Here is a 58517-nt window from a genome sequence, read left to right as displayed (position 1 = left end):
CTCATCATCAGCTAATTGTAGATTACTGTATTTAACGTGAAATTCTTATCTATATTATCTTATAATAACTATAAATTGTCTCATCTTTTTTTATTTTTTCAAAACACTCTCACATAAATATTGAGAGATTTTTTTTTTTTTTATTAGTAAAAAAGAGGTCTGTGGTGTCATCACAGCCCCTGCGGGCCCTGACTCCGTGGTAGCCAGTTGCCAGCCAAGAATTAACTCTCACCAAGTGAGGGACCCACCACTGAGGCACCAGCGGAGCTCGTCAACCGTCCCAGTCACAGACAAATTTCGACCGGAGTACAGCGCCCCCAGCCACGAACAAGTTTCGACCGGAATATAACGCGAGGTCTCAAAGAAACCCCTAACAAAATTAGGATTTTTTGCGCCCCTAAACGCCGAACTTGACTCGAACTGGTGGAGGCAAATGCATTCTCCACAGGGCCACCAGCCCCGTGGTTATTGAGAGAGTCTTGTGTCAAGTAGTACACTCATCAGCAGCTATGCACACTTGAAGGGAGAGCAAATTTATTTGCCTTAGATAAGTATTACACGTTTTTTTATTAGTTGATGAGAAAAGTGATTTTATATTATAATGGACCAACCAGAAAAAAGTGTCATGTTCACACATGACAAAAGTTTGTGAATGCACTTCTAGGTATTAAAAAGCAGAAAGGTAAGATTCTTGCTAGGAGCATGTGAAAAGTGCAACCTGTCATTTCATCATACAACAATGATTCATTCCCCTTTTCCTCCCACCCCCTTTGACCCCTTCTCTCTCTCATTGGCTACCTTTTCTTTTTCTTTTTCTTTTTTTTCCTGCTCCTCCAATCACCCCCCGCCACGTGGCAAAGGGGGTGAGGGGGTGACCCCCAAAAGGGGGTCCCAAGCATTATTCTTCATCATATGACACGCTGTTAGGTTCTTTAATAATTGAAAAATTCTCCAGTGTAACGTACATTGTGTATAATCAAGAGTGAGCATTATTTAAATTAATTGAATTTAGGGTTGGTTTGACATTATTAAAAAAATTTAAAAAATTATTAACAAAATAAAAAAAATTCACACTATTTATCTTTTTTTTTGGCAAGAAATCTATCAATTGAAAAAAAAAAACAAAAAACAACAAAAAGTAAAACAGTACTACACAAAATTGTGTTTTGTGCAACGACACATCAAAGTCAATTGAAAACATAGCAAACTTGTAGCCACACATTCCCATAAAAAAAAATTTTAAAAAAAATTTAAAAAGAGATAGAAAGTGTGCAGCGTAGTATTGCTGCTTGTGTCAGCGAAGGTAATTTCGTAATTTTATATAATATTTTAATACACATTCTTTTCGTAAAAAGTCAAAAAATTATCCCAAACCATCATCTTTTTTTCCTTTACTTTTTAGTCTAAAAAATCAAAAAGTGTACTTATTTAAAACATCTCAAACAACCCATTAATCGTAAATCAAGATCAATCTGTGACTCTCAAATCTCGAACCAAATCAATCGATGAAAATCTTTTACATATTGGGGATTAAATTAATACAATTTAAACAATTGAGAATCAAATTGAAATATTTTTTACACATCAGAAATCAAATTGACATAATTTGAGTATTAAGTACCAAAATAACACAAAACTAATATTTTGAAAATCAAAATGTAAAACTTTATAAAAAATAAGAAATTGTAGATTAATACAGTTAAAGTGACATTCTTATATATTATCATATAATAACTAAGTTATGAGGTGTCTGGGGAATGATTATTTTAATTAATTTTTTAATTTTTTTATCGGAAGACGTATGAAAAAGTAAAGATAGAAATGTGATTGGATATTTGACTTTTTAATTATTTTAAACAAAAAAAATAACACCCTAAACGGGCTGTTGTGAAAGTTGTCCCATCTTTTTTTTATTTTCTCAAAATATTGTCACATAAGTATTGGGAGATTCTTCAAATTTAAATAAAATTGATTCACTTTGCTGGATTCTTCTTTTTCAAAAATATTTTTCAAAAAATTCTATTTTTTTGTTTTTTATATTTTTTTGTTTTTACTGAATTTTTTTAATATTTTAAGTAATTTTTTTTTACTTTTTGGACATACCTAACATAAATATATCCAAAAAGTAAAAAAAATGTTGTGAAAAAAACCTTTTAAAAATTTACTAAATACCAAAAATACAAAAAAAAGAGAGAATTCAGTACATTTTTTATATATTTATGTATTTATTAATTTTTTTAAAATATTTTTTCACAAATTTTTTACTTTTTAGATACATGTAAGTAAGGTACATCTAAAAAAGTAAAAAAAATATTTAAAATTTTAAAAATATTTATTAAAAACAAAAAAACACGAAAATTAAAAAATTTAATTTTCAAAAAACTTAATCTAAAAAATTCAAACCAAATACACTGATATTTTTTTTTCAATTTTAAAACAGTACACTCATCACTTGAAGGGGGAGCAAATTTGTTTACCTTAGATAAGTAATAAGGGCTGTGATGTAGTTAGTGCGGGAGGTTTTTCCGAAGGCTATTTGACAATTTTAATGTGAAATTAAAATAGAGTTTAATTGTCAGTTGAGGTAGCTCTAAGTAGTTTTATTTTAAGTATGAAGATTACAATATAAAATTAATAAGTCAAAATTATTGAGTTGTGAATGAGAAATTGTCTTATAAAATAGGCATCAATAGAAGTTGGGCTTGAACATAGGCTTGAACTTGAACTTGCTTGGACTTGGACTTAGTCTTAATCTTGTTCTGAACTGGCCTAGGCTTGTGTATGTGCATGTGTTGGACTTAGTCTTGGACATAGACTACGTTGTGCTATTCTGGGCTGGGCTTATCTTGTGCATATGTTTTAGACTGGGTTTGGATCGGGTTCTGACCCAACACCCGTATCCGTTTTGCGACTCATCTAGTTGAATTATTCAAATAGCATTATATATATTTATTTTTATATATAATGCAAGGGAGGTTTTCAACCTTTATAACTCTAACCCTAACGGCTAGAGTTAATGACATTAATTAATGGCTTTTGATGGCACTCATGATGATAGCCTTCATGGTCAGGAACTTCCCTACTTATATAAATAGAATCATTTTCTCTCCAACTTAATAGGATAATTTTAGAGAGATTTTTGAGGTGGAAAATGGACATATTATTTTGAGATAATAAAGTTAGAGATGGTTTTTACACCAAAGAGATTTTTTTCTATCTTCTTTTTGTTAATCCCTTCTTTAGTTCTTGTTAGAGAGAGTGTTGTCATTATCAAGTTCATCGAAACTATTCGGAAGGTACTTCTGCTCTAGCTTGTTTCGACTATCGTATCTTGGGAGACAAATGCCAACATACCTCCAGTACCCATCGGGGAGGCAGCAAATCTGTTTTAAGGAAACTGTAATTACACAGGCTTCGGTTTGCATCTCTTATTTTATTTAAGTTTATCATTTTATTCCAGCATGTGTTTGTTTTATATTTCTGTTCATCAAATTATAACATATGAGTTTCAATCATTCTTGTATTTTTAGTTTTGTATTTCATTTTTTAATATAAAAAAATTATTTTATCATTTCTATTTAATTTAATTTTATATATTTTTCTAGTATTATTATGAAAAAGTACCAATAGTTAGAACTAAAATGGTTGTTAAATTTAGCACCATAAGAGTTAGTTAGAGTTAGTTGGTGTAGACACTCCATTTTTTTACGGCCCTTACGACTTGGATGTCATCGCTTACACACTCAATGATGAGTGTATATGCTTGTCAAGTGCTAAAAGCCCTGAGCGGAATGCTACAGTTTTGAGCTTTTCAAACCCTACACCCCTATTGCCTTGTTTTTTGACCAAAACCTTGGATTTTCAAGCCTACAACCTCTAGTGGCCTGTCGGCCATTGCTATGGGCTGCCGGCCATTGCTCCTGGTTGCCGGCCACCAATGTATTTTGCAAATATTTTGTGATAGCTGTGCCAGCTGTTTGCACAGATGCTTGCATCTGCTCCCACGTGTATAGCTGGATGTTTTTAAGGAGGTTCATGTTTCTCTATATATAGAGGATCTCCCCTCTTGCTTTGGGATTCGAAAAATTTTAGAGCAAAATTTTTCCTCTCTCTCTACAATTCTCTCTCTCTCTCTCTTTCTCTCTCTCTTACAAATTTCTTAATATTTGCCTATACAATCTTCACCTTTGCCTATACACTCTTAATCAAACCTCTCCATCTTTAAGTTGAGGTATCTTTGAGCCTTGTTAGAGCTCTTGAGAGTGTGTTTACCTTGATTTATTGCTCGGAATTGATTCTTTTCTTCAAGAGATATAAAGCTTTGCCTCTTTACTTGTTGTATTCACTCTTTTTTCTTGCTATTTTCCAACTATTTTTGGGTTATAAAAACTCTGTATTTTTGGGCTAAAACTTGGGTTTTAAGTCCAATAAAGGTTGAGGGGGTAGTTTACCTTTCTTTACACCTTGCTCTCAAGGCCTTTACCCTTGTGTTTCCTACCTTTACATTATCTTTTTTTGAGCTTTTAAATATTGATTTTCAGAGTTATTTCAGTGGCTAAAATCATGGTTTGAAGTCTAAAATTGGAGGGGTTAGCCTCCCCTCCTTGTGTTTTGCTTACTAGCCTAACATGATCCATGTTTTAGTTTATTGTCCTAGCTATTTTTGTCTTAATTTCAGCATGTTTTAAGACTTATTTAGCATTGTTTTAGGACAGTTTTTAAGTGTTCATTGCATTTGAGCTTTGTTTTGCATGCCTGTAGTGTAATTGTCCTCATGAGTTTGGTATTTTAGGCCTTAGATACCATCTTATTTGAGTTGATAATGTTTATTTATGACTTTTCATATTTGTGATCACTTTTAATCACCTTTACAACCTCCCTCTGTTCTTGGCTTTTGTTTTGCTTTGAAAGTGGTTTTCAAACCACTTGTTTATTTAAGTATGAGATTAAGATATCATGCTTAATGGTTTAATCCCTTTGGGAGTTCATTACCAACAGTATGATATCTTTTTCATACCTAAAGCAACTCTTGGTTTGAGCCCTCTTTCCATTAGAGGACTTAAATTTACCTTTGGACTTAATTGATTAAAGAATAGATGGTAATCTAAAATGAAGTAATAAAATTGAGGCTAAAAAAGGTGCAAGATAATAATTTGTCTTGGGTTCAATCGGACGTTAATTGAACCCTTGAGTCTTGAGTCGTTTTATACTCATTAGTAATGAAAACAGCTCAAGATTCATTGTCAACTACTTCCCTTGATCTTTCATGATAGGGATGTGGTTTTGAGAGTCTTGTTTTGTTACATTTATTGAACTTGCACACTTTGGTTCATAGGCCATCATGCAATGAAATTGCATAGATTGATGGTTTGTGAATCAAGTTTTACTACTCCTTTGAGCTGTTCAAATGATAAGGAGGGGTAAATTGTGCAAAAAAATCCTTGAGAATACATTATCCCTGCTCTGTTTGCTCTCTGTTGTAGCAAAGAAGTTCAGCCATCAGTGGCCGGCAGCCACTATTGGTGGCCAGCAAGCCCTCTGCCGGCCACCAATGCAAAATCCAGTAGTGTACTCCCCCAGCAGAACAGAGTTGGTCTGGAAGTGGAAATCAGTGTAAATGTTCTACAGTGTAACAGAGGCATTCGGCAGTAGAAACAGTGGCTTTTTCGGATGGAAACCACATTCATGCATGAACCCTTCATCGATCCTTGGGATCCGTGTTTGTGTTATGCTTAAAATAGTGGCTTTGTAATTAATTAATTAGAATAGCTAATTCGCATCATGTTATAATTATTTTAATTAGTTAGATTAGTTAATTAATTAGTTCATTCGGTTTGTAATAATTAGTTAAGTAGGTTAGCTAAATTATTCATTTGTTGTTGTAATGGCTAGGTAATTTGTTTAACTAATTAGTTAGTTTATTCAGACCCTCTTGTGTGAGGGCACAATGTTGTAATAATGTGTATGTCTTCCAACCCCATGTCTTTCTCCATTTTATTTACTAGCTTATGATGGTTAGATTAGGGCATCATGTTTTATTTAGCATTTCCATGTTTGCATCCACTTGTATTGCATACACCGAGGCTCGGTTCATCATTCTAACTTGGATTGTTAGTATTAAATACTTCTTTGAAATATGTGCTTAGATCTCATGCTATCAAGTTGATTCATATGCCATATTAGTAGTCGAGCTTATGAAATTGCATACTGCATGTATCACAGTAGTCATATCGCATAGTTAGGAATCATGTATTTTTCTAACTCATTTCTCTTTTCTGGCTTGGAGTACTAGGTGAGCCTTTACTCGTTTTAGCATATCGCATGTTGATGTTACTATGTCTTGCATGCTTGCCATGAGGCTAAATGCTCAATTGATAAACTGTTTAAATGAAATGGATGAGGCTAGTTGCTTGAATTAGAATAATTTGAGTAAATGTTCATATGCGATCACTTTTTCAAGTGGTACATATTCGAAACAATTTTCAAAACAAGCATGAATCAAGTGTTCCAATTCTTGCAATTTCTATACTTGTGTGTGAGTGCATCACATAGTAATGTTAGCCTAATAAATCGAAACAAGAGCATATAATACAGATAAGAATCATATCATGATTAGTAGAGGCTGATCTTTGATCGGGCGAGCAGGGGTGCTCAATTCAAGACCTTTCCCTCTCGTACCCAAGTTCCTGAGCTGAGACAATCTTGGTGATGACGGACACGTGGCCTTTGGCACGAGTCATGGGTTTCTTAAATTTCTCAAAAAATATTTAGGTGGCGACTCTATATCTGACAAAGCAGTCCATTTTTGGCAATTTGATTCAAAATCTATTTTCCAAAAGATTTGCCGGATTAGGACTCTTTGGTGTTTATCTATTTCATATTGTACTTATGGAATCAGATTCAAAGCCACGGGAGTCCGATATTGTAGGGCTTATTCGTCTTCTGAAGGGGGCGCGAAAAAGTTGAGCTATAGTTTCTGGCAACTCTACTGAAGATTTAGAAAACTTGACTTGAAATTCATGATGTGAAATTTTACCTACACTTATATGTTTCTTTGCATTGCATTTGCATTGGTGTGCTTAAGTCACTATGTTTGCCATCTGCTATTCTTGGATGGTTTGCCGGAGGCTTGCCTGAAAAGCTTGCCAAAAGGCTGACCGATCACGGGCTTTGCCATGATGGGAACACAACCCTTGGATTTAGACTACCGATGTACCGCTTGATCCTTCTTTCACTTCTCGATGTTAAGTGTGAGAGGTATATTAGGTAGTCTTGCTGAAGTACCCTTTTTGACCATTCGGCCTAGTTGCATATCGAAAAGCCTTAGTGACTGTTCCAAACTAGGACACGATACTTACCCGAAATACAGGATTGCGTGAAACCGCTTTGTTTGAATAGTGAACCCTAGTTCTTGACGAAACTAGGACAAGGTAACCCTACCCCCTCATAGGGGTATTTTGGCTCTCTTTAACTAGTATGTACTTTACAGTGAAACTGCATAGGAATTTGCACATTAGTTGTAAAGTTGGTATCTATTTTTGGGCAGAATGTAGCGGGGAATACATGCATTCAGCTGTGATCATGTCTATTCTAGTGAAATTGGGCTGAGGTGCTGTCTGTTTTCTTTTTTGCTAGGTAATTCTGGAACCATAGCTTCAAAAGGCTCCAATATCCCCGGGTACTCTAGACTCGTATCAATAGACTTTGTCAGGCCAGAAATTTAGTTCAGAGGTAGCCAGTGTTTGCTTCACTTTCGCCGGTGGCAAGACGAATGAGGGCCATACTAGGTTCACCAGTTCCACTGTTCTGACATTCACCAGTTAGATTACCTTTGTTCAGCTTATCCCGGGCATCTACCCCTATCATGGCTCTGCCTCTGACAAATATGGAGGGATTATTACTCCATCTGCTGCAAACAATTGACTCCCTTGTCACGACCCAAACCCGGCCCTATGGGTTTAGCACCGTAACCGGCCAGTAATCCGAGATTAACGAAGGCCTGCTGAACAGTAATACAGTGAAACAGAGTACAGGGCCTGGCGGAAGCCAATACAGTAAATAAATAGTGTCCATTGAGCTGTGACAGTCTGTATGCAAAAAGGCTTTTCATACATTATACAAAAACAGTACAGAACAGTATACACAATATTCACATCCATTTAACTAGGGACTCAACCCCACATAACAGTACAGAAAACATTCCGTCTGTACAACACAGTATACAAAATTAACAGTCACACAGTACAGGGACCTAATCCCTGTATAACAGTACAGTAAACAGTCAGTCTATACAAAACAGTGAAACAGTACAAAAAAGGGGGAAATTCTAAAACACCCCTAAGCCTTAACAGTAGGCTCGGAACCTCGCAGTGAGGCACAAAGGCTGGCTTGACAAAACTGGAGTAACCCTGACGCCTCTAGCTGCGGTCTGGTGCCTGTACACCTACATATATATATGAGCAGTGAGCTAAAGCCCAGTGAATAACATAAAGCGTAAAGGGGTTTAGAATGAATGTCCTTACAGTAATGAAAACAGTTCATTTCAATCAGTAATTCAGTTGCTCAGTACAGTAAACAGTCATATGTGGTACATCCATTAGCATAACAGTAACAGTAGGTCTTAAAAGACCGAACAGTAATGATGGCCATCAGTCAGTAAACAGTAGTGGTTCCACAAGGAAACCGACAGAGATCTCTGTAACAGTAACAGTAACAGTAAACCGTAGGTACTAAGGATGCCACAGTACAGTTCAGAAATAAAGGACATACATTCATTCAGTAAATAATACCAGTTCAGTAAACAGTTCAGTTCAGTATTCAAAAGATAATCAGTTGAACATATCTTTACACAATTGTTACTCACAGAGTTCTGGGCTACAGTATGCTAGAGCGTGACTCCCTAGTCGCCAACCCTACACAGTTAACAGATTGAACACACACTAAGCTACACAGTTGGGAAATCTCATAACTTAATCCCTAATTTGCCTTGGTGTGTTCTACAATGATATCCTCATCAAGATGCCTTAAACTAGGCCTAAGAATGCCTAGGATGGGATGAGGATGCAAAAATACACTTAGAAAACATTTCGTAAAGTTTGCTGAAAATAGGAGCCTCGCTCGAGCGAGACTTTCTACGCTCGAGCGTAAGTCCAAAATCAAAGGCTTCGCTCGAGCGAGTAATCCTTCGCTCGAGCGGTCTGCAAAACAGTAAAAGTACTGGATGCTGAAATTTTACGCGCGATGGTCGCTCGATGGTCGCTCGAGCGGAGCCCTGGACAAAGGTGCTCGCTCGAGCGGGGAATCCTTCGCTCGAGCGAGGAAGCCAAATCTGGAATTTCCAGATCTGCCTCCCAAGCTCAAACCAAGCATTCAACCACTCCAAACTCGACCTCTTGGGCCCAAATTCTGGAAAACATCATTAAATTCAATGTATAACAAGTTTCAAAGCTCAATTTATGAATTCAAGCCCCAAAGGTGAGTCAATTAGAACCATATTCAAACCCATTTTCAAGAATATGAAGAACATGCAAACATGCAAGGATTTAAACCAAATCAAAGCTTCAAAGCTTGTTCAAATGAGCTCATTCTTTTCAAAACAAGATGAAAACATGGTCTACTCTTACAACATGGACATGCATGTAACCCTTTACCATGAATTCAACTCAAAACTCATTAATTCAACCATGCATGCAAGAAATGAGCTTCAATTCACCATTAATGACCCAAATCATGACTTAGTTCTACAATGAAGCATGAACCATGCAAGAACTAGTTCAATGGCATCAATAAGAAGATAAGATCCTTACCTAGAGCTTGAATTAGAAGACTAGGAGCTCAAATATGCAATCTATACTTCAATTCCTTCAATTCTCCAAGCAAAACCCAAGGTAGAATTCAATTCCTCTCACTCTCTCTCCTCTCTTCCCTCTTGGTCGGCAATGAGAAGGAAAATGGCTGAGGAAATGTTGTTCTTGGCTCAAGTATGTGTGTGAGATAGTGGCCCACTCAATGGCAAAACGGTAATTAAGTCCAACTCTTTAATTAGCTTAATTTAATCTAATTTAATCATACCTAATCAGTTTTCAGATAAATATACCATAAAATCGCATTAATTATGAGGGTCACGGAACATCAATCGGTTTCTAATTCGGCCGCCGATAAGGCCTTCAATTAGCAGTTTAAACATATAAACATGAACAGATAATCAGACAATCAAACAGATAGAATGCAATTAAGTAACATATACTCAGTTAATTCAGATTCCAATTTCAATCAGTCAGTTCAGTACTTTACTTAGTTCAATTATCAGTCAGTTATCAGTTCCGTTTAGCAGTGATCGGTGATTATCGGTAATCAATCAGTCCCTAGTCAGTAAACAGTATGAGGGTTGTTACAGTCTCCCCTCCTTATAAAGAGTTTAGTCCTCTAAACTCGAGTTACCTTCATTCTGGAAGAAAACAGGATTCAGTGGAAACAGTTCAGGATATCTTTTAGCCATGTCCTCTTCCCTTTCCCACGTGGCATACATGCCACCGTGGTTCTGCCAGTCAACTTTCACTAGTGGGATCTCTTTGTTCCTCAGTTTCTTGATTCGTCTGTTTACAATCTGTATAGGCCGTTCCTCGTAAGTGTAGTCATCACTCAACACCACGTGGGTAGGCTCTATTACATGGAAGGGATCCCGGAGATAGTCTCTTAACATAGAAATGTGGAAAACATTATGCATGCGTTCCATTTCAGGAGGGAGCGCAACTTGATACGCCACCGGATTAATTTTCTCAATAATCTCATAAGGTCCGACGTATCTCGGTGCTAACTTGCCTTTGACTCCAAAACGAGTCTGGCCTTTCATTGGTGTCACTTTCACAAAAACGTGATCACCCACTTCATACTCTCTGTCCCGTCTTCTGACATCTGCATAACTTTTCTGTCTACTCTGTGCAGTTTTCAATCTTTGCTGTATCAGTTTCACTTTTTCAGTTGTTTCATATACAATCTCGGGCCCAAGCAAAGGCCCATCTCCAACTTCTGCCCAGCAAATTGGAGATCTACATTTTCTGCCATACAATGCCTCAAAAGGCGCCATACCAATACTCGAATGGTAGCTGTTGTTGTAGGCGAATTCAGCTAAGGGCAAATGGCTTTCCCAGTCTCCCTGAAAATCAAGGACACACATTCTCAGTAAATCCTCCAGAGTTTGGATGGTCCTTTCAGATTGGCCATCTGTCTGAGGATGATAGGCACTACTCAGCCTCAATTCAGTACCCAATGCAGTCTGTAGGCTTTGCCAAAACCTCGATGTAAACTTCGAATCCCTGTCAGAAACAATAGACACAGGCACTCCATGCAGTCTAACAATTTCATCAATATAGATAACAGCCAATTTGTCCGCATTATAAATCGTCTTGACAGGTAAGAAGTGAGCAGATTTGGTTAGTCTATCAACAATAACCCAAATTGAATCCATACCTTTTCTGGAGCGAGGTAATCCCACGATAAAATCCATGGTGATATGCTCCCATTTCCACTCTGGTATGGGTAGGGGTTGCAATAGTCCGGCAGGTCGTTGATGTTCAGCTTTGACCTGTTGGCAATGAAGACATTTGGATACAAAATCAGCAATTCCTTTCTTCATTCCCGGCCACCAGAAATTCTGTTTCAGATCTTGGTACATTTTTATATTCCCCGGATGGATAGACAATTTCGAATTGTGGCCTTCTTGCAGAACTCTTCTTTTCAGTTCAGTATCATTCGGTACACACAGTCTTTCTTGAAATTTCAGTACATTATTCTCAAATTTGAATCCCGGTCTCGGTTTAGATTCTCTTCCCTCGATGATCTTCTTCAAGAAATCATCCAGTTGCTGTTTCTCTTTAATTTCCTCAATCAGTGCCGGTTGAGCAGAAATAGCAGCTAAGGTTCCACCTTGTTCCCGTAAAACAATTTCAATTTCAGATTTTTCAAGGTCACAAAGCAACTCTTTCTGTCCTGTAAGCAAACATGCTAAGTTTCCAATCGATTTCCGGCTCAATGCATCGGCAACGGTATTGGCTTTTCCTGGGTGGTACAAGATCTGTAGGTCATAATCCTTTATCAGTTCTAGCCATCTCCGCTGTCTCATATTCAGTTCTTTCTGTGTGAAGAAATACTTTAAACTCTTGTGGTCGGTGTATACTTCACATGTCACCCCGTACAGATAGTGACGCCAAATTTTCAGTGCAAATACTACTGCAGCAAGTTCCAGATCATGGGTCGGGTAATTCTTTTCATGTGGTCTCAGTTGTCGGGAAGCATAAGCTATAACCTTCCCATTCTGCATTAAAACACATCCCAAACCCTTATGAGAAGCATCACTAAATACAGTATAACCATCCGTACCTGAGGGTAAAGTCAAAACTGGTGCAGTCACAAGTCGAGTTTTCAACTCCTGGAAAGCAGATTCTCTTTGGTCAGTCCAGTCAAATGATGTCCCCTTCTGAGTTAACTGAGTCAATGGTAGAGCAATTTTGGAGAAATCTTTGACAAATCTTCTGTAATATCCAGCCAATCCCAAAAAGCTTCGGACTTCAGTCACATTTGTTGGTCTAGGCCAGTTCACTACAGCTTCAATTTTCTGCGGATCAACAGAAATTCCATTTTTGCTAACAACATGCCCCAGAAACATAACATGGTCAAGCCAAAATTCACATTTAGACAGTTTAGCATACAGTTTCTGTTCTCTTAAGGTTTGTAGGGCAAGTCTCAGATGATGTTCATGCTGTTCTATACTTTTGGAGTAAATCAATATGTCATCGATAAATACAACAATAAAGTCATCAAGGTATGGTTTAAAAATTCTGTTCATGAGGTCCATAAAAGCAGCTGGTGCATTCGTGACTCCAAAAGGCATAACCAAAAATTCATAATGTCCATACCTCGTTCTAAAAGCAGTTTTATCGATGTCTTCCGGTTTAACCTTCAGTTGATGATACCCCGATCTGAGATCAATCTTAGAAAACACTTGTGCACCCTGTAACTGATCAAATAAATCATCAATGCGTGGCAATGGGTATTTGTTCTTTACAGTTACCTTATTCAGTTCACGGTAGTCGATGCACAGTCTCAGTGAGCCATCTTTCTTCTTGACGAACAAAACAGGAACACCCCATGGCGAAGTGCTAGGTCTGATAAACTTTTTGCCTAACAGTTCTTGCAGTTGCACTTTCAGCTCTTTCAGTTCAGTTGGAGCCATTCGGTAGGGAGCTTTAGAAACTGGTTGTGTTCCGGGAATCACATCAACGGTAAATTCAATCTCCCTGTCAGTCAAATCTCCTGGAAGATTATCTGGAAATACATCTGGGAATTCTCTGACTATGGGAATACAATTCACATCAGTTTTAACACTATCATCAGTAGACACAGTCAGTACAGAACACAGATATCCTTTACACCCCTTTCTAATTAATTTAACAGCTTTTACTGACGAAATCAAATACGGAGGAGGTACTACTCCACTCCCATTAAACACAAATTCAGGTAGACCAGGTGGACGAAAAACAACTTGCTTGGTCACACAGTCAATAGTGGCATGATATTTTTGTAACCAATCCATCCCCAATATTACGTCAAAATGATCAATGTTCAATGGCAGTAAATCAATAAACAGATGCATATCCCCAACAATAATTTCACATGCGGGGTACATATAAGCACATGTCATGGATCCCCCTACGGGTGATGATACGGCCAGCAGATAGTTCATAGGTTCTAAGGGTCTATTCAATTTCCGTGAGAAAGCATGCGATACATAAGAATGCGTAGACCCCGAATCAATTAATACATATGCATTTTGTGCACAAATAGAGAGAATACCTGACACAACGGTCTCGGTATTCTGCACATCTCCCGGTACTAGTGCGAACACTCGGCCTTGCCTCACAGGCTCTTTCCCCGTAACTCTGGGGTTAGGCTTTGGTGGAGCATTTGATGCTGCTGCGCTTGGTGCAGCTTTACCACTGGCTTGTGGAGCAGAGGGGCAGTCTTTAACCATGTGGCCCACCTTGCCACACCTGTAACAGGCTCCAGATATTCTGTAGCAGACTCCCTTGTGCTTCTTGCCACACTCAGGACAGGGTGGTATGAATCCACTCCCTTGACTGAGGCTAGTTGTTGTCCCCGTATTCTGTTTCTTGTTGGCTGGGTTGTGCTTGCCTTTCTTGAATTTGAAACCCTGCCTTTTTCCATGCCATTCAGTTATTGGTGTTTCAGATTGTTTCACTGCTGCAATGTTCGACTCGGCCATCAATGCCCGGTCGAGAACACCCACAAAAGTCGGTAATTTCAAAACATTTATCCGGTCAAGTATTGCCACATTAAGGCCACCTTCAAATTTCCTGGCCTTCTTATATTCAGTATCCACCATATGCGGTGCATATCTAGCAAGCTCAGTAAACTTCGTCTCGTATTCTGCAACGGACATTGTGCCCTGCTTCAGTTGTTCAAACTCAGTTACTTTCCTATCCCTGACACACTGAGGGAAGTACTTTTCAAAGAAGGACTCCTTGAACTGAGCCCAAGTCATAACAATGTTTGTTTCACGGATTAACATCCACCACCTTCTAGCCTCTTCTTGTAGGGTGAAGGTAGCTAACAGTACTTTGTTCGCTTCTGAGCACGGAAACACTTCAAATAATTTCTCTGTTTCCAGAACCCAAGCTTCAGCTTTTAGCGGTTCAAGGCCTCCCTGAAAGGATGGCGGTTTCATTTTGCTGAACTTCTGGGTAAGAGCAATTATATCCCCATCATTCACATTCACATTAGGTTCCGGCTGAACCGGAGGAGGAGGAGGTGGTTGGTTCTGTTGTTCAAGTCTAGCAGTTATCAGTTCTATCATTCTTTCCATTCTTTCCATTCTTGCCTCGGTAGACGAGGATTCAGGTTCATTTGCATTGTCCATTTCACTATAAGCAGTTATAACAGTTTTATACATAAGCAGTCATTTGTTTAACAGTTTAACACATTAGCAGATATTCAGTCATAACGTAATCACACACTTAACATGCTCATGAGATGCCCTAATCACTTTCTAGGACACCCTATAGCTCATTTGGACACGTGTGTGCGGTATAACTCGTGGTAAGTATCGCTCTGATACCACTCTGTCACGACCCAAACCCGGCCCTATGGGTTTAGCACCGTAACCGGCCAGTAATCCGAGATTACTGAAGGCCTGCTGAACAGTAATACAGTGAAACAGAGTACAGGGCCTGGCGGAAGCCAATACAGTAAATAAATAGTGTCCATTGAGCTGTGACAGTCTGTATGCAAAAAGGCTTTTCATACATTATACAAAAACAGTACAGAACAGTATACACAATATTCACATCCATTTAACTAGGGACTCAACCCCACATAACAGTACAGAAAACATTCCGTCTGTACAACACAGTATACAAAATTAACAGTCACACAGTACAGGGACCTAATCCCTGTATAACAGTACAGTAAACAGTCAGTCTATACAAAACAGTGAAACAGTACAAAAAAGGGGGAAATTCTAAAACACCCCTAAGCCTTAACAGTAGGCTCGGAACCTCGCAGTGAGGCACAAAGGCTGGCTTGACAAAACTGGAGTAACCCTGACGCCTCTAGCTGCGGTCTGGTGCCTGTACACCTACATATATATATGAGCAGTGAGCTAAAGCCCAGTGAATAACATAAAGCGTAAAGGGGTTTAGAATGAATGTCCTTACAGTAATGAAAACAGTTCATTTCAATCAGTAATTCAGTTGCTCAGTACAGTAAACAGTCATATGTGGTACATCCATTAGCATAACAGTAACAGTAGGTCTTAAAAGACCGAACAGTAATGATGGCCATCAGTCAGTAAACAGTAGTGGTTCCACAAGGAAACCGACAGAGATCTCTGTAACAGTAACAGTAACAGTAAACCGTAGGTACTAAGGATGCCACAGTACAGTTCAGAAATAAAGGACATACATTCATTCAGTAAATAATACCAGTTCAGTAAACAGTTCAGTTCAGTATTCAAAAGATAATCAGTTGAACATATCTTTACACAATTGTTACTCACAGAGTTCTGGGCTACAGTATGCTAGAGCGTGACTCCCTAGTCGCCAACCCTACACAGTTAACAGATTGAACACACACTAAGCTACACAGTTGGGAAATCTCATAACTTAATCCCTAATTTGCCTTGGTGTGTTCTACAATGATATCCTCATCAAGATGCCTTAAACTAGGCCTAAGAATGCCTAGGATGGGATGAGGATGCAAAAATACACTTAGAAAACATTTCGTAAAGTTTGCTGAAAATAGGAGCCTCGCTCGAGCGAGACTTTCTACGCTCGAGCGTAAGTCCAAAATCAAAGGCTTCGCTCGAGCGAGTAATCCTTCGCTCGAGCGGTCTGCAAAACAGTAAAAGTACTGGATGCTGAAATTTTACGCGCGATGGTCGCTCGATGGTCGCTCGAGCGGAGCCCTGGACAAAGGTGCTCGCTCGAGCGGGGAATCCTTCGCTCGAGCGAGGAAGCCAAATCTGGAATTTCCAGATCTGCCTCCCAAGCTCAAACCAAGCATTCAACCACTCCAAACTCGACCTCTTGGGCCCAAATTCTGGAAAACATCATTAAATTCAATGTATAACAAGTTTCAAAGCTCAATTTATGAATTCAAGCCCCAAAGGTGAGTCAATTAGAACCATATTCAAACCCATTTTCAAGAATATGAAGAACATGCAAACATGCAAGGATTTAAACCAAATCAAAGCTTCAAAGCTTGTTCAAATGAGCTCATTCTTTTCAAAACAAGATGAAAACATGGTCTACTCTTACAACATGGACATGCATGTAACCCTTTACCATGAATTCAACTCAAAACTCATTAATTCAACCATGCATACAAGAAATGAGCTTCAATTCACCATTAATGACCCAAATCATGACTTAGTTCTACAATGAAGCATGAACCATGCAAGAACTAGTTCAATGGCATCAATAAGAAGATAAGATCCTTACCTAGAGCTTGAATTAGAAGACTAGGAGCTCAAATATGCAATCTATACTTCAATTCCTTCAATTCTCCAAGCAAAACCCAAGGTAGAATTCAATTCCTCTCACTCTCTCTCCTCTCTTCCCTCTTGGTCGGCAATGAGAAGGAAAATGGCTGAGGAAATGTTGTTCTTGGCTCAAGTATGTGTGTGAGATAGTGGCCCACTCAATGGCAAAACGGTAATTAAGTCCAACTCTTTAATTAGCTTAATTTAATCTAATTTAATCATACCTAATCAGTTTTTAGATAAATATACCATAAAATCGCATTAATTATGAGGGTCACGGAACATCAATCGGTTTCTAATTCGGCCGCCGATAAGGCCTTCAATTAGCAGTTTAAACATATAAACATGAACAGATAATCAGACAATCAAACAGATAGAATGCAATTAAGTAACATATACTCAGTTAATTCAGATTCCAATTTCAATCAGTCAGTTCAGTACTTTACTTAGTTCAATTATCAGTCAGTTATCAGTTCCGTTTAGCAGTGATCGGTGATTATCGGTAATCAATCAGTCCCTAGTCAGTAAACAGTATGAGGGTTGTTACATCCCTCCAGCATGACATGACCCGTCAGGCCAAGGTTACGACTTGTCAGGCCGAGGTTATAACTAGCCTATAGCAACAGCAACCACAGCTAGCAACGGTCTCTTCATCACATATACCCACCGCGGCTATCCTTGTGCCCGGTACCACAACTAACGCTGCCACTACTCAAGATCCACAAATCAAGGGTGTTCCGATTTTCCCAATCCAAGCAGAACCCATCCCAGCACAAACTTCTAGAGCCTCGGTGTATCAAACTGAGGCACCATTCGAATTCGAGGTTGATCCAACCGCACTCAAAGTCAACAAGCTAGAAAAACTGTTCAAAAAGGCATAGGGGGTCAACTCTATTCCTGACATAGAGGATGGACACACTGAATCAGCAGTTACCTTACAGGAGCGGTTCAAGATGTCGCATATTGACCGCTTCGATGGCTCTAGAGATCCAATGGTGCATTTGCGTCTGTTTTCTGATATCCTACAACCAATGGGTCTGACTCGAGTACAGAAGTTGTCATTATTTAGCCAAACCATGTCTGGAATAGCTGCCATCTGGTATGCTAAATTGGAGGACTTTGTGAAACAGAGCTGGCAGGAGTTGGCCGAATCCTTCGTTGCCCAATATTCCTTTAATACGCAGATCGAGGTCACAACTCATGATCTTAAGGCAACGCATTAGGAACTGAAGAAGGGTTTTTCAGAGTTTTTGATAGAGGGCAAAGGCGGCTATGATGGCAAGCAGGCCTTTAGGGAAAGAGCAAGTTCGTATAATTGTTAGAAATCTGCATGAAAGGTTATTGTAAAAATGATAGTCCTCTCATTATTCAACTTTAAGGACCTCTATGAAATTGGGGTTCAAATCGAGGATGCCATCAGGCAAGGGATCATTGTGGAGGGTAATGAACCTATGAGGAGGAATGTTGTTCGCAGCTCCAATGGTAGCACAGTTGTGAAATGCTCAGAAGTAAACACAGTCACTACTCCTATCAATAGCCAAAACCCAACCACTTTAACTCAACCCTAAGCCCTAAATTTCCATCCTCTTTACATGAGTCTCTTTCAGGCCTTGAAAATGCTGCAAGAAAAAGGTACCTAGAGCTCTTAGAACCCCGACCCCACACAAATCCTCTTCCACCAAGATATGACCCCGCTAAATACTGTGTATATTATCAGCAGCACGGTCATGATACTAATCGTTGCATCCGCCTTTGTCATAAGATTCAGGATCTTATTGACGAAGAGATCATAGCTCCACCAAAAAGGACCTTAGGCCACTACTAACCCATCACCTCCATACCTCAACCTAATCCATACACTACTATCCACCTACAACCCCAGCATATACATCACCTCAATCCATTTACCTAAGCCTGAGGTGTTCATTCCAGATAGCACGGACTTGTGTATGATGGATACACTTGAACCCCAATCATATCAAACCCATGAACCTACTACTTCTGAGCTAATGAGCATGATCGAAGATCTTCAGAGAATTGTGGCAGATTTAGCCTTTGGGATTTTGGCTCCATCATCGACTACATCACATGCCAGAAATTTCACGCCAAAAAATCTTGGGGCAAGCTGCAATTGAAAATGGCCAACCAGAAGCTATCTCAAGTCTAGGTGATGACATGTTGACAACAACTAGGCTTTGCTCCGATATAGCGAGCCAATTCCTTGGCAAAGTGGAGGCAAGGGGCAAGAACAAGGTTGGGGCAAGTATTGATCCTTATGAATAGCTTCAGTGAGCTATTAAGGCATTGAAGGTCAAAGGGCTGAACAAATAGCAAGTGCTTGCAGTTGTTGCAAAGACTGTGGATGACACTTTTGTCGCTCAAGTTGGGAGTATTTTGAATCCAAGAATAAACCATGAAAAGGGCTGCTATACCAAAAACACCCCTTTCGGCTCCAATCCTACACCCATAAGAGATCATCAACACCTATCAACCCCTCTGTCAACCCTAGCAGGACTGGAAACCGCACCTTCGATCCCCTTTACATGACCTGTAAAAATTGATGTATATTATTGATTGATGAATTGATTTATTCTGTCTATTACAAATGGTTCCTTATATAGAAGTAGGTGTAGGTGTAGTGGGTTAGGTTTAGTGGAGTAGGTGAGGTGGTAGTGGTGTAGTGGGTTAGGTTTAGTGGAGTAGGTGAGGTGGTAGTGGTGGTAGGTTTATTGATAAATTTTAACAGCCCCCCGCAAACTCAAGGAGGATAGAAACTAACCAACTTGAGTTTGGAGAGAGGAACAAAACAAGAAAATACATAAAAATAAAAGAGGATAGGAGACACTGTATGGTCGTGTCAGACCGTTGGTGAAGACACTGTATGGTGGTGTCATAACGTTGTAGAGGACACTGTATGGGGGTGTCATAACGGTGTAGAGGACCCTGGATGGCGGTGTCAGACCGATGTAGAAGACAGTTTATGGGGTCATGTCGGACCGTTGTAGAAGACAGTTTATGGGGTCATGTCGGACCGTTGTAGAAGACAGTTTATGGGGTCATGTCGGACCGTTGTAGAAGACAGTTTATGGGGTCATGTCGGACCGTTGTAGAAGACAATGTTGTGACAGTTTACGGAGTCTTGCTGGACCCTTGTAGAAACTAACCGGAATCAATGTCGGGACAGTTTACAGAGTCTTGTCGGACCCTTGTAGAAACTAACCGGAATCTATGTCGGGACAGTTTACAGAGTCTTGTCGGACCCATAAAGGAGCTAACCGGAATCAATATCGGGACAGTTTACAGAGTCTTGTCGGACCCATAAAGGAGCTAACCGGAATCAATGTCGGGACAGTTTACAGAGTCTTGTCGGACCCTTGTAGAAACTAACCGGAATCAATGTCGGGACAGTTTACAGAGTCTTGTCGGACCCCTAAAAAGTCACACCCTCAAAAGGCGTGCCCAATCCATAAAAAGGCGTGCCATCAAAAGGCGTGCCCAATCCATAAAAAGGCGTGCCATCAAAAGTTGCGCCCTCAAAAGGCGCGCCCACTTCATCAAAAGTCGTGCCCGACAGAAAGCGTCGAGCCATCAAAAGGTGAGCCGGAGACGCGGCGAGGCACGTGAGCGACAGAGCGGCGTGTCGGCCGCGTCGTCAGTGTCAATATAAACCAATGCGAAGTCTGAGGCTTGGAAGCATAACAAACCAGTTGAAACCTCTTCGTTCTCTGTAACATTCTGTAACCAATCCTTCTCTGAAACACTCAGCAACATGGCCTCTTCTTCCCGTCCAGCTACCCAAAACATGGCCTCCTCGTCCCGTGGTCTGCTCACGCTCTTTCCAGAACTGAACGAGCCCACAAGAGAAGTAACTGGTGCGGTGGCCAGTGAACCTCAACCAAACACCTCTGTGTTTGCTCCGTTGAACTTTCCGATGCGGTCGGTGGAGCAAAAAATGGCAGTGCAAACGGACATTGAAGCCAATCAGTATACTTTGAAGTCCTGTGTGGAGACGATGACGGCAGTCACAAACTTGTCGCACCGGCTGCAGAGCAGGACAAATGAGGTGCAACAGTTAAACTCCCAGCTGGCTCTGCTCCAACGCATGTATAAGGATGCGCGAGCAGAGATAAGTGTGCTGAAAGCAGAAAATAAGGAGCTGAAGCGGAAGGCCACCGTGATGTTCCGATTTGGAGGGCTTCCATATGCTGCAGTGGAGGAGCAGGGAGTAGTGATAGTGCCCAGTGGAGTGGGAAACACGGAGGCAACACCGTCAAGGGTCGCCCAGGACGGAGGCAAGAAGAAGAGACCGGCGGAATAGGCGAAGGAGTGAGGTCGGTTGGTGGCCGGCTGCAGAAAAGAAAACAAAGTTGTTGTTGTTGTTTTTTTTTTTTTTTTTTTTTTTTTTTTTTTTTTGTAAAATTGTGATCGGGGTTGATCCCTGAGATGAATAAAATATGATTTGGTGTGCAAAGCTATATGGTATGAATGGAATTGAAAAAAGATTAAAAATAATGTGAAAGAAAAAAGAAAGTAAAAATAATAAAAATATATTTGAAATCAAAAATGAAAGATGGGAGAAATAAGGAAAGTGATTTGGAGAAAAGAAATAAAAATAACGGAGTTTGAAATCAAACGGAGGAGGGATGATGATTTTTGTTTTTTTTTTTTTTTAATATAATAAAAAGATATATATATATATATATATATATATAATAAAGAAAGTGTGAGATAATGATGTTGTCCCTGCAGTGGGCTCTATGGGTATTCAACTCCCACGTGACCAAAGAAAAAACACAGCTGTAAGCAACACTAAAAGACATTGGGTATAGAGAAAGATGTTTTCTCTTTTGTCTGTTTCTGTCCCCACCATCATCATAAAAGAAACAGAGAGTAGAGTGCCATAGCACTTCAACAGATGAATGAATCATTTTAACGTGTTCTGTGAACTTCAATGGAGAACAGTGAGCTCAGTTTGATGGACCCATAGTATTCTGCAGCTTCTCGTTGGTGGAACAACCGCTGGAGACACCCAGATTCTGCTGCGAATTGAGGAGGCCCAAGTCAGAGAAGAAGATGGAGAACAATAAGAGCAGTAGCAGCAGCACCGGGGGCGGCGGCGCTGAGGAGCAGAACCACCGTACGCCGCTGGCAAGGGTGGTTTCCGATTGTGCGAAGCGGTGGTTCCAAAACACCCTCAAGGATGCCAAGGAGGGAAGAATTTGGATGACAAGAGCTTCTAGAATTAGATCCTCAGTTTGGAAAGTAAGCAATAAACACCCAGGTTACAATGTAAGTGATTCTGATTCAGATGAGCCAGAGGGAAACTCCTGATTAGACCAACTTGGCATTTCCATCTAATACAATGGTGGTGTGTTTTAAGGAGGTGCCGAGAGGGAGAGGGAGGTTTGAATTGGTTGAGATCCGGCGGGCGGTCAAGGCAAGGTTGCCGCCCGCCGGAAGGCGAAGAACACCAAGATCTTTAACCTATAGCTCTGATACCATGTAAAAATTGATGTATATTATTGATTGATGAATTGATTTATTCTGTCTATTACAAATGGTTCCTTATATAGAAGTAGGTGTAGGTGTAGTGGGTTTGGTTTAGTGGAGTAGGTGAGGTGGTAGTGGTGTAGTGGGTTAGGTTTAGTGGAGTAGGTGAGGTGGTAGTGGTGGTAGGTTTATTGATAAATTTTAACATGACCTTAGCCAAAGCACTCCAAATCCTCATAGAACAAGGCTATCTCAAACCTCTTGACCCTTGGCCTCTCCCTGATCCCCTTCCAGCAAATCATAATGCTGCCAAGTACTGTGCCTTCCATTAACAAACTAGCCATGACACTGACGGTTGCTTTCGTCTTCGCCACGAAGTTCAAAATCTGAATGACAAAAAGGTCATCACTTCACTGGGTCCTATAAAGTCTATCGGTGTTGTGTCAATGAACTTGGGGGATAATGTAACTATGTGATCGGGGATGAACTACTTGTTGATGGCGCTCATTTTACTCTAGATGTGGTGGATGGCAAGCACTGTTTTAGCACTTTGAAAATGTTGTTTATTTTACTTTCAGATTTGAGTATTGAGTCAGTCTTGTTGTATTGTATTGAGTCATTCTTGTTGTATTGAGTCAATCTTGTTATGTCAGAGCTTGGTGATTTCAAGGGTATTAACTCGAACATCACTTCCCTGTTTGTTTTTGTTTGTCTTTTCACTCTTTCTTTTGTGTCTGTTTCTACCTTTGAGCCAGTTGAGCTAGAAGATCTGAATGAAATGACAGTAATTTCCACTTACTTCTCTGTGCCTCTAAATCATTGCATTGACCAAAGTTTTTCAAAACTGATTCCAGCACTGTGATGAAAACAAAGAGGGAGGAATTCTTCGGGATTTGCAAAAATTTGATCGACTGAGAGGAAGAGAGACCTGCTAAGCCCTTAATGAATGAAATCATGTCTATTAATGTGAGTACTGAAAAGGATCCTGGTTTGATCTAGATTGGTTCTACATTGTCTTCAAAAGAGCAGGAGTAACTAGTCACTTTATTAAAAGATTTCAAAAAATGTTTTGCGCGGTCCTACGAAGACATGCCTGGAATTGATCTTAAGATTGTACAGCATAGGATCACTCTCGGCCTCAAGACTCGACCCTTTTGCTTTCAAACTTTGATGCATAATGTTCAACGATCAACCAAAATATGAGGTTTGTATAGTTGGATTGGAAGCAGCTCTTGAACTAGATGCAAGAAGGTCAGATGTTATCAAAGGAAGCTTACAAAGCTGGATGAGAAGTAGCCCTTGAACTAGGTACAAAATGGTCAAATGTGCTCGAAGATTCAAAAGATGAGTCAGTTCTCAAGCTAATGGAGACTGACAAGAAAGCCAAATCCCATAATCGGAGAGAAGAAATTTTTTTTGCTAAAGGACAATCAAATTCCTATCCATAACAATAGGGCCAAATTCAGACTCACTTGGATAGACCCTTACATCATCAAGACTACATCATCAACGAACGACAGCCATTCTCTTGGATTCAGATGGCTTAGAGATCCTATAACTGATCAACACGGAGAAGTTAAACTTTTTAATCCTTGAGAGGCTCGCTGGGCTGAAAATCCAGAAGGACGACCCAAGCAAAAGTTAGAGCAAGAAATGGAAACAAAGAAAAAAGAAAAAGAACAAAAAAAAAATTGAAAAAAATGAAAAAGAAAGAGAAAGAGAAAAAAAGAAAAGAAAAATGAAAAGAAAAAAATAGAACTCGCAAAGTTGAAAATCTGAAACAACGGCCTTGGCAAAAGTTAGAACACAAAATGAGTGTATTAATACTTGAGTGCACCTTACTCAGGAACTACATACGGCCTGATTCCCATCTTTGGGATACGTAGACAACTTCATCCTGAAGTTCGGTCCCAACCATTTTCAACCTGCTTGTCTTATCCATATTGGTTGGCTTATCCTTATTCAAACTTGGCTATGCTATCCATGTGTAAATTGGCTCATCTTTGGGTTCATCTTTATTCAAAATCGGGTGTCCTATTCCGTTAAAAGATCCAACTGCAAGACAAATCAAGTTCAGATCTGAGGTTGTGCATCTTAAGAGGTAATTCCTTGTTAGTTGAGTAGTGACCATTTGTAAAAACAATTTTGAGGATTTTTAGTGAAGTTGACTAATTTTCTCAGAAATTATTCTATTTTTTTCAAAATCAGACCATTTTTTGGACCCCAGAAAGGAAAATTTTCAGTGCTCACAATTTGACTTGCATGATTTCAAATCAGAAAATCGAACAAGCATGTTAATCTAACTCTCATGTTGGTCAAAATTATTTTAGCAGAAAGCCAAAAACAAAAAAAAAATGGTCAAAATGATGAACTAGGGGCACAGTCGAGTCAGGTTTTCTGTCTTTTTCCCATTGTCAACATATTCGCCAGAAATGGCACAACTGAAGCTAGCAATAGAGGCCAAAAACTCTCTTAAGAAGTAAGGTATCGAACTAAGTGTGAAGCGCGAATGCTGGATATTCGATCCCCCTCATAAGGTCCACAACTTCCAGCTTATCCATCAACCATACCTGGGAAGGGATAAAGAATAAGAGAGATTAAAGAATAGAGAGATGTGCGCTAAAAGAAAAAGTGAGAAAAGGGCTTTGAGAGAAAATAGAGTTTGAGAGCCAAAATGATGTGAGAATCACAAATGAGAAATGGAGGAAAAAAATACTTGGAGAAGCAGTGGGCTCCCCATAAACTGAGAGGTCTCCCATTGGTAGTAAGCATTTGAGTGTTGTGTTTGTTGTTTTTATTTGTCTCGATTCTTGTTTTGAGTCATTTTGAGTGTCAATAGATGTGTTTAGGTTATTTTTACTTTGTTTTTTCCTTTGTTGAGTCGTGTAGTGTACTGTGGTCAGTCGTAGGCTCAATACGCCGGTTAAGAACTCATTCTCGATTTGCGAAAATAAATCTTTTTGTGCTCAGAGTGCCATGCTATGCTCAACATGATCTGCAAAACAGAATTTCTTTCTTTTAAAAACTGCAAGGTCCAATCCCGATCAAAAGAAAAAGCAATAGAACAAGGACCTATCTGAAGCTACATAGGTTCCGGACTCTAAAGTAAAAGAAAAAGAGAGAAAATTGGAGCATCTGAGTTTGTTTCAACTTCAGTAATTTCTGAGATTGCACTCTGGATCCATCTTTTTAGGCCTTGTCATTTCTTCAAAGTATGAATGTACCTCGACCTCAAGCTTAAGCCTGCTTCAAGCCAGAATGGCGATCAAAAGTACTCTCCTTGAGCACCATTCCTTGCCAGAGGCGTCTTGGCTGTGTTTCCAATGAGTTTTTAGGAGACCAACTACGACGGTGGAAACGAGAATTCGAATGACGATGCCTAGAACACAAGAGTTTGGAATTTTCTAGACTAAAGTCTAGTTTGAATACCCAGGGGTGTATCCCTGGCTTGAAATCTGTATGGCAGCCCCATAAATTGAGATAGCATGTGTGCGCCTCAATTCTGGATACTGAACTAACCTAGTCTGTCACTCTGTTGGAGAATAGGGAAAGTTATGAATATGATCAGGAAGAAAAGCGGTATCCATGGCTTCTATATGCAGAGGTTACCCCTTGTCAGCATTTGAGGGCCTTTGAACTGTGAGTTGAAGCTAAGAGTTTGAAGAACACAAGAGGGAGATCCCTGTTAGAGTAGAGCGGTTCATCGACTCGCCCCATGATTTGTTTGTTTATTGTATTATCTAAACATCATTCACCACATTGCTTGCCACACACATGTCATATTATCTATCGCACTTATTGCATTCATTTGCATCTTGTGTTATTTTGTATTATTTATCCTTTTATGCAAAGCAGTGTTTAGGATCATTGTCCACCGGGACTTTTCTCAAGACGCGTGGAACATGACCTTGAGCGGTTTTCTCCTAACCTCTTCTCACGATTTCAGCTTGGTTGGAGTGTTCTTTCCTTACACGATTTCAGCGTGTTTGGAATTTATCTCAGGACGTGTGGAACGTGACCCTGGGCGATTTTCTTAGGACCTCTTCTCACGATTTCAACGTGGTTTAAGTGTTCTTTTCCTCACATGATTTCAACATGTTTGGAATTTATCTCAAGATGCGTTGGTTTTCTTAGAACCTCTTTTCACGATTTTAGCGTGGTTGGAGTGTTATTTTCCTCACACGATTTCAACATGTTTAGAATTTATCTCAGGACGCGTGGAATGCGCCCCTGAGTGGTTTTCTTAGGACCTTTTTTCACAATTTCAACATGGTTTGGGTATTTCTTTCCTCACACGATTTTAACGTGTATGTAATTTATCTCAGGATGCGTGGAACATAACCCTGGGCGGTTTTCTCTGGACATCTTCTCACGATTTCAGCGTGGTTTGAGTGTTTCCTTCCTCTCACGATTCCAGCGTGGTTAGAGTATGTCACCCTATGGATCTACTATATTTCCCATCGCATTCATTACATTATACTGTTTTATCGCCTGCATCCTTTCCATGTTAAGCTTAGTTTGGCATGTGCTCATACATTTCCCTCGTTGAAACATAATTCTGTCATGTGTAAGTACCCATGCTCCGATGAGGCCAATATTAAGGGTGTCAATACCTTTTCTGTGTTAGACGTGGTCTGTTTTGTGTCCATGCATTTTCTAGGTAAGATGTGGTTTGACCTGTGCCTTCTATTCACTGCATCCATTGTATTGTACTTTGTTTTGTTACATTCAGCATTTAGGATCATTATCTTTCCCCAGCAGATCATTCATCACTTATATCATACCACCCAATTACTTATACTCTTTCTCTTTCTACGAAAAACATAGTTTTGCATGTGCTCGCACCCCTTTTCACATTGAAACATGGTTCTGTTTTGTGTAAGCATCCATGCTGCGCTGAGGCCAGTATTGAGGGTATAGGCACTTAGCCTATGTTAAGCGTCGTTTGGCTGTGCCCACTTATTTTCTATATAAAACGTAGTTTGATTTGCATCTTCATCTCTTTATGATATTTGTGTTGTAAACACTGCTTGTGGTTTGATTATATTATTGCATTTGTTTTGTTGCATTGTGTATCATTTGCATTCTGCCTTTGAACTACACTGGTTTGATTCCTTGCAACGAGATACATAGACAATCCTCATGTTCAACCAACTGCATCTGCATTTTATTTGTTTGCCCAAGTCTTACGACTTTGTCAAAATGGGTCGTCTTCGGGCTTTGACATTCACTTACATCATTTCATGACTCCGAGTTTTGTCAAAGAGGGGCAACTGTAGACACTCTATTTTTGACGGTCCTTACGACTTGGACGCCATCGCTTGCACACCCAATGATGAGTGTATTTGCTTGTCAAGTGCTTGAAGCCCTCAGCGGAATGCCACAGCTTTGAGCCTTTCAAACCCTACACCCCTGTTGCCTTGTTTTTGGACCCAAACCTTGGATTTTCAAGCCTGCAACCTCTAGTGGCCTGTCGGCCACTACTATGGGCTGTCGGCCATTGCCCCTAGTTGCCAGCCACTGATGTGGGCTGCCAGCCACTGATGTGGGCTGCCAGCCACCAGTAGTAGCCGGCCAGCCACCAATGTGTTTTGCAGATATTTTGTGACAATTATGCTGGCTGTTTGCACAGATGCTTACATCTGCTCCCACTTGTATGGGTGGATGTTTTTTAGGGAGGTTCATGTTTCTCTATAGATAGAGGGCCTCCCCTCTTGCTTTCGGGTTAGAAAAATTTTAGAGCAAAATTTTTCCACTCTCTCTTGTAAATTTCTTAATCTTTGCCTATACACTCTTCACTTTTGCCTATACACTCTTAACCAAACCTCTTCATCTTTGAGTTGTGGTATCTTTGAGCCTTGTTAGAGGTCTTGAGGGCATGTTTGCCTTGATTTATTGCTTGGAATTGATTCTCCTCTTCAAGAGGTATAAAGTTTTGTCTCTTTACTTGTTGTATTCACTCTTTTTTCTTGCTATTCTTCAACTATTTTTGGGCTATAAAAACTCTGTATTTTTGGACTGAAACTTGGGTTTTAAGTCCAATAAAGGTTGAGGGGTGGTTCACCTTTCTTTACACCTTGCTCTCAAGGCCTTTACCCTTGTGTTTCCTACCTTTACATGATCTTTTTTGAGTTTTTAAATACTGATTTTCAGAGTTATTTCAGTAGCTAAAATAATGATTTGAAGTCCAAAATTGAAGGGGTTAGCTTCCCCTCCTTGTGTTTTACTTACTAGCCTAGCATGATCCATGTTTTAATTTATTGTCCTAGCTATTTTTGTCTTAATTCTAGCATGTTTTAGGACTTATTAGCACTGTTTTAGGACTATTTTTAAGTGTTCATTGCATTTGAGTTTTATTTTGCATGCTTGTAGTGTAATTGTCCTTATGAATTTGGTGTTTTAGGCCTTAGACACCATCTTATTTGAGTTGATAATGTTTATTTATGGCTTTCCATACTTGTGATCACTCTTAATCACCTCTACAACCTCCCTCCTTTCTTGGCTTTTGGTTTGCTTTGAAAGTGGTTTCAAGCCACTTGTTTGTTTAAGCATGAGACTAGGATGTCATGCTTGATGGTTTAATCCCTTTGGGGGATCATTACCAACGGTATGATGTCTCTTTCATGCCTAAAGCAACTCTTGGTTTGAGCCCTCTTTCCATTAGAGGACCTAAATTCACCTTTGGACTTAATTGATTAAAAAATGGATGGTAATCTAAAATGAAGTAATAAAATTGAGGCTAAAAAAGGTGCAAGATAATAACTTGTCTTGGGTTCAATCGGACGTTAATTGAACCCTTGAGCCTTGAGTCGTTTCATACTCATTAATGATGAAAACGGCTCAAGATTTATTGTTAACTATTTCCCTTGATCTGTCATGATAGGGAGGTGGTTTTGAGAGTCTTGTTTTGTTGCATTTATTGAACTTGCACACTTTGGTTTATAGGCCATCATGTAATGAAATTGCATATATTGATGGTTTGTGAATTAAGTTTTACTACTCCTTTAAGCTGTTACAATGATAAGGATGGGTAAATTGTGAAAATAAACCCTTGAGAATACATTGTCCCTGCTCTGTTTGCTCTTTGTTGCAGCAAAGAAGTTCAGCCATCATTGGCCGGTAGGCCACCTTCAGTGGACGGTAGGTCCTTTGTCGGCCACCAATGCAAAATCCAGCAGTGTACTCCCCTAACAGAACAGAGTTTGTTTGGAGGTGGAAATCAATACAAATGTTCTACTGTGTAACATAGGCATTCAGCAGCAGAAACAGTGGCTTTTCAGATGGAATCCGCATTTATGCATGAGCCCTCCATCGATCCTTGGGATTTGTGTTGTAATATATTAGTTTTATGCTTAAAATAGTGGCTTTATAATTAATTAGTTAGAATAGCTCATTCGCATCGTGTTGTAATTATTTTAATTAGCTAGTTAGTCAATTAATTAGTTCATTCAGTTTGTAATAATTAGTTAAGTAGTTTAGCTAAATTATTCATTTGTTGTTGTAATAGCTAGTTAATCAGTTTAGCTAATTAGTTAGTTTATTCGGACCCTCCTGTGTGAGGACGCAATATTGTAATAATGTGTGTGTCTTCCAACCCCACGTCTTTCTCCCTTTTATTTACTAGCTTATGATGGTTAGATTAGGGCATCATGTTTTATTTAGAATTTTCCATGTTTACATCCACTTGTATTGCATGCACAGAGGCTCGATTCATCATTCTAACTTGCATTGTTAGTATTAAATACTTCTTTGGAATACATGCTTAGATCACATGCTATCAAGTTCATTCATATGCCATAGTAGTAGCCGATCCTATTAAATTGCATACCTCATGTATCGCATTAGTTATATCGCATAGTTAGGAATCATACATTTTTCTAAGTCATTTCTGTTTTTTGGCTTGGAGTACTAGGTAAGCCATTTCTCGCTTTAGCATATCTCATGTTGATGTTGCTATGTCTTGCATGCTTGCCATGAGGCTAAATGCTTAATTGATAAACTGTTTGAATGCCTGTGGATGGAGGCTAGTTGCTTGAATTGGAATAATTTGAGTAAATGTTCATATGCGATTACTTTTTCAAGTGGTACATATTCGAAATAATTTTCAAAACAAACATGAATTAAGTCCAATTCTTGTGATTTACTTTATACTTGTGTGTGAACGTATCACATAGTAATGCTAGCCTAATAAATCGGAACAAGAGTATATAATATAGATAAGAATCATATCATGATTAATAGAGACCGATCTTTGATCGGACGAGCAGGGGTGCTCAATTCAAGACCTTCCCCTCTCGTACATTAGTTCCCAAGCCGAGACAATCTTGGTGATAACAGACATGTGGCCTTTGGCACGAGTCATGGGTTTCCTAAAATTTTCAAAAAATATTTTGGTGTCGACTCTGTATCTGGCAAAGCAGTCCATTTTTGGTAATTTGATTCAAAATTGATTTTCCAAAAATTGCAAAAGTCGGATACTGTAGGGCTTATTCATCTTCCGAAAGGGAGCGCGAAAAAGTCGAGCTACAGTTGGGTCTTTTATCCTACAAATAGGTGGTTAGGCTTCTTTAATATGCAGTTTATGATATTTTGATATTGAATGTTTTCGAGCTTGAGAGCTCTTGTACCCATTTTGGGATTTTCTCTCTCCAACGAAATCTCTTTCTTGATTGGCTGCATCATTGTGCTATTAGAGCATTGGGTTTGGATTCTATCCTTCCAAATTTTGAGTTGAGTCATCACACCAAGAATCTGACTTGGTTCTTGTCATTTGTTCTTCAACTTCCCTTGAAGAAGTGTTCATCTCTAGTTCATAGAATTGAGAAAGTTTTTGCATCAAGAAATTCAAGAAATGTATTTGAGTATATAGGGTAGTGATTTCAGATCTGTTGGACTTTTCGATTCAAGACCTGAAGCCCTAAGTCAATTTGAACATCATTGTGTGATATCCAAACACTAACGCGAGCTACAATATTCATTCTTCTGTGATTTCTGAGTTCTAGGTTTGAATCCTGCCTATTTTAATTCAAGCTATCAAGATCACAACTTGGGTTCCTTGGATTTTTTGGTTCAATTCAAAGTCTTGAAGCCTTGAAGAGTTGAGCCTCGTATCACAACTGAATTTGGAATATTTTATCACAGATTGAAGTTGTGACCTTCCTTTTACAATTTGATTCTATCGATTTCATGACCTAATTTTGGGCTTCATCATTACGATGTGGTATACTTCATAAATCCAAGGGTGCAAGTTTTGGGTTCACAATCGTCATGACCCGAACCCGCCTCCGTGGGTTGAGGACATAGCCGGCCAGTAATCATGAGATTACCTACGGCCTCAAACCAAACCAAAAGTATGTTAACAGAGTTAATGGGGGCCAAACGGAAGCAGTTTAAAACTTTGTCCATAGAGCTGTGCTTACATGGCACATCATAACAAACCATACATATGCATATTAATAACTCACAACAAGTTATGTACTACACAAGGTTCTGTACATACAGGATCATATAAGTCCAAGTCAACCCAAGAAAACTATATACAACATATTCAAAGACTTCGTCCACATGCAAAATAAAACAGAATGACAAAAGGCGAAGATGGGTCTCGTGCGTGAGACGCAAGGGCTAACTCTTCAAAACCTTTCTTGTTCCACACAGACATCACTGGGGCTGGGTCTAGACTTCTCTTGGCTCACCTACAAACACATGAATGAGCGTGAGCAATAGCCCAGTGAATAATATCAATTAAAGAAGCTATACAGACGATATGTAGAATAACATGCTTCAAACGGCCTTAGGCCCAATTCATATTTCTATTTAACATATATACACAATTTAGGTCAAGTGACTGCGGTTCCAAACAAACTAGCCTTTGGCCCATTCAAACTTTCATTTGTGTCAAAACGGCCTTTGGCCCATTCAGATGACAAAATGGCCTTTGGCCTATTCATTCGTTCACGTCGAAATGGCCTTCGGCCCATTCATTCGTGTCAAAACGGCCTCCGGCCCATTGATTCGTGTCAAAACGGCTTCTGGCCCATCCATTTATGTCAAAACGGCCTCTGGCCCATCCATTCATGTCAAAACGGCCTCTGGCCCATTCATTCTATTATTCAGATCAGACTGGCCTCTGGCTCACTCATTTGGTATAGCAAACATTGTCCACCAATCGAATCAGTGAACTTATAAAACTTACATAGAAGTAAGCAATTAGACAACAACATATTTCAGATATCACTGTTAAGATATTACTCACAGTGATTGGTTGGTTGGTTTGCCCTGGAGCTCGACCCTACACATTCCATGAACACAAAAGGGTCACAAATAATTCGATCCGTTCTAAATTCACATTTTCCTCTTTAGGCTTCATTCTTATCTCTTTAACTCAATTACAATGCTCAATGCATGCCTAAGAGTACTTGGAAATCAAAGAGAACAGAAAATGAAACACAGAATGCCTTTTCAAAATTTCAGAAAATAGGGTCCCCGCTCGAGCGGACCCTTGAGGCCTGCAAAAGTACTGGATATGTCAAATTTACACTCGATCGCGAACTCTGGCGCTCGAGCAAAAGGCCTCTTTACATGGCTCCCCGCTCGAGCGGACACTATGTCTGCAGAAAATACTGGGAACACGAATTTCACGCTCGAGCGGCGGTTTCCCCGCTCGAGCGGGAATCAAAATTCTGGAGAATCCAGAACATGTTCTTGAGCTTCAATTCGACATTCAAAGATTCTAGATGCATGCTTTTGGCTCAAACATCACATACACATGTACTAACATGGCATAAACACCAAATCACAACATTATGAAGCTCAATTTCACAAATTAATCACATGCATGTCCCAATTTACACCAAATTCATTACCAACATAATAATTTCATGCATTCAACACTTACACCCTTATGAATTGTACATGCATGTGGCAAATTACTCTCATTCTCAACTTAGATGATGAAGAGAAGGTCAAAATAAAAGCTTTAATCAAAATCTCTCATGGATTATACATTTCGTGCTCAAACATGCAATTTCAAAACAATTCTCCACATGCATGTGCATATAGACTACCAAATCAACAAAACCAACTCAAATCATGCTAACTCTTACTCTTGATCACCCAACTAGCTTGAATACACAAAATCACAAGTTCAAACTTATGAACCAAGGGGTGATTACTCACCTAGGAGCTTAATCCTTACAATTTATGGTAAATTCTTGAGTGTGCCTTCAAGATCACCAAGCTTTGAGGCCAAAACTCCAATTTCCTTCACCCTCTCTCTCTCTAGCCGACCCTCTCCTTTTTCCTTAGAGTTTATAATCAGCCAAGTCAAGCTAAGGAAGAGAAATTGAGTGTGTAGTGCTCATATAAAAGCCCCTCTTGTTATATTATTTTAATATATAATAATAGAGCACTAATTCATTAAGTAAATCAATTTAATCTGATCCGAATTAATTTTCAATTAAATTTCACCGTAGGCTCTAAAAATTACGCTAATCACAATAGCGTAATCAATTTTGGTTTCGGTGGCCGATAGGGCCTTCAATTTAATTCCCAAAGCAGATAATCAAACAGATATTCCTACAGTGAATAGATAGAAATTCAAAACCACATATTTTCACATAATGGCACACAAAATCATGTTAAACACATAACCATACTCATATTAAGGACCAATTAACATATTGCAGAACAGGGATATCACAACAATTGGCGACTGGTGCGATTCAATACTTGAACGATCTGAGTTCTATCATTTCTTAATATTTGATTGATTCTGCTGGGGCTGAGGGTATATGTTCAATTTTATTATTCAACTTTCATTTAGGCTATTTCAAATTCAATTGCCATTAATTAATTCTATCGTATTAGCAGAGATTACATTCTTGGGTGATATTGTTGTGAGTCAATTCTTGATCCTAAGTTCTTGATATCTTTGTGAAATTCTTCTTCTTGGATGGAATTTAATTTATGCTTTTGTGGCAATTTCTTCTGTGAGTTGATATTGTTGTGTGCGCCACTATTGCTTATGTATGGCTCAAAAAGGTAGAGGTCGTTGGAATGGCCATGATAGGGCTTATGCTCCGAATGTGGGTATAGAAATTGAGATAAATCACTTAATTGAAATGAGCATTGGAAACCAAAATCAACAGAATAAAATTGAAAAGTTAAGTGCATAAATGGCTACGTTGGTTGAAAAAGTGCAACACTTGCAACTTCTTTCTAAAGGTAGTAATGGTTCTAAGGATCATCAACTTGATGATTCATAGGGCCCCAAACGAACCAAGCTATTCGCAAACAAGGTCGAGCTCGGCTTGATTAGGCTCGGCTCGAGCTTGATTCGGTTGCTTAATAAATGAACTCGAGCCAGAATTTTAGGCTCGTTTTCTTAACGAGCTGAGCCGAGCCCGAGCTTGGTAAGGCTCGGCTTAATTAGGTTCGTGAGCATATATATATATATATATATTTATGTATGCGTGTGTGTGTGTGTGTGTTATGAAATTAGGGTTTCAGTCCTCAAATCTTTTTCTCTGGAAGCTGCTGTGGTTTTCTTTTACTCTACAAAAAATGTTGTTTCTATCCAAGTTTTTCCTAATTCGAATAACAGAAAGAAATTGTTCTACAACCTTTGTCTGTTATTCCCTCTTCCTTGTTTTCTTATTGTTCATCTCTATTTCAAGAGATTTGGTCTCATCTTATCTCTCTATAGACAAATTTTGCGGCTCAGGTCACAACATCGAATCGAACGAAGAACTGTGCTGAATATCAACGTTTATTTGTTTTGGTAAAGATTTGGGACTAGAAGATAAATCTTTTCTTAATCCTTTGTGGTAAGTTTTATATTCCTTACTTTTGTTATTCAATCTTAAGGTTAGTTTTTTTCTTCTTGAGATTGAACAAACCTCTTTGGATCTTACAATGTTGAGATGCCTCAACGATTTGGGATTGATAATTGCCCTTCATAAATTTTCATCTATCTGTTAGTAAATAATTTTTCATCTATCTACCTCAACAGGCAGTTACACAATTTTGAATCTTCGAATCTTTACTCTATTTATTTATTTATTTTTATTTTTTTTGAGATACTGGAACACATAAATAAATCTATAAAATGTCTGCTATTTTTTTTGAATCTTTGCTCTGTTTTTTTTAATCAATTTTTTGAATCTTTGGTCTTTTTTTTTTCTTTTTCTTTTTTTTAACTTCGATGCAATGTTGTTGCTATGTTTTTGCTTACTTTGATGCAATGTTGCTGCTGGGTATGGCAAAATTTCATACATGAATTTCCTAGGCACTTATCTTGAAAATAATCAGCAAGTTTGACTTGTTTCATAAATGAATCCACCATGGCTTGCTACTGGGTATGGCATAATCCACCATGCAATGTTGCTCTGTATTTTTTTTTTTTTTTGAGAAACTGGAACACATAAATAAATCTGTAGAATGTTTACTCTATTTTTTGAATCTTTGCTCTGTTTTTAAAATCCATTTTTTGAATCTTTGGTCTGTTATTTTTAAAAAAAATTTACAATGTTGTTGCTATGTTTTTACTTACTTTGATGCAATGTTGCTGCCGGGTATGGCAGAATTTCATAGATGAATTGATTAATTTTAGAACTTGTGAATTTCATGTTGCTGCTGGGTATGCAATGCAATGTTGCTGTTGCTGTTGCTGTTGCTGATCATAATTTTTTGAAAAATTGATTAATTTTGAAACTATCTCAGAAAATTGATTAATTTTGAAAGTATCTCATTATTTTGATTTTAATGTACCATTGTTTCCTTTTATTTTAGTTTTATTTCCTTTTGTACCAATATTGATTACATTTTTTAAGCCTCATATTTTGAAACTGTTTTTTCCCCCTTCCAAATATGTCAAATAGACAACTTCATCTCACTTCTCCAGAACAAAATTCGTGTACACCATTTTCTTCATTCGAAGAGTCATCTATTAGTCCACTAATGGATAATTATATCAATGATATTGTGAATGATGTTGATGTTGATGTTGATCATACGATTGAAATAGAGAACAATGAAAGAGACAATGAAGAAGTTGTAAATGACAAAAACCCATTTGAAAAGAAGTCTAGAAAAAGGATATCCCAAGCTTGGAAAGAATTTACTGAAGTAGTCCTTCCAAATGGTACGAAGAAGGATCAATGTCAATGGTGCAAATCACAATTTGCAATTCATGCAACTGGTGCTACAACTCAACTTCCAAGACATTTGAAGAAAAATTGCGTGGCACGTAAACTTGCAGAAAAGAAGCAAAAGGTTTTATCATTTTTTACAGTTGGATCAGATAATATGACCAATGCTTCTGCCTTCATGTATGATCATGTGAAGGTAAGGGAAGTTGCTTCTCACATGACACTTTATCATGAGTATCCTTTTTATGAAAATGGAGCATGTTTTGTTTAACAAGTTTATGAGGACAGCTGCTCCACATTGGCAAAAGATTAGTCGTACAACAGCAAAAAATGACTGTGTATCAACCTATGACATTCAGAAGAAGAAGTTGAAAGCATTGATAAAGAATGTTAACAAAATCGGTATCATAATAGATTTGTGGAAGTCGGGGCAGAAAATCCAATATATGGTTATTACGGCTCATTTTGTAGATGATGATTGGCAATTACAAAAGGGTGTCCTCAACTTTTGTAATGTACCACCTCTACACTCCAGAGTTATCATTTCTGATGCCCTTCACAAACGTTTAGTTGAATAGGGAATTGAAAGCAAGTTGGTTACTATTACAGTTGACAATGCTTCATACAATGACGTTACTTTAAGGGTCTTGAAAGAAAACTTTGCCATAAAGAAGAAATTACCATTAGGCGAAAAACTTTTTCACGTTTGTTGTTATGCACATATCCTCAATATCATGGTGCAATATGGCCTTAGTGAAATTGGAGATATTGAAGATGGTGTTCGTGAAGGTGTGAAGTATTTGGTTGCATCAGAAGCTCGTCTTCTTCAATTTAATGAAATTGTTAAGCAATTGTAATTGCCTTCGAAGAAATTGATTTTGGATTGTCCTACATGATGGAATGGGGCATATATGATGATGGCTTCTGCATTAGAGTTTAAAGATGTCTTCCCTAGGTATCAAGAGAGGGATCTGGGTTTTATTTATGTGCTTAGCCTTAAAGATTGAATAAAAGTTGAGAATGTGTGTCAATTTTTGAAAATTTTCAATGAAGTCACAAATATCATTTTTGGAAGTGACTATCCAACTTCTAATTTGTTGCTTACAGAGGTGTGGAGAATAAAAAAGATTGAATGAGAAATCAATGGATGACAATGAATACATTTGAGCAATGACTTTGACGATGAAGGTCAAATTTGACAAGTATTAGGGTGAATGCTATTTATTGATGGCTATGGCTGCTGTTTTAGATCCAAGATACAAAATGATGTTTATTGACTTTTGTTTTCCAGAGATCTACGCAGAAGCTGAAGCTGAAGCTGCTAAAAACATCTCCATGGTTCGTAAGGCTCTATACGAGCATTACAATGAGTATGTTTCTATTCACACCTCATCAAATACTAAGAAACGTTTTTTGCACAACACACGAGCAATTGGTTCAGGTAGTTCTATGCAAGGCGTTGGAAAATCTATTGTAACTGGAAAATCGAAATTTGAATCTTTCGTTAGAAAAGCTGACACCATTCAACCTATGAAATCTGACTTGGAAATTTATTTGGAAGAAGATGTTTATATTTGTAACGAAGATTCAGATTCCTATTTTGATGCATTAGAGTGGTGGAAAGTGAATAATCTGAAGTTTCGTGTATTGTCTAAAATGGCGTATGATATATTATCGGTTCCTATCACTTCAATAGCATCGGAGTCTACATTTAGTGCTGGTGGTAGAGTCATTGATCCTTATTGTGCATCATTGTCAACAGAAACTATCCAAATATTGTTGTGTGGAGCTGATTGGGTACGTGCATTACATGGACTGAAAAAGGCATCGGATGTAAGTATAATCTTTTATCCTATATAATTAAAGTCCTTTCTAATAATCAATTAATGTGAAAAGTAGTAGCAAAAATATCTAAAATCAATTTTTTTTTGTTTCTTTTCATAGGCTGGCGAGCCATCTTTTAAAGAGATTTTGCTGCTTTAATGGTTTCTTTCTTGTAATGGTCACATCTTAACAAGGTACGTTTAATGTTTTTAATTTTTTTCATTAAATGCAAGAGTTGTTCATGGTAATTATTTTAAGATTTTACACTAATATTAATCTTTATCAAATGAAACAAATTTTTGAGAAGTGCCAGCAAAATTGAAGAAAACTTTTGGAGCTTTATCATCAGACAATTTCAGTTTCTCTTTTTGCTTACTAAAAGAAACTTTAAAGACTCTTGTTCTTTTTTTAAATGATGTAATTTTATATTTTGGAGTTGGGATATGGGAGTTCTATTAGTTTAGTTTTAAAGTTTGAATGGTCTGTTTGCAAATTGCTAGAATAGTTATTGCAATTGATTTTCCTATGTTTTTGATAATTGGATTTTAGTTAAAGAGTTTGAATTCCATAATATGTTGATATTAATTGTGTTGTTTATGTTACTGATTTATTGTTGTATTAGGATGTTTTATTTGATTTCAAGATTGGTAGATTTTTTTGGGCTGTTGTTATTGATTTATTGTTGCATTAGCATCTTTTATTTGTTTTTTAAGATTGACATATTTTTTTTAGTTGTTGTTATTGATTTATTGTTGCATCAAAATGTTTTATTTGATTTTCAAGATTGGCATTTTTTTTTAGCTATTGTTATTGATTTATTGTTGCATTAGGATGTTTTATTTGATTTTCAAGATTTACAGATTTTATTTGGCTCTGTTCATAGCTTAGTTTGTTTGTGTGTTCCAACTCAAGCTTGTTCGTTTGTAAACGAGCTAAGTCGAGCCAAGCTCGAGCTTTATAAATATCTAGCGAGCTAAGCTTGAGCTCAAATTTCATATCTCGACTCGAGCTCGAGCCGAGCCTGAACATGATCAAATTTTACCGAGCCGAGCTCGAGCTTCACAGAACTTGACTCGGCTCTGCTCGTTTGCAGCCCTAATGATTCTTTCAGTGCTTTGCATAGGAACAGAGCATTTTCACATGGGATTAATTCTAATTGGAATGATACCATAAAGGATTTAGCGTATCTCGAATTCCATGGAAGCTACAATCCATTTGTGTTCAAGGAATGGTTGAATACAATTGAGAGTCATTTAGAGTGTTATGATGTACCGGAAGCAAGAAAGGTGAAATTGGTCTCTCAAAGTCTATGAGACCCTAACTTTTGTAAACCTTATTAGGTCCCCAAATTTTGAGTTATTATAATAAAGCTCTTAATTCGTTGATTGTTCGCAAATTAAATGCTAGAACCGAAAACGCATCACGGACGAACCCATACAAACCCTAATCGACCCTGGAAGCTTAGAAATCATTTCTAACACTCTAATGTTAATTATTTAACTCTCAAATTTTAGATTAATCACTCCAAACCTTAACTTCCGGTTTTCACAATTTTCGTTTGGTTATTACCTTTAAATTCAAAGCAAGATAATACAAACCGAATTATTTTTCTTAACACTAATTATTAACTCTACACTTGAAATAGATACTTTAATTGAGCCCAAGCCCTCACATTTTTATTAAATCACAAATTGACTCCAAACAAGTACCATTATATATTTATATATACACTTGTATCCTAAAATCTTTTTTTAAAACATTTTATTTTACAAATTCCAACAATTGTACACAAAATAAATAAATAAATAAATAATAAAATAAAATATAAAACAAGTCCATCAATTCACCATCACATGGCTAGTCATCACCATTGTAGGTGTAATGAATGTACTATGAGACAATTTTCTATGATTTAAGGAAGAAAAATCTAACTTGGTACAAACTTTTATATACATGTATATAAGCAACTAGGTTGGTTTGATTAGGAGGAAAACCCTAACTAGATCATATTTAGGAACCTAATTAAGACCTTTAATCCTCCACTATTCCATTGAATTCAAACGAAATCCAAACTATCCAATCCAATTCCAACCAAGGGGCATTTAGGGCCTTTTGCACCAAATTCATTATATAAACAACCCCTCCCCTAGCATTTTACATACAAGAACAACACTTATACACACTATATTCAGTTGAGAGAGAAGAAATGAAGGAGGGTGAGCTTGGTAGAAGAGAGGAGAGGAAGAAAAAGTTTGCTAGCAATTCCAACAACCCTCAAGTAAGCCACAACACAACTCTCTCTTCCATTTTCCTTTTTCAAATACATGTTATTAAAAGTTTAAAATGATATTTTCAGATGTGTTATAATGGTATTCTTGTGTCAAAAATGAAAGGAGTTGAGCCTTGATTCTACCCTTCTTCTATTTCTCTTAATCGGTATAAGACTACATTTTTCCCTATCAATCTCTCAAAATTTTCAAAGGCACACATTCACCTTAAATTTATGAGTTTAATACATATTATTTAGCATGTTTTCATCACAAGATAAGTGGAAAATTTCCCCTAGCTGACCTCTTTTCTCACCAACTTTCTATTTTCAAGAACTGTGCCAGAAAAATCTGTTTTACAGCCACCTTACGAAAATTGTAAAAAAATGTATAAAAATATTCTGGACCTCGATTTTATGTCAAAATCTTTCTTAAGGAGTTATCTTTTAGGGAAAATTGGTTTCATTGAAAACAAGTGAGCGGTTTGTGAGAAAATATGATTTTCGTAACGGTCGATGAATCTGGACAGAGCTGGAGTATTTCTGAAATAACTACAAATCTGGAAAAGCTATTCCATTTCCGAAAAATGTTCTGAAAACTAGATAAAAATCCCTACAAACCATAAGAAGGCTGGGCTCTGAAAAAATCTGAAATAGCCCTTTTGAGTATAATCTTTAGGTAGTACTGAATCTGGAAATTCTATTTTCATTAGTGTTTTATGTTCTTGTGTTCATGAATATGCTTATTAATTTATGATCATGTCTCGATATGATATTTCACATGTCATAGGTTTATGTACTTTATTTTAATCCTTCGATGGTGCTCACACTTATACAAATCTGAAAATTATATTCATGTGCGAATTTATTCCCTTAACTACTTGAATATGCCTAGAGCTACTTGTGCTTATCTTCATATGTAAATCTCATGTGTTGTAACCTTATTTCCTTCTATTTGTACTATTTAATTGTTCAAACTTGTGCAATAGATGTTGTTTCAAGAGCATGTCCTAACTCTGACTTAAATTATCTAACTCAAATGGGAAACTTAATGAGTGGTAATGGGTTGCGAATTTTTTGACAAGATTACTAAGACATTGATTGGTTAACGGGATGCGTTCCCTATTTGGAAGTTAAAATCTTGTGCAAGTGGTTTTTGGAACCCTTGAACGGAGCGGTTATATTCGGACCCTAGGTATTTGGTGTAAGGAGGGATTTGGGCAAGGCCCATTATTACCGTCTCTTTTGAGGCCCTGCGGTTGGCGCTACGCAGTATATAACCATTGGTAGGCATCCAAGGTTAGTTCTGCAACAAAGCAACAAAAGAGGGGGCATACCGAATAATCCGCATTCGATTCTTGTGGTTGGGAGGACGAAGTCTCTTTGGGGGATTTCTAGATTTCTAACATCTAACCTTGTAATCCTTTATTATTGAATGATTATCATGCTTTATTACTTGCTTGTTATAATTGTGATGGTGTATTGGATTGGGAAAAATGGATGGGGTGTGTGTGCGTTTACTGAGCATTCAAAGCTCATGGCGTTTCATGCCAGGCATCAAAGAAACGTGCGAAGCCAACGAAGAGTCAAAGACATTTGAAGACTTAAGTTTTCCTTAGAGAAAGTTTGGAACCATTTCGCTCATTAGTCTAATTGTGCTTTTATTTATTTTTTTGAATTGTAATAGTAATGGAACTCGTTTTGTAAATTTAAAATTTGAGATGCTGTAATTATTATTTACTTTGTAATCCTATGCCTATGTCTGCGTCGCTTACAAAAACTTGCGTCAATGCCTTTTAAGATTTGTCAAAAGGGTGGTGCACTACTTTAGAAAGCCGGACTTAGAAGGAAGGCTAACTTGACTCCTCCGACGATCTAGGATCTTACTCGGTTATTGGCCATAGGACTCATTAGTGTCGTTTCCTAGACTCTTAACCTTAGATAAACCATCTATTTAATTGATAATATATTCTCTGAAGTTCGCGATTTTTGGGGTGTCACAAAGTCCCAAAGGTCGTGCCTTCGATTAGTGGAAACAATTATAAATTAGTAAGCAAAGAAAAGGTTAGAAAGTGGTGAATGACGAAGAAGAAACTCAAGGAGTATTTCTTACCTTATAATCATATACCACCTTTGTTGGTTGAGAAGCAACAAAATAAGAACATCTCATGTTCCTGATATCCAGCAGTAATAAAAGGCTATAGCGATGCAAATTGGATATTTGATTGTAGGGATTCGAAATCCACTAGTGTTTATGTGTTCACCCTTGAAGGGGCAATCGTGTCTTGGAAATCTTCCAAGCAGACGTGTATCTCACAATCAACAATGGAATTAGAGTTTATAGCGTTGGATAACGCAACAAAAAAGGCGAAATGGCTTTGCCATTTCGTTGAAGATATTTATCTAAGGGAAAAAGTCCTTTGAAGAACAGAGATGAACTCTGGCGGGAAACATTTGCAGAAGCAGAAATGGAGGAACAATTCTTTGCACTCTGCAAAGAAAGATGTCCCACTTTGAAATTGGTCTTTTAAAGTTGCAAAGGTCATGCATTCGATTGGTGGAAACAATTATAAGTGAGTAAGCAAAGAAGTAGTTAGAAAGTGGAGGATGATGAAGAAAAAGCTCAAGGAGCATTTCTTGCCTTATAATCATGTACCACCTTTGCTGGTTGAGAAGCAACAGAATAAGAACATCTCATGTTCCTAATATCCAACAGTAATAGAAGGCTATAGCGATGTGAATTGGATATCTGATGTTAGGGATTTGAAATCCACTAGTAGTTATGTGTTCACTCTTTAAGGGGCAGCCGTGTCTTGGAAATCTTCCAAGCAGACGTGTATCTCACGATCAATAATGGAATCAGAGTTTATAGCGTTGGATAAAGCAACAAAAGAGGCAAAATGGCTTCGCCATTTTGTTGAAGATATTCATCTAAGAGGAAAAGTCCTTCGAAGAACAGAGATGAACTCTGGCAAGGAATACTTGCAGAAACAGAAACGGAGGAACAATTCTTTGCACTCTGCAATGAAAAATGTCCCACCATTACGTCACAAAATACCCCCAATTAAAAACATTTTCGAGGGATCATTACAAATGAGAGCGGCCCCCATATACTAGCTCCTTAAATTCATTTCCTTTTTTAAATGAAGAAGTAAAAAAATGTGCAGAAAATAATATTTTGTTTGTAAGTCAAAATTTTGTAAAATACGAACTATGTCAAAATTGTTGTTTCTCTGTTTACAGTAAAGATGACAACATTAGATTACAGATACACAGGAATAATATATACGACTTATATACTGATGAAGAACTCTCCTCCTCCTCTGATAACAGGATCTGAAACAGCAGCCCATCTGCCCAATCTCCCTCTACCTCGAAAGACCCTCAAGAATAGGAAAAATCGCCTGGGCCAGAAGTCTCGGACGACACAATTACTTCTCCAGCAGAATAAACTTCAAGGACTATGATTAAGACGTCGTCTACAACGTCATAAACGATATCAAATACTTGACAGTCTCTATCGAACTAATGAAAAATTTAGTAGGTCGCCAAAGAGACTTCCATCTATTTGTTAAATTCCAATCAGATCTCACTATTAGAGGGGAAATTCCTTGTATTATATTAACAAATGGGGACAGTAGTTGGTTAGATGTAATGTCTCGTAAAATGAGAGAATGGTTTGATCTTAATGTAACCACTGTCATGATTAATGAAAAATTTTATTAGTTTCATTTATAAAACCACTCAAACTTTTATTTACTTACTACATTTCCGTTATCATCAACTATTACATCTTGAGTCACATCACTATTTTTTACACTCATTATTACATTTCGTAAAACATCAAAAAATTTTGCGGGATCCATAGCAACTGATCCTCTCCGATAAAAAAAATTCCTTTATAACACCAACTTCCGAAATCGACGAACCAAGATCAACATCACTAGTTCCATCACTACCTCTGCGTACATCAATCTCAGACAAACTCAGACGATCTCTGCTTTCAGGAATAACTGAACCACTTTCCCCAAAATCTCCTAACAATAAATCTCTTCGCCTCTTTGGTAAACCCGCAAACATAGTTCGGGTTAGAATTGGAATGGCCTTAGTTGGAGCACAGTGCCAAACATCAACATTATCATTAGTATATTTTTTAGATAACACAACAATAGATAGGACCCTCATTTGTGAATCTTTTGGCATGTCACTCATAGAATACTTCAAATACCCCTTCATTTTACAATACGCAATCCCTATTTTAATATTAGAATTTTCAAGTCGATACTTCACTATCCATGGCACTTGTTTGTCGCTAATGAAACAATAACCATTCCCATAATACACTAACTCGCACTGGCAATCCACGGGGAAAATAAAGTATGCTTGCAAATTGTCATTACTATCTAATCTCCTGATATACACATTTACTCTGACCAACCCACTGGCATTGGGTGCGCAAATGGGGGAATATTTTATCAACCTTAATACTCTTTTGTTTGTATCTCAACCTCAACTAAGAAAATAAATTAGGCAACACAAATTCAATACAACTGAAATCACTTGCTGAAACACCTTTAACAACACTAGTTTTTATTTCGTCCACCTTTATTCACCTGAACATTACAAATAAAAATACATAAATATATAATTCTAAATAGTTTTAAACTACATTTGACTCCTTAACGTAATTTTATATTTTTTTCCACTAACAGTAGTAGCCACTAAATATATGGCACCCTTCTGAATACTTCCAACATTTCCCAACAGCGTATCTTTGTAGTCCGTCCAAACATCAACTGGGAGGAATCGGTCCACAACTTCTATTCTGTGACGAAATTACTCTTTGTTCTTGCCACCAATGAGCTTGAATCTCATTTTCTTTAGTATCCGAAACCGGTCAGACTGGTTAGGATTAACAATCCAGGTCTCAAGATTACCCTCACCAACTCCAATAAATATCTTGTCAGGTGTGGGGATGGAATCTGACAAACTATTATCACTTATGACGAAAAACAATACATGATGGACCACAACTTCATCTGTATTCATTGTGACAGCCAATCGACTATTGGATGGGTACACAATAATATGTATACTGAAAAGTCTAAACATATTCGTCATAGACATAATTCCATACGACAACTACTCTCTAATAGAGTTGTCACTTTAGACTATATGAAATCTAAGGACAACATTGTGGATTTGCTAACCAAAAGGTTAAATCGATTGTTAGTAGAGAAGTCGTCAAAAGGAATAGGATTAAGGCCTTTAGTGTAAGGTGTTACCGGAATGGAAACCCACCTTAGTTGACTGGAGATCCTAAGATCTAGGTTCAATGGGACAACCTAATTACATTTAACGGTGATATGTCACTAAGGAGGTTAAACCTCCAACCATTCCTTTTAGTAGTGATCCTGCAAGTTTAGAGGTTAAGTTAAGCTTTTAGTGCCTCTAGTGTGTTGAGCTGTTGAGCTGAGTATAGTAGGATACTCAAGTAGAGTCACCTATGTGACTGTGAAGTGGGGTCACTTTTACAAGAATTGACAAGACCGAATTCTTTAAACCACTCACTGAACCAAGCTAGTGCTCTAGGGCCAAACTGGACACAACAATAAGAACAGAACGATGGTTGAAGTAATACTTGTGTGAGGTCTGTTGTCTTGATTTACATAAACGGCAGAACAATTCAAGACTTCATGTTCACTAGGCAACCAGTAAATCCGATAGACTTCACTAGAAATGGATCAAAGCCAAAAGCTACCTTTTCCGATGTGGGGGTTATTCCGTTGCACTCTTTCTCCGAGTCCTTGTTGTTAAGCGTTGTCCATTTGTTATTATTTGGTTAATTTTTATTTATGTGGGGGATTGTTGGAAAATAATGTTTTTTTGGTGACTTTATGCAATATTAAAGTGGGTGTAAATCCTCTATTGAAGTGGATTAAAATGGATTTAGATTCTTTGTAATGAGATCTTTACATCATAAGAAGAATGACAAAAAATCATTAAGATTTGAATGAGAAATTGACTCATTAAGTTGGTCTCATGACAGAGGTGTTGGGAAAGGTGTGTAAGGGCTACAAATAAATCGAGCCATTCATGTACAAGCTCGGCTTAGCTCATTAAGGGCTCAACTCGCCTAAACTCGTTTAGTAAACGAGCAGAGCTCGAGCTCAAGCTCGTATAAGCTCGGCTCATCAAGCTCTACTCGTTTATATTTATTTAAATTATATAATAAATATATTATTTATATATTAAATAATATATAAATATATATAAATAATAGTATAAATACATTTTTTATATATTAAATAATATAATAATATTTTTTATTTAAATAATATTAAAAAAAATTATCAAGCCGAGCCGAGCTCAATAAACGAGCTTGATAAGTAAACGAGTTGAGCTCGAGCTCAGCAAAGCTCAGCTCGGCTCGGTTCGTTTGCAGCCCTATGTGTAACCTTATATCTCACATTGATTATAGAGGAAAGTATTGATAGATATTTAAATCTCATTTTTTGCCTAAGGGTGTGAGCTCTTTGGGGCATCCAAATTTTCTGAAGGAAGAGACTTATGGATGCTTCAAGGATGGACTTGGGCCAAGACTATGGACCAAGTTGGTCATACAAAAATTGCCTCATATGTGTGTGTGCGTGCTGCTGTAGACACCCCATTTTTGACTGTCCTCAAGACTTGGACGTCATCGTTTGAACACTCGATGATCATCCATGTTTGTGTTCGTTTTGAGATCTCGGAAGTTTCGATTGCACGCCTTGCCTTAAGATCTCTCAACTTGACTGTTTTGTGCTTTGTTGTGGACCAAGAACTTGTGGTTTTTGCACCTGAGGGTAGGAAGTGGCTTGTTGGCCATCCCCTTAACCCACCGGCCATGGCCTGAGGCCACCGGCCTTGTTTTCTTGCCACCAGTCAAATGTATTGGTCGATCGGCACTGTATTTGGTCGGTCAGCCATTGTTTTGGTCGATCGGCCACATTTTCTGGCCGAGGCCTTTTCTTTGCCTTTTCCAGGCATTGTGCATGCCAGCTATGCCAACTGGTGAGCACAGACTCTGCCCTCCATACACGTGTATGGAGGGATTTTATCCTTACACTTAGCTTCTCTAAGAAGCTTAGAAGTTGATTTTCTATAAGAGGAGGGCCTCTCCTCCCTTTCCAGAGGTTGAACAATCTAAGAGAGAAGATATATCACTCTCTCTCTATATCTCTCTCTATATATATATTTGTGTGTGTAATAGTGTTCTAAAGGGTGTTTTTGTTCATATTTTTGCACTAAGACACCTAGTGTTACACTATCATTTAGTTATTGAGGTGCTAAGGATTTGATTTCAGAGTATTTGAGTTGGTTTTGATCAGAAGGAGATGCTGGAGTTGGTGTTCTTGAAGTGTTCTTCATGGGTGAGAAACTACTCTTTTATTCCCCATTTTTGCTTAAGCTTTTAGCAATACTTGCATGCTGTTTTAAGCTTAGTGTCCTACATAAAAAAGTTTTGTATTTTCATGTTTGAGATGTTCCATTAAGGTCACTTTTGTGTTGGGGGTTGTCTACCCCCCCTTAGGCCTTGTTTGGCCTCATTTTGTGCCTCTTGCTTTTGGCTTTGGAACCTTTCTTGTTTCAACCTTCTCACCACTGAAATTCAGAGGATTTTCAGTGGTGGAGAAGTGGTTTTGAGGTCTTGTATAGGAGAGGGACACCCCTCTCTCCTTATGTGTCATTTGCTTGCCTTAAGGGGTCATAATGGTAGCATGTTTACTTAGTTTGTTTTAACTCCATTTTAGCAAGTATTTGGTGTTGTTTGGTCATGTTGTACCTCTGTTTCATGTTGGTTTGATGGCCTCATGCACACACCATACACTTGTCTTGCAATTCTCTCATTTGCCATAACATGTATCTTGCATTTGGACTATCATGCTTACATATTTTGACTCGACCCAAAGGAACTTTTAGTCATATTTCAGCATGTTAAAGCTCTATTTGGTGTCGTTTTGATCATATATGTCATGTTTTGTATAGCCTTAGTTCATCCTAGCTTGTTAGCTTTGAAGGCCTAAGTCGCATGATTACATTACTTGGCTCATTTTCATGATTTGGCATCATTTCACATGAGATTTCAGTCCATATAATGTGGCCATGCATTCACATTCATAAAATTCTCCATGCGTTAGAAGGTTTGTGTTTTATGCTTCAAGATTGGACCATTGTGCATGCCTCTATGCTTACACCATTTAGATACCATCTAAGTGGGTTTTTGAGTTTGTTTCAACATGCCATAACTCTGTTTTCCATTGCTTAAATCATGCCATGTTTGGTTGTGTTGGGCGTAGTATAACACCTTTTTGATAGCATTGCATGCCCCTTTGTTTTGGCATTGTATTCTAGCTTGTTTTGGCTAGCTTTGAGCTCACTTTCGGCCTTGCTTGGACCTGCCTGGGGACTGTTTTAAGTCCCCTTTAGTTTTCCACCTCCTGAAATTCTTGTTATTCTTGCTCTTTAGTTTTCTCCAGTTTTATATTCTTCCTAGTGTAAGAGAGTGTTGTTTGCGTTCTGTTCGTCGAAGCTACACCGTAGGTGGTTGGTTGTAGTTGGTCCAACTGTTGTATCTTGGGAGACAGGCGTCAAACAACCTCAAGCGCCCAACTGGTGAGGTGGTGAATCTGTTCTAAGGAAACTGTCTAGTGCAGGCTTCGGTTTGCTTTCTTTTTGCTATTTTATTTTATTATGTATTTCTATTTTTGTAATTTCTAGCATGGTTTCCGGTTCTAAAATTTTAATTTCTAATTATGAATCTATTTGTTTATTTAATTACACAATATCAACAACATTTGCAATACATCAATGTATAGAGAGAAATAACTTGGCTCCATCATTGTCAACAAATTTGATAGTCACCATTTATAGAAATAAGTTAAAAACAATTTGGGGGTAATGAAGTTCACTATTTATCACTTGAAGAGTCCAAACATAAATTTATGCATAAAAAATAAATAAATAAATAGATAAAAATAAAAAATTTCACCAGACAGCCATCAGAAAGCCATGTTATAAGTTTTTTAAATTGTAATTAATGGATATAAATTTAATAAAGGTAACTAACGCAATACACACATACACGTAAACCACACAAGTGAAGCATCATTGAGAGAAATAAATTTTACCAAAAACTTGGAAACATTATCACTCAGCCCATTTTGTTTCATCAAAAGCAAAAATTATTTCATCAAAAACTATTAAATATTTTTGCATTATTATCACAAAAAATAGGGTGCAAAATAAAATGAGTTTTTTATTATGGCTTTTTTATTTTTATCCGACACTTTCTCGCAAACAGCCTTATAGCGCAACATAATCAAACCAAAAACAGAATACTAATATTTCAATCCCGAAATTTGCACATTTCATTAGCAATATAATTTTATAAAAATTAAAAGTCAAAAAAGACAAAAACAAAAATTAAATGAGACTAAAATACTCAAAAAGTCAAAAAACTAAGTTATTTTAACTCTTCTCAAACGAAGACTAAGTTGTTTATTGATTTATTTAAGTCTCATTATTTTTTATTTTTTTTCTACACATTTATTTATAATAAGTAAAATAATCAACTTATAAAACATGCTCAAAACAAACATTAGGCTTGGAGAAGCTGGTTCAAATGCTAGATCAGCTCCACCTGTGTTTGACTTTACACAGATGTCGTCATTATTGTACTATTTAAATGATGGTTAATTTCCTCCTTGTCCTCATGCAACCCAATTAGATTTCGTCCATATTTAAATCTCAACATAAAAAAATAAAAATAAAAAATAAAAATTGAGAGATCCATGAAACTCACCACAATGGTTTGAATCATTTATTTTTTAAAACTCGTAAAATAAAATATTTATACAAAATATAATTGTAGACGCGCCCGAACGTTCCGGGAAAATCTCATTTTGTTCATTGGGCTCACTACAGTTCGGACTGAATGTCATGATTCTTAATCTGATCTTGTAAAGTGCAATGCGAGATTGATAAATCACCAAAGAGTCTAAATCTGGCAAATCATTTTGAAAAAATGATTTTTGAAAAGAAGTGCCAAACATGGACTGCTTCACCAGATACAGAGTCGCCACCTAAATATTTTATTTTTGAAAAATTTAGGAAACCCTGACTCGTGCCTAAGGCCACGTGTCTGTCATCACCAAAGTTACCTCGGCTCGGGAACTTGGGTGCGAGAGGGGAAAGTCATGCAATGAGCACCCCCGCTCGCTTGATCAAAGATCGGCCTTTACTAACATGATATCTTATTTTTGAAAACATATGTGCTCTTATTCCGGTTGTTAACCTAGAATTACTATGTGATGCGCATGACATACAAGTATAGACTGGATCGCCTAAGTTGGAACAAAACATCTCATGTTTGTTTTTGAAAGCGGTTTGCTACTCGCACGTATGCTAAAATGCGGATTTTTCCACCCTCAAGTGGGCTTTAGAAAACACGGTGATTTGCCACTCTCAAATGGGCTTAAAACTCGCAATTAATGAATTGTTCCAATTCAAGTAATCCAAACTTCACCCACAAGCATTCAGGCAGTTATATCACATAAGCAGTTAGCCTCATGACAAGCATGCGGTCATGGCAGTCACTCACACACATGCAAGGATGCTAAAGTATAAACGCTTACCGAGTACTCCGAGCCAAAACAAAAGCTATGTTAGAAATCAATGCATGATCCTAGCTATGTTAAGATGGCTAATGCAACACATGTAATATGCAACTAGATATAGGCTCGGCTATTCTAAAATGGCATGTGAAATGCAACTCAATACATGTATTCAAGTAGGAATTGAAATACGATGTAGTTAGTATGATGTGCCGAGCCCGGTGCATGCAATACGGATGAATGGATGCACGCATGCAAACATAAGGATGCTAATCGAAATATGCCCTAAAACTGACCATCGAAAGCTAGCAAATAAAATGGAGAAAGAAATGGTGGTTGGGAGACATGCATCACACACACGCACACTTATTACAACAGTTGGCCCTCTCAACGGAGGGTCCAAATAAATAATACAAGTCACTTAATTAACTAACTAACTAACAAGCTAATTAATTATTACAAAACGAATTAAAACAAACAACTATTCTAAGTTAACAAAAGCACTGAAATGGCCTCATAACGAGGGATGCATGCATGCTTGAATCGCCTCGCTCGGAAATCCATCACGATGCCCCGACTTGCCTCTGTTTGCACTTGTTTCCAGAACACTGCTCAAAGCTCCAGAAAGCTGAAACTCCATCATGGGAACCTGTAGGGATGCTGCCGACCAGTTGTTGGCATTGGAGACCACCTGCCGACCACTTTCTGTGCTGAAAAACCAGAAAAAGTGGTCGACCAGCTAGTAATACTGGTCAGCCGATCAGTTACTGCTGCTAGACTCAACTTTGCTGCAACAGAGAGCAAGAAAGGGCATGGCAAAGTATTTGCAACATATGTGTGCACAACCACCCTCCCTATCATGTCATGAACTCAAGAAAGTGTGGTTCTCAACCCTCGGGCCACCAATCGCGCATTTCAATGCATGATGGCCGAGAGGCGAAGTTGCACAATTCAATTATGAAAATGAATGCACAAGTAAACACATAAGGCCTAGTACTCTATCATGTAGAATCAAGAGCGTCGGCGACCGAGAATTGAGGCACGTTTCATCACTGGAAGTATGAAACGTCCCTCGTTTCCCGCATTTGGACTAACACCTATTCCAAACAACAATGCAACACAAGTGTCATGGCAAACATGCAATGTAACTTAAGCATGCAAACATGCAACTATATGGCACACACAATGCAAGGGACAAGCATACAACAACTAGCATACACAATGCAAGTACCAATTAGCATGCACAATGCAATGATGACATACTCAATGCAATGTGACCTAAGCATACACAATGCAAAGGACAAGGCACACACAATGCAATGGACAACATAGCATGCGAACAACATGCAATCAATCATGCTCAATGGACTTAAACTAAAATGGACAGGCCTCAGCCATGCCCAAATAGAGGCCATTGGTGATAAAATAAAGGCATGGAAGCAAGAGAAATGCATGCATGTGTATTGGCTCACCAATTAGGCATAAGAACACAACTCTCAAAAGGTGTTGAAAGGATGAAACATGGAGTACAATGGCACATGTTCCAGCACTGAAATGTCATGCTAAATGACTTCAAATCATGCAAACAACTCATGTGATGCATGTTGCAAGGCTTAAGCATCAAAGCTAGTGAAAGTGTATTACACTAGAGACATGTAAGACAATGCTCAAATGGCCAAACCAGCCCCAAACTGACCTTATACAGGCCAAAACAGTAGCCAAAATGGACTGAGATGATGGCTCGAAAGGCAAGAAAATGAGGCTCATGCAATGGCTCACAAACAAGGCATAAAGGTGCAACTCTCAAACACATTGAATGAGTGATAAACATGAGAGTATGACAAAGATATAAGCTCTGAAATATCATTTAAAATGATGCTAAGGCATGCAAACATCACAAGTATAGCATGTAGAGGCCTCAACACTCAAGACTAGTCAAGGCATTTGCACTATAGCTATGCAATGCATGAAGCATATGGCCAATACAACCCAAAAAAGTCCTAGAGAATGCCAAAACAATGACAAAACATGCACGGAGCAAAGCTAAAACAAGCTAGCATGAAGGGTCAAAACATGGAGTATGTAAGGCCAATAAGGAGGTTTACACTACACCTACCAAAGCCAAGCGTGTGATGACTTAACCAACAAAAATTAGAGTTATGGCACATCAAACTAACACCAAAAATACGCTAATACCAAGTCAACACATGCTAGAATAACAAGCTCACTCATTAGGCATGCAAGACTAGTAAAGAGGACTTACACTACAAGTGTAAGAAGCAAATGAGGGATGCCCTAACCAACAAAAAACAGAGTTATCACATGTCAAATGATGGCCAAAATCCTACTGAAATGGAGCCAATACATGCTAGAAAGACATGCTACTTTGCAAGGCTACAAGTAGGTTTACACTACAAGTATAAGAAGCATACAAGAGGTGACCAAGATAGACCAAAACAGAGTTATGGCAGGTCTGGAAAGTCACAAAACTGAGCCTAAACAAAGCCTCCAAGAAGTAGAAACACATGCTCTTTAGGAAGGCCATCAACACCAACACACAAGAGAAGAGGAGGGGGACAACCCCCTTCTATTTGGGGCCTCAAAACCAAGTTTCCACCACTGAAATTCCTCTGAGTTTCAGTGGTGGGAAGGCCAACCAAAGGTAATTACAAAGGCCTAAAGTGATGGCCCAAAACAAGGCCAAACAAGGCACAAAAGGGGGTAGAACACCCCCAACACCCAAGGAGCCTCAAACAAACATGTTAAGTACTCAAAAATAAAGCTTTTTGCAGCTGAAAGTTAGGCCATAAGAAGCATGCAAATAAGGCTAAGTACTTAAGTAAAACAAAGCTTAAAAAAGGATTTGAGCCTCACCCTTGAAGAAACACAGCAAATCAGCAACTCCTAAGGCAAAAACCAAGCCTTGAGCTTCAAACAAACCCCTAAGAACCTCAGCTCAAGAATGAAGGTGTTTCACTATGTGTTTATGTGCAAAAGTGTGAAGAAAATGGCACTTTAGGGCACAAAACAATGCAAATATAGAGAGAAGAAGCAATATAGAAATAGAATGATATATCTATAGCTCTCAGCAAATTTTTCAACCCAGATAAGAGGGAGGAGGTTCCCTCTTATAGAAAACCAAGCACCAAGCTTGTTGAAGAAGTTTGAAGCTAGATGCAATCCCTCCATACACGTGTATGGAGGATGCAATCTGTGCCCTCTAGCTAGCACAACTGGCATCCACAACACCTGTAGAATATGTAGGAAAGCTGCCGACCAGTTAAGTGGTTGGCCAGCTACTTTTACTGGTCGGCCGAACTCTTTTTCAGGAGAAAGCGGTCGGCCAGCCACTTTTTCTAGTTTTTCGAAAGAGAAAGTGGTCGGCCAGTGGCTTCCAAGGCCAAAAAGTGGTCGACCAGTGTCCAAAATGAAGCCCCAGAAGTTAGATTTCCAATTAAACCAGCCTTGCATCAAAATTCCAACTATGCAAAAGTTATGCCTGTTTTGGTGAAGCCGCGCAGTTTCGGTCCAACCGAATTGATGGCCTACTTCAACCAACCATATCTCTCCCGTCCGAATTTGGCTTTAGGAGATTCTTGAGTGCAAAATAAAGCCCCAGAAGTAATATTTCCAATGATGGTGGCCTCATAGTTGAAATCCAAGTATGCAAATGAATAGACCCGATTCAGCGAGGGCTGCTCGACTCTCTCTTAAAGGTTCATGCCCATGTTCTCCCCCAACTGGGTTTCTTCCATCTTCTCTTCTTTTCTTCAACTCCAATCCCCTAAACAAGGTGTTTTGAAAGATTTTTCAGAGATTTCATCTCTCTTTCATTCATTTCTACTTTGTCCTTGCTCGGTTTACCGAAAAGCACGACATTTAACAAAATGCGAGCGTCAGAACATCGTAGAAACTTCCTTTTCAAAAATATTTTGAAAGAGAGGGTCTTAAGGTCTAAAAACCATTCAAAATGGTTTTAGTCCAAAAATGGGATGTGAGTTTGGGATTTGACTCTCCTCTCGCCGAAGAAACCGAACCTTTGCACTGCACAGCTTTCAACACCAAGTAAACCATCAGTAACGCCCAAGTCTTAAGGGCGGTCAAAAATGGGGTGTCTACAGTTGTCCCTCTTTGACAGAGCTCGAAGTCATGAAATGACGTGAGTGAAAGTCAATGCCGGGAGACGGCCCATTTTTTACAAGGCCGAAGACTTGGACAAACAAACAAAGTACAGATAAATAAATGTTTGCGCCCGTAGGCTGCCTATGTATCCCTTTACAAGGAATCAAACCAGCGTAGTTCAGGGGCAGGATGCAAAATGTTATGTAGGAAGATTTTGATAATTGGACTTATACGCTATGCGAAGCTGATTTGATAATTGGACTTATACGCTACGCGAAGCCGATTTGAAAATTGGACTTATACGCTACGCGAAGCCGGTTTGAAAATTCAGGATTTATGCAATGCTATGTAATGAAACAATGCAAATGATATGCAATGTAATAGACATACTAGATGATGCAGTAGTTAGGAAGCGAAGGTACCTTACAGGGGCAATTGGCAATGACCTACCTCACGCTGTTGGGGACCTTCCCCTTCTTCTCGGTTGAACCACATGTACTACTTTTCTCTCTGACTATGGTCGTAGTTTTCCCTATTCTCCAACAGGGTGACAGACTAGGTTGGTTCAGTATCCAAAATTGAGGCACATACACATGCTATCTCAATCTATGGGGCTGCCATACAGATTTCAAGCCGAGGATATACCCCTGGGTATTTAAACCAGACTTTAGTCTCGGAAATTCCGAACCTTTGTGTTCTAAGCATGAGCCATTCGAACTCTAGTTTTCACCGTCTCAGTTGGTCTCCTAGGAACTCACCGCAAACACAAGCAGGTGGCTATACCAGACCACCAGAAGTCATTCGGGCACAACAAACACCAAAGGAATTGCACCTTTAGAGGATTTAAGGTCTCCTAGACCGGAGAGTGCACAAGATAGTGCGATGCAGAGGGAATGCACAAAACAGTGCTCCACAGGTGCACAAGATAGTGCGATGCAGGGTGGATGCACAAGACAATGCGATGTAAGTGTGTGCACAAGATAGTGCTAAGACAAAGGATGCGCAAGACAGCGTGAGCAATGCGATGCACTAACAAGTGTAGGTAAGATGTGCACGAAAGTGCGAACAATGCAATGCACTAACAAGTGCAAGTAAGGTGCGCAAGAAAGCGCGAACAATGCAATTATAGCGATCCCGATTTTTCCCTTGGTTGTTTAACTGTAATCCGGACTCGGTTCTGTGGTTGTGTTGTCGTTTTATTCTCGTTTCTATCCTTTACTCTTAGTGTTTGAATTTTAGGATGTGTTAAGCATGTTCCGAACAGGTAGATTGAGTTTTGGTCTCTAGTGTTGTTACCCAAATTTTTGGTGTTACGCTCGAGCGGGTCATTCTACGCTCGAGCGAAGTTTGGTTTTTGGTTACCCGCTTGAGCGAGTCTTCTTGAGCTCGAGCGGGGTTTACGTACTTCCAGTATTTCGTGGCCCTGCAAAACTTCTGCAAGTGTGTTTTCTACGCTCGAGCGGGTTTCTTGCGCTCGAGCGGGATTGTTGGCGCTCGAGCGGGTAGTTCTTTTTCTGAAAAGTTCTGGGAGATAAAAATCTGCGCTCGAGCAGACTGGTTCTTCACGCTCGAGCGGGTGTGTTTTGCTTTTGTTTCTTGGCGCTTGAGCGGTCATCCTAACGCTCGAGCGGTACCAGATATTTGTGCCTGACGCTCGAGCGTTCTATTCTCAGCTCGAGCGGGTCGTGCGTATATGAGTTATCCGCTAGGTGATTTTAAATCACTTTTCACTTTTCTTTCTCTCTCTTACTTTTTCAAAAACCCATTTTTGAGAGCTCCTCTCTCTAGAATCTTCCTTCTCTCTAGGGTTTGATCTAGCTAGGGTGTTCTCCTTACCTTTGGTCTTTGTAAAAGTTGGGTTGATCGTCACGAGCTATCTTTTGATTCGAAAATATTGAGTTTTGGAGCACGTTGAGTTTCTTTGTCTTCTCCGTTGAGTGTCATCTTTTGAGGTAGGGATATCCTACTCTTCCTTATGGATTTTGTCTTTAAATTTTAGCATTTTGATATGTTGGGTGTTGTTGGGTAGATTTGAGAAAGTTTGGATCTTTTGTGTAATTTTACAAAAGTTGGGGTTTTGTTTGAAATAGACCTATATGCAAGTTTGGTATGAAAGAAAATGAGTTGGATGATGGATCGTGGATGAAAATGAAACCTTAGAGTTGTTTTGTTAATTAAGGTAATTTGCCCTAATTGTTTTAATTAATTAATGTATATAATTGATTAAAGGGAATGAGGAATCGAATTGGAAATGTTGAAATTGGGAATGTATGGGACTAAAGGGTGTAGTTAAATCATTTATTGCTCACCTAATTGAAATGTTGATATATTATCCATTTGTGCATTTATTTCCTGTTTAGAAATAATTACTTTGGGCTACCGGTGGAGGGTAGTATTGATTGTTGTAGACAATGCATGATGATTAGGCAAACTAAAACTAATCAATCGGATGTGTCATAGAGTATGACGGTTGATAGAATACATTAACTTTATGTGTTGATTGATTGTGTATATGACCAATGTGTTTATATGCATTATGTGTAGACGGTTGATAGAATACATTAACTTTATGTATTGATCGATTATGTCTATGATTCTGTGTTTATATGCATTGTTTGTGCATGGGAGGAGATGGGGGATGTACTCCACGGTTTAGGGGAAGATGGGGGATGTACCTCTAAACCGGTTAATGGTTAAGGAAAGATGGGGGATGGACCCGGGGATGCAGCTCATATGCTCTCCCATTGAAGTGTTGATACAGCTCATATGCTTATCTAGTTGAAGTGTTGATACAACTCATATGCTTATCTATTGGAATGTTGATACAGCTCATATGCTTATCTGTTGTAGTCTTGATATAGCTCATATGCTTATCTGTTGAAGTATTGATATAGCTCATATGCTTATCTGTTGTAGTAGTGATATAGCTCATATGCTTATCTATTGAAAAGTTT

General features: G+C 38.3%; 1 protein-coding gene across 1 annotated transcript; it reads left to right on the top strand.

The window, feature by feature from the left end:
- Positions 1-37929: 37929 nt before the first annotated feature.
- On the top strand, positions 37930-38679 carry LOC145823677 (zinc finger BED domain-containing protein RICESLEEPER 1-like). The gene is made up of 2 exons (XM_082923184.1): positions 37930-38529; positions 38641-38679. The coding sequence occupies exons 1-2, from the start codon at positions 37930-37932 to the stop codon at positions 38677-38679; spliced, it is 639 nt and encodes a 212-aa protein (XP_082779310.1).
- The last annotated feature ends 19838 nt before the right edge of the window (positions 38680-58517 follow it).

This window comes from Camellia sinensis, chromosome 4 (assembly GCF_055761805.1).
Source record: "Camellia sinensis isolate YWXY chromosome 4, ASM5576180v1, whole genome shotgun sequence".
NCBI lineage: Eukaryota > Viridiplantae > Streptophyta > Magnoliopsida > Ericales > Theaceae > Camellia > Camellia sinensis.
This window is presented reverse-complemented; position numbering and strand designations above follow the sequence as displayed.

Bases quoted from the DNA above. Each gene is read 5' to 3' on its own strand.
- LOC145823677 (XM_082923184.1), top strand. From the start codon at position 37,930: ATGGCTGCTGTTTTAGATCCAAGATACAAAATGATGTTTATTGACTTT. The intron at 38,530-38,640 runs GTAAGTATAATC...TTCTTTTCATAG, and splicing joins GACTGAAAAAGGCATCGGAT to GCTGGCGAGCCATCTTTTAA.